At 35.0% G+C, this 72089-nt stretch overlaps 1 non-coding gene across 1 annotated transcript; it reads left to right on the top strand.

The window, feature by feature from the left end:
- Positions 1 to 48039: 48039 nt before the first annotated feature.
- Positions 48040 to 48146, top strand: LOC128034177 (small nucleolar RNA R71). Its single transcript, XR_008190309.1, has one exon. It is a non-coding gene; the product is annotated as a small nucleolar RNA R71 (small nucleolar RNA).
- Positions 48147 to 72089: the final 23943 nt, after the last annotated feature.

Raw genomic sequence — 72089 nt, 5'->3', positions numbered from 1 at the left:
AGTTCCAACACCTCTTTGTTAAAGAATCGAGCTTTGCGTTGGATTGGGAGCTTAAATTTTGAAAGGAAAAAGTTTGAATTTGGTTGAAAATGGAAGGCGTAGCATGGACGAACCTGATAAGAAATAAAGGGATTTGGGAAATTGGGGGTTTGGATCACAAAGGGATTGGAAGTTTTGGAATTGGGGAAAATAATTTGTGAAAGAATAACCCAAGGAAATTTAGGGGAAACACAGATAGGAAATTGGGGGAATGAAGTCGGGGGAATCTGACATGGGGAAAACTAAAGGAAATTTGGGGTTAATAAAACGACGTCATTTAGGTAAGTTTTATTAAATTTTGTGGCGTTTCTTAATAAGCGCCACAAAAAGCATAGGAAAAAACGGCACTGTTTCGGAAACTATTAAAACCTATTTGTGGCGATTTCTGCTGAAGCGCCACTAAAGTATAGTCCTTCTGCGGCGTTTTACAAAAAATGCCACTAAAATTTTGCATCAAAACGTAACGTTTTGCAGTATCAGGCACAAATTTTACGGCGCATTTTAAAAAAACGCCACTAATTTCTATCCTTTTGCGGCGTTTGGTAGAAAACGCCACTAAGAACACAAATTAAAACGCAACATTTTGCCATTTTTGAAACAAATTTGCGGCATTTTTTTAGAAACGCCACTAGGAACACAAAATAAAACGTCATCGTTTTGCATACTATGACATATTTGTGGCATTTTTTACTAAAACGCCACTAATGCATAAATACTAAAATAAATTTAATTTTTGTCATTTTTTATTAACCTTAATCCTTTAGAGCCATAAACAGTCAGACACTAACTACAAAGAACTAAACCTGAAACCCAAACCCTAAATCGTAAACCCCAAATTCAAATAACAAACATTAATCACTGAACCTAAAATACTAAACATTAAACCCTAAACTCTAATATGATATACCCTAACACCCTAAACTTTAAACCATAAATATATATTATAAGTTACAATTAAAAGTAATTAAAAGAATCTTATTGCTTGTTTAAACCCTAAAATAACTTTATTTTTTATATTTTTTATCAAAATCCTTAACCCTTAAACCCTAATACCCTAACCCTTAAAACCATAATTAAACACTAAGACTCTAACTATAAAACTAAACTCCAAACAACAAACTTTAAAACACTAAATCCCAAACCCAATATAACAAACCCTAAACCATAAACTTAAAATTATACTAAACACTAAACCTTAAACTATAAAATTCCTTAAATTATAGCCCTTCAACCTCTTAAACTTTAAACCCCAAAATTTTTAATCAATATTAAGTAATGCTTCCACAATTTTTATAAACATATATAAGCTTTTACATTAATATATATCTATGTGTATATACATGTACATCAATATCCATATGAAATTTTTAAGGGTTTAGAGTTTTAAGGATTATGTTTTTAGGGTTTAAGGGTTTTGAGAAAGCCATATGGTCGACATCGATTTTAACAGTTTAATGGTAACTTAAATGAAAACTTCTAATTATAATTAATATAAATAAATCAATTAAATAATAAATAGACAAATAATTTTTTTACGGCGCTTTCCCAAAAACGCTGCTAAATCCCAGAGCATTAGCGGCACTGTATTAAAAACGTCGCTAAAGCCCCCGAAAGGTCAGAAAATGGCGTCGTTGGGCTTATATTTTTTTGCGGTGCTTTATCAAAAACGCCGCTAAATCCCTAAGCATTAGCGGTGCTTTCTTAAAAATGCAACTAAATCCCCAAAATTTCAGAAAACGGCATCGTTGGGCTTAGGTTTTTTGCGGCGCTTTGTCAAAAAGGCCTCTAAAGCCCTGAGCAGTAGCGACACTCTCTTAAAAATGCCGCTAAATCCCCGAAAAGCTCAGAAAACGGCGTCGTTGGGCTTAGGTTTTTTGCGGCGCTTTGTCAAAAATGCCGCTAAAGCCCTGAGCATTAGCGGTGCTTCCTGGAAAATGCCGCTAAATCCCCGAATGCTTAGAAAATGGCGTCGTTAGGCTTAGGTTTTTTTGCGGCATTTTCTCAAAAACGCCACTAAAGCCCTGAGCATTAGCGACGCTTCCTAAAAAACGCCTCAAAATCCCCGAATGCTCAGAAAACGGCATCGTTGGGCTTAGGTTTTTTACGGTGCTTTCTCAAAAACGCCACTAAAGCCCTGAGCATTAGCGGCGCCTTCTTAAAAACGCCGCTAAATCCCCGAAAAGCTCAAAAAACGGCATCGTTGGGCTTAGGTTTTTTTGCGGCGCTTTCTCGAAAATGCCGCTAAAGCCCTGAGCATTAGCGGCGCTTCCTCAAAAATGCCGCTAAATCCCCGGATGACAAAAAACGGCGTCGTTGGGGTTAGGTTTTTTTATGGTGCTTTCTTAAAAATGCCGCTAAATCCCTGAGCATTAGCGGCGCTTCCTCAAAAATACCGTTAAATCCCTGAATGCTCAGAAAATGGGGTCGTTGGGCTTAGGTTTTTTGCGGCGTTTTCTGGAAATCACCGTTAATGCTTATTTTCAGTGGCATTTTCCATTAAGCGCCGCTAATGATCAATTTTTAGCGGCGTTTTTTATCCAAACGCCGCTAGAAACACCGCTGAAAGCCTTTTTTGGTGTAGTGGTTGTTGTTTTTGAAACATTTTTCATCTTTATGCACTTTATTTTTCCTTTTAAGAATAATAAAATAGCTTCTGTGCAAAATTTAAGTGGCATTCATTTAGACTTTAATGTCTATGCTACTTTAGTTAATTTTTTAAAAGAATTATTAACTTGTTTGAGTGCAGATTCCCTATAGTTTTATTTTAGATAAGGATATTCCATTTTTCTGAAGTGAAGGTTGGTTTGCTGGTATCTCCTGGTAAAGTCATTTCTAGCTTTCTAGCTTCTTCTTCTTAGTGATGTGAATTAAACATCTAGACACATTTTGCTTAGATACTTATAACTAAGTTCTAATTTAGGCGACATCTACTAGTTATCTTCTTAATAATATGTTTGAAAGAAATTAATTAATGAAATGCTAGGCATTTGCAGTTGTAGGATCAATAGTTCAGTTAGGAGTCTATTGTGGCCTCAAACTTGACTTGGGCTTTTCCATCTTTTGACAATTAGTTAGCAATCTGTTTTGGGTGCTTAGCATAATATCAAAGCCTGGGGGTTGGACATTCATTGCCTTTATAGTCTGCTTGTTTTGCCATTGATTTAGTTGGCATTTGGCCTACATATATAAGTGGTGCCTTGAGGCTGATTTCACTTGGGTGTTGTTGTGGCCTTATATTTAAATTGGAGTTGTTTTCTATTGTCTTATTAGTTTTAGGATAGAGACTTTACAAGCTATCACATGCATGCTGAATGCAATTGTGAAAGATAATTATTTGGCTTAAGAAGCATAGGATTAAAATGTCTATATATGGGTGTATAGTTGATTTTCGACTCTAGATGTTTGTTTCTGTTTGCCAGTTGCTTGAGCCAATGATTATAGGTTGAGAATATGAGTAGTCTTTGGACTATTAATGTGCATGGAGAAAGAACTTTGAATTGGAAGGATTCATAGGTGTATAGATTACAACTCTTGAAGGTTTCCTACTTGTTATTGAAGTTTGTGATATCATTTTTCTTGCCACTGTAACCTAAGAACCCATTTAGAAATAAACTCCAAAGAGTGTCAGCTTTTTTTAATTCATTTTATTGATTTTTAATGCATAGAGGGAGATGAGGACAGTTATGGTATATCTAGAAAATTTTGCAATAAAAGCTTCAGCTTGCTTTTAGTTAGATACTAATGATGATTTCCACTATATAAACCTTAGTCTTAAATAAATGCAGGCCTTGAAGTGCTGCTTGCCACAACATTATTCTTTGGTCACCCTCCAATTTTAAAATGATTATATATGAAAAATGAATATTTTCTTATATCATTAATAAATTTAATCTTCCATTAGATAAATCAATTATTGGTCATGGTTAGTGATTGCAACAAATGTTTACTTGTAGATGAGTGATTTAAAGTGAGATGGTTCAACTCAAAGTTCACAAAATTCTTCCCCAAGTAGAGATGACTAAACAACAACCAAGGAAAATTTTCGAAGAAAGATTACTCCAGGGTGATGCAATCCGGCTCGGTAGGTTGAGTCGAGTCGTCTTAGTTGCCCGATCGTCTACGAGAAAGTAGCTTTCCAAACTTGTAAAGTCTTGTAGTCGAATAAAATAAGGGTGTAATTAAGATTGAAGTAGGTTAAATATAATTTAGATGGGTTAAGTAAGCAACTGAATTAAAGATAGATAATTTTGATAATGGATGGAATGGAATTCGAGCTTAAGCGTTAAGAACGAGCCAACACTTTAAGAGTGCGACCCGGGACTTATATGGCTTAAGGTGGTTTGATGATAGAAGGAATAAGACCTTGACCCGTTACCTAAAGAGGTGGGAACCAAAGGTATCAAAAGAAGAGAATTGGGTTGACACCACTAACAAGCAGATAAGTCAAGTGGGACTCGAAAGAAATTTGGAGAGGAGAAATTTCACAAGAACTCAAAGTTCAATTGGTTTAAGATTTGATCAAAATTCTTTAGAAGTTGTAAATAGCTAAGTATTTATAGCTATAACATAGACTAGCCGAATAAACAATTTACAAAGCTTAATGTCTAAGTATTCGGCCTTAAATGAGATAAAATGAACTAGAATAAAACTATTAAAATGCCATGTCTATATTCAGCTATTTGGGATGCCATTGGACAGCTTCTAGAAGGAGAAAATTAGCTGAATGTATTTGGCAGCTTTGGAAACCAATTGGCCATGTCTAGGTTTGGCCATGTGCTTTAATTAAGCTTAATTAATTTGCTTTGGTTCAGCCGAATATGAAAGGCATAAATAAGCAGCTTGAATGGTCACTTTGATGTGTGAACTCCATCTTGAAAGGTCACTTGAATGTGAAAGCTCAAAACCAAATGGGCAACAAATGTGAACGGGGAAATCGACTAGTCTGAACTCATTAAAGCAGCATGGGAATTTGTTCAGCCAACTTGAGAAAGTTAATGGGCAGCTACTCTTTGGCCGAATAGGTACTTAGGAAGGCCAATAACCAGCACACCATACCTTGTAGCTGACCATGCATGAACCTTTCTATTCGTTACATCCAGCCATGCATGCACAAAGCTTTAATTGTCAGTCATGTATTCGGCTGCACCTAAAAGACATTGAATCCAATATTAAATTTGGCTGTGACAAATTAAAACTTATTTAAACACTTTAATAAATATCTAATAAAGCTAAGAAAAATTAAATATAGACTTAATGAAGACATATTAATTCGGCTAGCCCTAATTGTGCTAAAACATGCAATTAGCTGTACTAAGCTAAAAGATTAATTAATGAGCTGTAACAAAATAAACTAAATGAAGCAAACACTTAGTTTATTCTAGAAATAAGGTAAATGAGCTGGAAATAAATTGAAATGAGCTCAGATGAGCTGATACGAGCTCAACCGAGCTGGTTTGAGCTGAATGGAGCTCGAGGAGCTATTGAGGAGCTGAGGTCGAGTTGCAATAGTTTGCAAGGAGTCTTCATGGGGCTGGTACAAACTTCTTCAATGGGTTTGGATAGCATTTCAGCCCAAATGCGCATGACTAAGGTCGAAATGGTCTCTTTGAAAAGCTTAGCTCGTGCTCGCGTTATAGGTCCTTTTGGTAGCAACATTGGTTCCTTGTTTGAGCTAGGGAAGCTTCCAAACGTGCTTACATCACAAGGGAAACTTGTTGGAACCATTTAACCAAATTTGTGATTGAAGAGGGGGAGAATTAAGCAAGGTGCAATGCTTGTGATGTTACTTACACCGTGGAATCAACTTCGGGTTCTACAATGAATTTGAATAACCATTTGAAAACATGCCTAAAAAGACCTCGAGATAATACTTTTGACCCGAAGCAATCATAGGTTAGCCAAGAAACAATAGATTTATTAATTTGGGTATTTGATAAAGATGCTGTTAGAAAGGAATTGGTTCGTATGATAATTGTGGATGAATTGCCTTTTAAAATTGTAAAAGGAGAGGGTTTCAAATAGTTTCTTTCTATAGCATGCCCAGGATTTAGTCTTCCATCTCGTTGGACAATTAGAAGGGATTGTCTTGATTTATTTAATTCTATAAAGAGTGTAATGAAGAATTATTTTGAAAAAGATATAAGTAGAGTTTGTTTGACGATAGACACTTGGACTTCATGAAGAGGATATCTTACATGGTTTTAACAACACATTGGGTGGATGATGAGTGGAGGCTACAAAAAAGGATTATAAATTTTTGCCCAATATCTAATCGTAGAGGTGAAAGCATAGGTCAAGCCCTTGAAAAATGCCTTCGAGATTGGAGGATTGAGAGGGTCTTCACTATTACGATTGATAATGCATCCGCCAATAGTGTTTCCATTGAATATTTGAGAAAGAAATTGAATCATCAAAATGCTTCTGTTGTAAATAGAAAATTTATGCATATGAGATGTGTTGCAGACATTCTTAATCTCATTGTGCAATACGGTACTAAGGATGCTTCTATGTCTATGGATTGAGTTAGAGGTGCTGTGAGGTATATAAGAGCATCACCATTGAGGTTGACAAAATTCAACCAACGGGTAAAATAAGAAATGATAAATAGTAAGGCTCAATTATGTTTAGATGTGCCTACCAGATGGAACTCAACATATATGATGGTAAAGGTTGCAGAAAAATATGAGCGTGCATTTGATTCATATGTAAGTGATGATCATAATTTTTTTCTTGACCTTACTGCTGGAGATAGAGTTCCTACATTTGATGATTGGGAAATTGTTTGAAGAGTTATAAAAGTAGTAGAGCATTTTTATTATCTTACACTGAAGGTGTCCGGATCTTTGCATGTTACCTCTCATTCACTTTTTGAAGTATTGACAGAAGTGCATTGTCTTTTTGAAGGGTGGCAAGATTGTGGAGATCTAGACATAATTTCTATGACTTCCAAAATGAGAGATAAGTATAATAAGTATTGGGGTGAAGGAAACAAGATCAACATGCTGTTTACTTGGCGGTCATATTTGATCCGCGATGTAAAATGAGTTTTTGGACTTTGGGGTCAACTTGCTTTTCTTAATGTTGCTAATGATATTATGAGAATGATTGATAAATAATTACATTGCTTGTTCAATAAGTATTCTTCTAATGCCGGGAGAATTCAATTGTTTGAAGGTAGATCTAGTTCTTTAACAAACCTTTGCAGTTTAATAGAAATAGATCATTCAGAAATGAAAATGAGCTTTGCCAAGTAAAAATACCTTAAAAAGAAGAAACACGTTGGATTAGAAAGCAAATCTGAGTTGGATAGATATTTGGGTGAGAATGAAGAAATAAACAATTCAAGTTTAGTTGATTTATTATTGTGGTGGAAAATGAACAATCTTAGATTCCCTATTCTTGTACAAATGGCTCGAGATATTCTTGCTATTCCTATCTGAAAAGTTGCCTTGAAAAGTGCATTTAGTATGAGTGGACATGTTCTCGATAGTTTTAGAAGTTCTCTAACTCCTTTCATGTCGAGGCTTTGGTTTGCACACAAGATTGACTTCAGAAATCTAATGATGCCATCAATCTTGAAAATTATGTTGATGAACTTTTAAAACATGGAAGATGGTAATATATAAATTTTAATTTATAAAATAAAATTTTGTGTTATTTATATTAGTAATCATTCCTATAATTTAACTAACACTTTTGTTTTTAAATTTGCTAGACTTATCCAAATTACGAAGATCAAGAAGGTAATATACTTAGCGTTAGTTTATAAAGTTAAATGTTTATTTAATTTATTTTTGGAAATTTTTTTATCATTTAACTAACTGATTCAATACTTTTACTAGATGTTTCAAGATTATCAAGGGTGTTTGAAGCACAAGAAGAAACTTAAACTATTCTGTAATGGTTTTTGAGCTGATGTGTTATTGTTATTAGTTTGGTGTCATACTTGTGAATAGTTAAAGATACTGCTCTTTCATTAAACTTTCTCTTTCCCAAGTTGCCTATTTTGTATTATGATTTCTCCATAATACTTTCACCAATGGGATTCTATTATTCCTAGATCTTTCAACTCTCTTGCCAAGATACGAATGGGCTTTTCTTTATAAAATAGATTAGGTTCTACCTCTAACTCTTCAATTTGCACAACACGATCCAGATTTGAATGATATCTTCACAGTATAGACACATGAAACACGTTATAGATCCTTGATAACTTTAGAGCTAAAGCTAATCTATAAGCCACCGGTCCAACTTGTTCGAAGACTTCTTATTGCCCTACAAATCATGGACTCAACTTTCCTTTTTGACCAAGTCTTATAATTTTCTTCTAGTGATAGACATTTAAGAACACCTTATCACCAAATTCAAAAGAATTCTCTGTCCTCTTTAGATCTACACAAGCTTTCTGACGATCTTGGACGGTTTTAGATGACTACGGATAACAGAGCCTTTTTTCTTCTGTTTCTTGTACTAATTCAGGAGCTACCAATTTTCTTTCAGTAAGCTCCATCCAACATGTGGGTGTTCTACATCTTCTTCCCTACAGAGCTTCAAATGAAGACATTTTCAGACTGGCAAGATGACTGTTGTTATATACAAATTCAACTAGAGGAAGATACCTTTCCCAGTTCAACCCAATGTCAATGTCACAATTTTTAACATATCCTCCAGGACATGAATGACTCTTTCAGACTGACCACCTGTCTGAGGGTGGAATGCGATATTGAATTGCAATATTGTTGCCAATGATTGCTATAGTTGCTTCAAAAATCTTGAAGTACACCTTGGATTTCTATCTGAAACTATGGATGATGGAATTTTGTGCAGACACATTATATCTGAAACATAGAGCTCGGCTAACTTTTCAAGTGAATAATAGTGTGTACTAATAAAAAATGAGCTGACTTAGTGAGTCGATCTACTATCACCCAAACTGAATTCTTCTTTGAAGGGCTGAGAGGTAGCCTTGACACAAAATCCGTAGTAATTTTATCCCACTTCCACTCTACTATCTCTAAATGATACAATTTACTTGAGGGAACTTGATGCTCTGTTTTAATTATTCAGCAGGTTATACAAGTTGAAACATATTCTATAATTCTCTTTTCATCCCAGGCCACCTGTATAAACTGTTCAAATCTTTGTACATTTTGACACCTCCTAGATGGAGTGAAAAGGGTCCTTAATGAGCTTCTCTTAGCAGTTTTTTCCTTAAACCATTCCCAGCTGGCACATACATTCTTTTGATAACTCGTAGTTCAACATTCTTACCAGACTATAATTTGCTGCATTACCAAACATCGTACATTGCTTATATAAACCACACTGTGCATCCTTATTCTATTCTTCTAGAATTTGAGAGAGAAAAGTTGTCCTAATAGTTATCTCTTCCAACAAATCATTAATCATACTTACTCTTGCTCGCAGAGATGTTAATCCTACCACTATTTTTCCACTCAAAGTATCAACCACAACATTTGCTTTTCCAGGGTGATACTCTATGGCCTGATCATAATCTTTTAGCAGTTCCAACCAACATATTCAGTGTCAATTCAAATCTTTCGAAATACTTCAAGTTCTTGTGATTAGAGTACACATGAAACTTTTCTCTATACAGATAGTGTCTACATATCTTTAATGCCAAAACTAATGCTAATAGTTCCAAAATCATGGGTTGGTTAGTTCCTCTCATGTGGTTTGAGTTGGAGCGATGCATAAGCTATAACCTTACCCCTTTGCATAAGCAAACATCTAAGCCCATTTAGAGATGCTTTAGTATGACCAATATACTCTATACTAGATTCTGGTTGAGTTAAAACTAGAGCTTCAGTCAAGACTGCTTTCAGCTTATCAAAACTTTGTTGACATTCATCAGTCCATTCAAAATATTTTTCTTCTTCAATAGTCGAGTAGAGGATTTTCCAACATTGAAAAATCTTTTACAAATAATCTATTGTAGCCTGCTAGCATTAAAAACTTGCGACGTTTAGTGACATTTTTGAGCGAATTCCATTTATGTTATGCTTTTACCTTATCAGAATACCTTTTAATACCTTTAGCAGAAACCACATGACCCAAAATGGTACTTCTTTAAGACATAATTCACACTTACTGAACTTGGTATATAACTGATTCTCAGGTAATGTTCTTAGTATAATCTTCAAGTGTTCCTCATGATCAGCTGCATTCTAAAAGTAAGCCAATATATCATCAATAAAAACCACCACAAACTGATCCAAATATGGTTGAAACAGTCTATTCATCAAGTCTATGAATACTGCAGGCGCATTGGTCAAGCCAAAGGGCATCACCAAGAATTCATAATGAGCATACCTCGATTGAAATGTAGTCTTAGGGACATCATCACCCCTGTTCTTCACTTGATAATATTGAGAACATAGATCAATCTCAGAGAAAGTCATAGCCCTACACAGTTGATCTAACAAATATTCAATTGTGGGCAAAGGATACTTATTCTTTATATTTACCTTATTCAACTGGCGATAATTTATACATAGACGTAGTGTTCCATCTTTCTTCTTCACAAACAAGATTGGCACACCCCATGGCGACACATTCGATCTTATAAATCCTCTATCGTATAGATCTTGTAACTATGCTTTCAACTCTTTTAGTTCTACTGGTGCTATTCTATAAACAGTACATAAAATAGGTATTGTACTAGGTTCTAGTTCAATTAAAAACTCCACTTCTCTATCGGGTGGAATCTCTGGAAGCTCTCTTAGAAACATGTCTAGAAAATACTTTACAATTGGAGCTTGAGTGATGTTTTTTCTTGACTCAGATGAACCTATAATGTACGTCAAATAAGCATCTGCGCCCTGAACTATAAATTTTTTTGTGGATACCATAGAAATTATTCTATTAGCCAAACCAGTCTGTACGCCGGGCAAGATACTTCCTTACCCTCAGAAGTCAACAGATGCACAGCACTAGCACAACTGTGTACCACAACATTATGTGTAGTCAACCAATCCAATCCCAAGATAACATCAAACTTATGGAAACTCAATAACAACAGGTTTTCTAGGAAAGTGTACTTACCAAACACTAATGAGCAATTCTTTATCATCTTGTTAACCATAGTACTCTGACCAAGTGGATTATTCACTAACACATTCATTTTAGAATAAATAACCTCAAGACCTAGACCCTCTACAAACTTATTACAAATATAAGAATGAGTTGATCATGGATTAATAAATGCATAAATACTATTTTTGAGGAAAGAAAATTTACCCGTTATAACTTCTGGTAGATCAGCATCTTTCTTTGCTTTTATTACACACGCTTAAGTAGATAATCCAGAATTTGGCTTAGTAAAATTTACCTTGGTGCTCATTGCATGTAACGCCCTCCACCCGACTCAATAAATCAGATCAGAGTATTGGGTGTCACGTCCTATAACAGATGTAACTTAAACTTTTTGCCTATTTACAAATCTATATATGAATATGACTAAGTCTCTTGTGGATGTACATTGTATGGATTACAGATACAGTTCATGATAATAAAAATTCATCAATTTCTATTTTATCTCTCAGCTTACTGTATACATATTGGAAAGCTGCTTAATAAACTTATACTTAGACTTAAGCAGGCCACTGAACTTCCTTTGTATGTATAACTATCCATTGCATCACTTCCTTCTTGCGTAGGCCTGACATCATCCCTTTTGGTGCTTACTTCTTTGGAAATTGAAACATGAAACAACTTTCATAAGTTCATAAGAACTTAGTGAGTTAAACCTTAAATTACTTGATTCATTATATCAAGCGTGGTCGATGCTTCGCATGTCCTTCATGTATCCTTTGACTTTTCATTATTCCTTCTGGTGGTTACTTCACTAAGATTTTCTCTAACAGACTGTAATTACTCTTTTCTACTTTAAACCTTTGTCTTCTTTTTAGGGTCATTAAAGACTTATCTTCCTTTCATATTCATTAAGCCTTCACTCTTCTTAGCTCTAGGTTCGGGGTCAAAATTCAAATGACCGTTTCTTTCCTTTGAGCGTACTATAATTAAAATCTCTTCACTTTCTAAGTCCCGTCTTAAATCTTACCTTTACATAGTCCTTAACCATTTCGTTTACCTTATTTAAAGACTTAAAATCATATTTCATATTACTGACTTTCCACTACCTTCAGGCATGGTAGACTATGCCCATTACTTAACATAGAGATCGCCCAAATCTTCCTTACTTCAAAATGCTATCTATACATGCCTATAACACATATGCCAGATTTGCCACCTATTTTGGTGAGCTCTGGCTTCACTGTTCTCTTATTGTTATTATGTGGGGTTCGCCATTTCATTTACATACGGTGCCTTTCTTTTAGAGTTCAAAGGATACTTAGTTTCTTCTACTTGTCCATACATCATTTATTACACTTACTTTACCTTTAGATTCCTATCTTTACTGTGCGTTCAGAGGACTGTTCATACCATTCTTTCCTAATTCTTTACATGCCATTCATTCAAAATTTTCCATGAAGACATTCCTTTATTTAAATAGCCACAAAGGCCTCCTTTGTAGTCACCACAAGGGCTTTCCTTTACGGAGTTGCAACCAAGGCATCCGGTCCTTAGGTTACGCCACGAAGGCATTTGTCTTCAGATTTAGCCACGAAGGCTCCTTTACAGAGAATGCCACAAAGGTTTTCCTTTGACAGGTATTTCCCCAAATGCGTTTCATTTTAGAGATTTTGTAATACCCAAAACTCGTTTCCACCGTCAGAATAAGGTTACAGAGTGTTATCATACAAGTCAAAACATTTCATAATAAATACTATTAAATTATCAACTTAATTCCATAAATACATATAATATTCATATTGAAATAAAACATTCTATTTACGGCATTAAATCAAGCTTTTGAAACCCTAAAAATAAGTTAAGGACATTCAAGAACCAAATCAGAACAAATCAAAACTTTTAGGACAAGTAGAAAATTTCAAATCAGGAGTCACATGGTCGTGTGTCTAGGCCATGTGACAGAACCCAGCCTGTGTGGCTCCAAACATGGTCGTGTGGCTGTCCTACACGCCCGTGTGAGACCTCACACGCTCGTTTGCATGGATTGTGTAACTCTCTGATTTGGATCACATGGCAGTGTCGTAGGCCGTGTGCCAACCCGTGTAACATTTGAAGTACCCTCACACGGCCGTGTTGTAGGCCTTGTGTTTGCCCGTGTGAAAACGACACCTATACTATTTTTAAACACACTCTGCGCACACGGCCGTGTGAGCCCAAATATGTCCTACTTGAAGCTCAAATTTTAGCCAATTGCACAGGTACCTAAACCAATTACAAAGAATGTAATTAGAAGGCTTCAAATACATACAAGAACATCCAAAACATGCTAATTCAATCCATTTAAGACCTAACCAATGGTTGCATAATGACACCTCATCTCAATTACCAAACATTTTCACTACTTTAGTTTCATCACACAAGTATCAACATATTCAAATTTAACTTACCTTCAATTCGCTTATACTCTAACATAGATTTAAACATACATACCCAACCTCAAAATGCACCATCAAACACAATACATGTACTTATGAAACATTACAGAACATAACCAAATTTTCCTTATTACATGCCATATCAACAATAATTAGTGTTATATCATTCCAGTACTTCTATTCTCAATTTCATGGAGTCAATATAGAATCTAAAATTAACAATATAGTTCATACAATAATCATTTAAGAAAATAAAAAAAGATTAAACCGAATGAACTTACAAGACTAATTTGCAGTAACGACCCATAATAGCTCAATCAATAATCGACTTTGTGTCAATTCATTATTTTAATTTTCAGTTACACACATCAATATAATTCAAACATCATACAATTAAGGCATATAATACATTTAAAAATGTTCTAAATTTAAACCATACGAACTTACCAGACTAAATTGCAACAACGACAAAGTATAGGAGCTATTTGGTAGTTTTCTCTTTTCCTCGATTTTCCACTCGTTTAGGATCTAAAATAATAATTCCATTCAATTTACTTATTTTAAAAGCAATATAAATTCATTTTATGAAATTATGGCCTTTTTGACATTCTTAAAAAATTGCCTCCAACATTTTACTTTTATATAATTTAGTCTTTAAGCCGAAAACATGCAATTTAACCAATTTTAAATAAAACCCAACTTGCCGAGTCATGTATAACATCACTATAGCCCATTTTTATAGCTAATTCACATCAAGTCCTTGAAACTTTAGCACTTTGAATATTTAGTCCTTAAACATTAAAATTAACAAAAACTACTTTATAAAATAGTTCTATTTAACAATCAAGCTTAATAATCCGTCATAAAACTTCAAGATTAACTCAAATTCATTAATGGCATAATCCAAAACATTTGACAATTTTACAAATTAATCCTCAAGTTAACTAGATTAAGGTAATATGAGCTCAAAAAGATAAAAATTACTGAAAACGTGAAAGGTTTACTCACCAAATCAAAGAGCCTAAGCTTGGCTGAATGTTTCCTAGCCTTAACCATTGTGTTTCGAGCCTTTAGGAAGAAGAAAACAAGAAAAATAACTTTTAATTTGAGTTTATTTTAGTTATAAATTATTTATTTACCTAATTACAATTACATGCCTTTTAATTTACATTCAAATCTTTAACATTTCAAGTCTAAAACCATCTACCACTATACAAATGGTGTAATTACTATTTAAGAAAGGTTTAATTGCACAATTGGTCTTTCAATTTTATTAAATAACAACTAAATAAACTTAATTTTCAATTTAATTCTAACTAATTAGGACTAAAAGAGCAAATAGCCCAAAAGTTAGTGGATTTAATCATATCCACCATTTCTTGGACTTTTGACCATGGTATAATTACCATTTTGGTCCTTTTAGCATTTTAAATCTTTAGCGATTAACTTTTACCTCTTTTACAATTTAATCCTTTTACCTTAATTATCAATCATCAAAATTACCAAACAAAACTTCAATTCACCTATAATACGACTCTATAAATATTTAATAAAAATATTTACGATTCTAAATTACAAAAATGAGGTCCTAATACCTTGTTTTCAATAACCGCTTGACTTTTGAATTGAACCACTTATACTAAATTTTAATTCAATTAGTTAAATTCATCAAATCAAAATTCAATATAAATTTTTTTATTGAATTGTATAATTTAAATACTAATTGTATGAACTTACTGTTCAAATTTGTGGTCTTGAAACTACTATTTTCGACACCACTAAAAAACGAGGTGTTACAGATTTCCCACAAAGGCATTCTTAAATAGAGATTGCCACAAAGGCTTTCGTTTCCAGAGTTTAGGCATTCTTTACATCCAATACTTGCGAGAAAGGCTTTCTTGTCCAGAGTTTTTCCACAAAGGCGGTCCTTTACTTTTCGTACTGGCCAAGGTTTTCCTGTCCAGAGTTTTTTCGCAAAGGCGTTCCTTTAGATACAGAACTCTCCACATAGGCTTTCGTGTCAAAATTTTTTCCACAAAGGAAGTCCTTTAAATTTAGTACTCCCCACAATGGCTTTCCTGTCTAGATTTTTGCCACAAAGGTTTCCTTTATTTGGTGTTTTAAATGATAGAGATTTGCCTAAACTTAAACTTAGTGAGGTTTGCCCTAGGACACATAGAGAACCACGTTAGGCAATAACCTTCCTTAAACATCCTTATATGATGCCATAACCCACCAGTTACAGTCTTACACGATATGGTCTTCCTTAGTGCCATGGCCATGGACTTATCCTTTCAGAGATTCATGTTTTTAGTGCCACTGGACCTGTTTGACGAACTCTTCATACAATGGCTTGCTCACGATAGATATATTCATGCTTTCAGTACATGCCCCGTACTTAGACCATCAAAATTCTTACATTCAGTACATGCATGATCATGAAACTTTCATTTCATATCAGAGTGATTGCATCATACTTTGCTGGTTTCAATTTAACTATTTGCTCATTTATTATCAAAATTCCTAGAACATACATACTGCACGCAAGAGCTAGCTTAGGGACTCACTTGATAACCTTAAAGAGCAGTTTAGCCTTCAGATCCATCATTCAACATGATGCTACAACCTTCTCTGTCTTGTAGAATAGAAACACTTCATTAGGATCCATCCAGGTAACCATTATCATCAATTTAAACCTAGACATCTTTTAAAGTCATATTTCATTAATCATACTTAAAAATCTATGGTTTCTTGATAGACTGAATCATGAAATGTACCTTGTAGTGAAGAAAATTACTAGGGATATCCAGGATTCCTACCTCAGCTCAGGGAAATGTTCTATCTCTCTTTATCCCTCAATCTTTTTTTATTTTTCAGAGGAAAAAGGGAAAGAACATAACCTATTCTTTTCTTAACCCAATCGGAGTGTCCTTTTAACTTAATCTAATCTATATGGGAAATTGGTAAATGGAACGATGAAAATGTGCAAGTGTAAACAATTGTATCAAGTAATAAAGTGACAAGAATGTCAAGTTAGCGTATCTGCAGGGACTGTGCAATAAAATATTTATGAAATGTAAGCTTAAGTAGTTTGGTGAGAAAAAATATGTTGATTGTAAAGATATGATAAAAACTTAGAATTCATCTAAGTATATAATTAAAAGAAAAATTCCAATGTACGATTTCTAAAAAGAGTTTAATGAATATGTCATAAATGTGTTAGATCAATTTCATTCTTTAACTTAAAATTATTAGAACTATGTTCATGTTGTTACTAATAATTTCATGGCAACTTGGTCTTTTTTAACTAATGCACATACATACTTACTAAATCAATTAATCTCTCAAACATATTTCTATGTCAATTCAAACAATTAATCAATGTTCATAAGTAAGTATAAGATAAAGTGAGGTAATAATATATTCCTATATTGAAACAATTTAATCACAATAATCTTATAAGTTATGCAAGACTAATGTATTGTTTAATACTATCGCTAATTGAACCCTCAACTACCTTAGAAGATTAAACATGCACCAATTAAATACTGTGTTAATTAATTATAATTTTAATCCGATTAATACTTAATTTATTTGTTTCCTTACAATTATAATGTAAGCATAACATAGGCATAGTTTTATTTAATTGAACAAACTACCAAGGGCTATGACAACACAAATATGATTTAAACAAATTAAGTGGACAGAATGGAATTAATCGAACACGAATGAAATTTAAGTCATTTTAATTATCTGAAGAACATCAACAAAAAAGGTATTCATAATTATGATAACAACATAAAATGAAAAAGATCAAGAGAAGGGAACTAGAAAAACAAATCCCGGTGATCTTCCGAAGCTAGTCTAGTGTGCTCCTCTCTTCTCCGCTTGTTCTATAGATCCAAGGCCTTCATGAAAAATTGGTTGTTGCTACTCCAAGGGGCATGCTAGCTCTTTTTCAATAGGTGACATTGCAAGGAAGAAAGAAAATTGGAAAGAAACTAGAAGGGAAAAAGAGAAAGATGAGAGAAAAGATGTGTGAGAGAGATCTGTGAAGTGAAGGATGGTTGATCTGTCATAATTTGGTGTAGCATAGTAAAATAATTTTCGCACTTTAGGAGCTTGAAAAAAAGCATTATCATTAGGTTTTAATTATGTTTTAGTAAGTTTAATTAAAGTTAATAAAAAGTGCAAATTGAGTCTTTTAGTGATCTTAAAGGTTGAATAAAGCCTAAGGGTGAGCTAGTGAACTTTGTAAATGTGCAGGAGACAATTAGAAGGCATGTTAAACCAATACTGGTCATTATGTCACAACATGGAGGCTTCGATGTCGCAACATAAGGAGCAAAATGGAGAAACTTCGAGACTTCCTTCAATGTCGCGACACAGCTCAAGGTTGTTGCAACATACCGCTTAAGACATCCCAAGAAGAGGATGTTGACTTCTATGTCATGACACAGGTCCTAATGTGTCATGACATCAACTTTTGGACAGGAATTAATACGAGCCAGGGGTGTTTTGGTTCGAAAAATCAAACTTAAAGTTTGAGAACTTCAGCTAACCTAGGGTTAAGGATGACCACCACCTAAAATCTATAAATAGGTTCACTTGTCACGTGTTATGGACACCAATTACTTAACTTAGAATATCTCTTTTAGTTTCAGTTTAGTTTTCTCTTTTCTTAGGTTTTTAGTTTCTTCTTTGTTTCTCTTGAGAGATCTGATTTGTGGATACAATTAAACTCTGTGGATTCATTCCTCTTCACAATACAAATCAAGCTTTTTTTCTTAAACTTTATATTTTCAATTCAATGATCATGTTTATGCTTTATATCGATTCTATACTTTTTATGAAAACAATAAGGAACTAATCCCTCTATGTGGGATTACCGAGTGGAGGTATGATCTATTAATTGTTTTGTAGGGTTACTTAGTGGATCAGCTATTTGGGGGAGGAAGAACCTAAACGACCTTAGGAAGTCATCAAGGTGGGAATTAAGCATAAATTGGTATGGTCTATCCGTGAACACCTTCACCCCAAGTCGGTCTGGACTGTAAGGTCAGGAGATAAGTAGCCCTTACTGACTTATTATTCTAGTGGCCATAGCGGGAGATCCTGCTAGGATATCGGCTATTTGATTGACGAGAAATCCGAAGCGACAATTAATAATGATTGCTGAAGCGAGCTAATCACCCATAATCAGATTCGATCAATTCCACTTCTCAATCTTTCGATATTTATTTACTTATCATATTATTTTTATTATGATAAAAAACCCCAAAAGTCCCTTTTATTTATACTTTCGTAATATAACTTATTTCGAGTACTAATTAGATCTTTTGATGTTTAGGTTAAAATTAACCTAGTGCTAGCCTCCTTGGGTTCGATCCTCGGAGTACTCACCTACTCCGTTGTAACTATATTGCAACTTGACTTGTATACTTATGAAGACCACCTCATTTATATATCTTTTGCTGTAGTATTCACATTTTGGACTTTAGTACGTCCGGAGGCGGTCAAGTTGTTGACGATGTTGCTGGGGAGGCAACATCACTAGTTTAATTTTAATTTTTTCACTTCAGTAAGAATAATTAGGAAATTTTTAGGTTATAAATATGATTTATTTAGTAGTAAATAACTACTAACATTATGCATGTCTTAGGGACATTGTTTGATGTGGACTGGCTACGGTCTAGTCTTACTCGTTCCGTCATTCATAGTTCACATTTTGAATTAAATCCTTTTTTACTAAGATGGGTTTCTAATAATGTTAAATTAACTAGTCATAAAACTGAGGACCTCATAGCGTTCTTGCGAAAATTGGATAATATATGTAGTACCGTTACTTAAGCAGGTGTTCCACAAAATACTATCAAGTTATTATTAATTTCTTTTGCATTGGATGGGAAGGCGAAAATGTGGTTAGAAGCACTTCCCTAAGACACCATTAATACTTGGACTTAGTTTGTATATCTATTTCCTTGCTGAGTATTGTCTATGACCAAGGTACTAAGTATTTTATACACAATTATTTTATTTCAAGCAAAGTACCATTGAAACATTGGGACAAACATGATAGAGGTTTAAGACAATCCTCTGATCTATATTAGACGGGGTATATACTTTGCAGTTTAGATTCAACATTTTTACTATGGGTTGGACAGTTAGAATAGACGATAATTTGATATCATGACTGGGTGAAGCAATTGGATGAAAACTTGAAAGGATGTAATGGAAATATTGGAGAAATTCAATGTTAATGAATCTACTTGGGAGGAATTTCATGAGATGGAAATTAGGGAACTCGAACAAGTAGGAAGCAAAGAATAAGAATGTAACTAGTCGGAGTTAATTTCAGAAGAATCAAATGATTATGAAGCAGAAGAAGAATTGGATGGTGCTATACAAGAGAATGATCACATGTTATCCCAACTCGATTTGTGGAGGTAGAGGAAGGGGCATCCAAAAAAAATTATCTCGAACTCAACAAAAATGGTGCCACCTGTTTTCAACCCACCTGAGTTATAATTGAAGCCGCTACCAGACCATTTAAAATATGGATATCTTGGAGAACAAAATACCCTACCATTGATTATTACTGCAAGCCTAGATCGAAATCAAGAGGAGGCTCCATTGAGTGTCTTGAAAATGTAAAAAAAAGCTATGGGATGGACAATTGTTGATATCAAAGGAATTAATCTTTCATTCTATCAGCACAAGATCAGATTAGAAGAAGGGAAAAAGCTTGTCGTTGATGCTCAGCGTAGACTTAATCCAACTATGAAATAGGTAGTAAAGAAGGAATTGCTTAAATGGTTAGATGCATGTATTGTTTATGACATTTCTGATAGTGAGTGAGTTAGCCCTACATAGTGTGTTCAGAAGAAGGGAGGTCTAACAGTAGTAAAAAATGATAAAAATGAGTTAATTCCAATAAGAATAGTTACTGATTGGATAGTATGTATTGATTACCAGAAATTGAATGACGTAACAAAAAAAACCATTTCCTATTGCCCTTTATTGATAAAATGCTTGACTGATTAGCAGAAAAAGATTATTATTATTTTCTTGATGGGTACTCAGGGTACCATCAAATCCCAATCCATTTAGATGACCAAGAGAAAACTACTTTCACGTGTCCTTTTGATACTTATGCTTTTAGAAAAATGCCATTTGGCTTATGTAACGCTTTAGCAACCTATATGAGAGGCATGACTGCTATCTTTTCTATATGTTAGAGGAGGGGTTAGACGTATACATGGATGACTTCTCAGTTTATGGAGATTCTTTTCAAGCCTGTATGGGTAACATTGAAAAAATTTTAAAAAGGTGTGAAAAGACTAATTTAGTGCTTAACTGGGAAAAATGTCATTTCTTGGTGAAAGAAGGATTGGTGTTGGGGCATTAGATCTCAAGAAAAGGTATGGAAGTTGAAAACCCAAAATTAAGGTGATAAAAACCACCCTAATCCAACAAATGTTCGGGGTGTTCACAATTTCTTGGGGCACATAGGAATCTATTGGAGATTTATAAAAGATTTTGCTCACATCTCTAAACCACTGAATCAACTTCTTTAGAAGGAGACACCTTTTATATTTGACTGAAACTGCGTCAAAGCCTTCGATGTAATAAAAGAGAAACTCATATTTGCACCGATAATCATTACCTTGAATTGGCCAGAACCTTTTATTATTATGTGTGATGCTAGGGACTATCCGGTAGGAGCAGTTTTTGGACAAAAGAGGAAAAATATATTTGGGGCCATTCATTACGCAAGAAAAATAATAAATTTGGCAAAATGCAATTACACTACAACTGAAAATGAAATGTTGGCAGTGGTGCTTGCTTGCGAAAAATTTTGACCCTATTTAATGATAAATAGAGTATATGTTTATATTGATCACTCTGCATTAAAATACATCATGAAGAAGAAAGAGACCAAAACCAGGCTGATGAGATGGGTTTTACTACTTCAGGAATTTGATTTATGGGTAATTGATACAAAAGGGACTCAGAACCAAATTGCAGACCATTTATCCAGAATCGAGAATAACTTAAAAGCAGAAACTACTGGAGAAATTAAAGAGACTTTCATAGTTGAACAACTATTTAGGGTAGACATCTATCAGACAAGGCCTAGAAAACACATAACACCCTAGTGTGCAAATTATGTTAGCTATATTGCAAAGGGTGTCTTTCCATCGTAGGTATCCTGGCAATAGAAGAAGAGGATATTTCATGAATCAAAAAATTACATTTTGGAGGATCCGTATGTGTTTCAGTAATGTGCGGATCAATTGGTCTGAAGGTGTGTAGTGGAGAAAGAGATACACAACATTTTACAAGGACTCCATACATCTCCATGCGGGGGCATTTCGAAAGAAAAAGGACAACCCAGAAAGTGCTACAATTAGGATTTTATTGGTCTACTATGAACAGGGGCGCCTACGAATTCATACAAGGGTGTGTTAGATGCCAGTGAATTGAAAGTATATCAAAAAGGGAAGAAATGCCACAAATGGGGAGAATTGAGGTAGAAGTATTTGATGTCTGGGGGATAGATTTCATAGGACCTTTCCCAAGTTCTTTTGGGAATCAATACATCCTTTTAGCTATTGATTATGTTTCAAAATGGGTTGAAATTGTTGCTTTACCTACCAATGATACAAAATCAGTAGTGAGATTTTGAAGAAAAAACATATTCGCTAGGTTTAGTACACCTTGTGCATTGGTTAGTGATCAAGGATCTCATTTTTGTAGCAAGTAGTTTGAAGCTGCTTTGGCTAAATACAACATAAGGCACCGAATGAAAGTGGCCTGTCACCACAAGCTAATGGGCAAGCAGAAGTGTCTAACCATGAAATTAAATAGATTTTAGAGAAAATAGTGAACCCAAGTTGAAAGGATTGGGCAGCAAAGTTAGACGATGTATTGTAGGCTTATAGAACATCATATAAGACTCCTCTAGGTATGTCCCCATATAAGCTAGTTTATGAAAAGAATTACCACTTACCAATTGAATTGGAGAAAAAGGCATATTGTGCAATAACAAAATTAAATTTGGATATTAAATTAGCTAAGAAAGAAAGATTATTTCAACTACAAGAATTAGAAGAATTTCGTTTTATGGCCTACAAAAACACTACAATGTTTAAAGAAAGGAGTAGACTTCGACACCCCTTACCCGAGACCGTTGCCGGAGTCGAGCTCAAGGCATTACTTTAATTAACTTATTAGTTCGGGTCATAAAAATTTGCTTTTAAAATTTATCTCACTATTTATGATAAAGCTCTCCACTCGCGCAACAGTCACTAAATCATTTATAACTCGAGCTATGCAACTCGAAATTTAAATCCGTAAATTTTCTCTAAAACTAGACTCATATATATTCTTACCATAAATTTTTAAGAATTTTCAGTTCATCCAATCAGTACAGTTTATTAGTTAAAATCTCCCCTGTTTCACCACTCGACTGTCTTGACCTCTTGCCACTTAAAATAATTTTTCTCATTTTAGGGTTTTCATATGGTGTTCTCCCTTGTTTCTACAGAAAATAAACTCAATAAAGAATCTAGAAATATAAATTAAAACTTATAACTATTTTTTTACAATTTGTAGTGATTTTCTAAACTCAGAACAAGGGAGTCCGAAAATAGTTCTGACCCTATCTCACCAAAATTCACATATCTCAAAATATAAAATTCCCTTTGCTAAACCGTTATTTTTCCATAAAAAATAGACTCAACAATATTTCATTCTATATATCATACACCCCTTAATTCATTTTATACTATCCTAAGTGATTTTTCAAAATCACGTCACTGCTGCTATTTCAAATCTATTTCTTTGCAATTTATTACTCTTTCAAGATTTCTATGCATAAGTTATCACATAGACATGTATAACAACAAACACCTTCATAATTAGCCATTTTGACAACCATTCATCATTAGATATTTACACATCATTCTTTAGCAAAATCATAATACAACATTCAAAATAAGTAAGTCCCTATACATGCCATAGTTCAAACATAGTTCATCATAAAATACCGAGTCGTTATGGTTGATAGTGTGGACGATCTCTGACGTCTTTAGGATCCTCAACTTTGATTAATAATGCTATATAAAAAGAAAATAAACAAAGTAAGCATAATGCTTAGTAAGTTTACAAGTAAATAAATAGCAACATTGAACACAAATAATAATACCAAGTAACATAATCTTTAATTTCCTCTTTACTTAGTCTCTTACTCATTCACTTACTTGTATAATTATATAACTCATAATTATGACTTAATTTTCTCTTATTGAAATGTTGATTCTCAATGGGTAACGTAATATACTCTTAACTCTTGTAACTCACTTGAACTTGCCATTTATGATTTTAAGTAAACTTTATAGACATAAGCTATTTACTAGCTCGTTGAGCCACATTGGGACAATACGGATACTTGGGTCTCTTTCTGATAATAACATGCCAAAGCCATGTCCTAGACATGGTCTTACATGGGATGTTTCATGTACTGCCAATGCCATATCCCAGATATGGTCTTACATGGGAGTTCTCATATCGATGCCCATGCCATGTCCCAGACATGGTCTTACGGGGGACCTCTCATCTCGGTGCCAATGCCATGTTCCAGACATGGTCTTACATGGGACCTCTCGTCTTGGTGCCAACGCCATGTCCCAGACATGGTCTTACATGAGACCTCTCATCTTGATGCCAACGCCATGTCCTAGGCATGGTCTTACATGGGACCTCTCATAATCTCAATGATGCCAATGCCATGTTCCAGACATGGTCATACATGGGATCTCTTTACCCAAATGTCATGACATTTGTATCCAATACATTCCTCATGTTTCAACGGGGCCTTTTAACACTGATTCTTTGTCATCTCATACTTGAGTTAACATTAGATATTTTCATGAAATAAATACATAATTCTTGAAAAATAACAGCATTAATAATAATTATCAAAATATTGCATTTATTTACCGGAAACTTACCTCGGAACCAAATATAGCCAAATCTATCACTTAGTCTTCAATCTTATTCTTTCCTAGATCTAACCTCGAATTCCGTTCTTCTTGATCTATAATAGCAAATTTAACTTATTTAATACTCACATTCATTAAAAAAGCCCTCGACTCTAACTTTGAAAAAATTACAATTTTGCCCTTAAACTTTTACATAATTACACTTTTGCCCCAAAGCTCGAAAATTAAACTTCATCTCTTATTCTTATGTTTTACAACATGTTTAACATTTTTCTCTTCTATGACAACATCAAATTCTCACTCTAACATCTGCTTATAAACATTAGGTATTTTACTGATTTTGGAGTTTTATTCGTTTTCGCTTAAAATCGACTAGCAAAAGTTGTTTAACATAATTTTTAGCTTCATATTATTCCTTAAAACATCAAAATAAACACTTTTCACCTATGGGTATTTTTCCAAATATAAACCCTAGGTTAAATTATTGCTAGAATAAGCTAAATTAAGCTACCGGGATCTCAAAAACATAAAGAACATTAAAAACGGGGCTTGGAATCACTTACTATGATCTTGAGAAAGTGTGAAAAACTTAGCTATGGTGTCCTTCAAATTTTGGCAGCAAGCTTTTTGGAGAAGATGATATTTTTTTCATCTTTTTCCCTTTTTATTCTTTTTATTATTCAATGACTAAAATACCCTTCATTAAAACTTTAGTTATTTTTATCTATGCATGCCTATTTTTGTCCATGAAAATTTTATGGTCTAATTACTATTGAAGGACCTCTACTTTGATTATGCACTTCAAATAAATCCTTTATCATCTAAAACTCATATTTACCCACTTTTGCAATTAAGTCCTAATAGGCAATTTAGGCATGCAATCAATAAAATTTCTTATCAATACTCTAATACTTATATCTAATCACTCGATAAATCAAAAAAAAAATTTCTCCTTAAATCAGATTTGTGGTTACGAAACCACTTTCCGTGAACCTTAAATTTGGGTACTGTTTCCTCACTGCCTGTTCTGGTTCCCATGTTGCTTCGTCAATCCCGTGCTTTTTTCCATAATATATTTACCAAATTTATCTTTTTATTGCTAAGCTCCTTTGTTTCTCTTTCTAATATCTTGAGCGGTTCTTCACTATAAGTCATATCCGGATGAATCTCCACTTCCGTCGGAGAAATAATATGTGAAGGATTGATCGATACTGTCGTAGCATAGATACACGCTCAGATTAACCATCTGTCTGAGGATGAAATGCAGTGCTGAAATGCAACTGAGTACCCAAAGCTTTGTGCTATTTGTCCCAGAAACGAGACGTAAATTGGGGATCTCTATTTGATATAATAGAGACAGGCACTCCATGTAGTCTGACAATCTCAGATATATACAATTCAACCAATTTATCTAAAGAATAATCCATACATACCGGAATAAAGTGCGCGGACTTTGTCAATTGGTCGACAATTACCCAAATGGCATCTTTCTTCTTCGGAGACAACAGTAACCCAGATACAAAATCCATAGTGGTTCTTTCCCATTTCCATTCTGGTATAGTGATTGGCTGAAGTAATCCCGAAGGTACCTGATGTTCAGCTTTAACCTGTTGACATACCAAACACTTTGATACAAACTTAGAGATATCACATTTCATACCCGGCCACCAATACATCTTTTTCAGATCATTATACATTTTATTACTCCCTAGATGTACAGACATAGTACCGCTATGGGCCTCGTGTAAAATCTTCTGTACGAGCTCTGTATCCTTTGGCACACATATTCTGCCCTTGAATAATAAACAACCATCAGTCTGAATCTGAAATTCTGAATCATTACGTAATTCACAATGTACCCGTTTAGCCTGTAACTTCTCATCATTTTTCTGAGCTTCACATATTTGTTGACGAAATATCGATTTAGCTTTCATTTCAGCTATGATTGAACCATCACCAGTCAGTGACGACTTGGTATTCATAGCTCGTAAAGCAAACAGAAATTTTCGGCTCAAAGCATCAGCTACAACATTAGCCTTACCCGGATGGTAATCAATAATCAAATCATAATCCTTTATCAATTCAAGCCATCTGCGTTGTATCAAATTCAAATATTTCTATGTCATCAAATAATTCAAGCTTTATGATCAGTATAAATATGAAACTTTTCACCATACAAATAATGTCGCCATATTTTCAATGCAAATACAATAGCAACTAATTTAAGATCATGTACCGGGTAATTTCTTTCATGTGGCTTAAGTTGTCTTGAAGCATAGGCTATTACCTTACCTTCTTGCATCAAGACACAACCTAAACCATTTAATGATGCATCACTATAAATAATAAATTCTTTACCTGATTCAGGCTGTACCAACACAGGTGCTTCCGTGAACAATTTCTTCAATCGGTCAAAAATTTGCTGACATTTATCTGTCCACTCAAATTTAACATCTTTCTATAATAAACGGGTCATCAGAGAAGCTATCATAGAAAACTCCTGTACAAATCTCCGATAATAGCCAGCTATACCCAAGAAACTTCTAACTTCAGATACATTCTTCGGTGGACTCCAATTGACAATAGCTGAGATTTTATCCAGATCTACCCTGATGCCTTCTACGGATACAATATGTCCGAGAAAACCCACCTCCCAGAGCCAAAATTCACATTTATAGAATTTAGGATAAAGATTCTTTTCACGTAAAATTTGAGACACTATTCTCAAATGTTCTGCATGCTCATTTTCATCTCGAGAATAGACTAAAATATCATCAATCAAAACCACTACAAACCTGTCTAAATATGGTCTGAATATCCGGTTCATCAAATCCATAAATACTGCAGGTGCATTAGTCAGTCCAAACGGCATAACCAAAAATTCATAATGCCCATACCTGGTTCAGAACGATGTCTTTGGCACATCTGGCTCTTTTACCCGTAACTGGTAATAACCCGATCGGAGATCAATCTTTGAGAATACTGTGGCACCTTTCAACTGATCAAATAAGTCATCAATTCGGGGTAACGAGTACTTATTCTTTATAGTTACCTTATTGAGCTGCCGATAGTTGATACACAATCTCAAAGACTCGTCTTTCTTTTTCACAAACAAATTTGGAGCACCTCAAGGGGAATGATTCAGACGAATAAAACCTCTATCAACAAGTTCCTGTAACTGTGTCTTTAACTCTTTTAATTCTGTAGGAGCCATAGATACTGAGCTATAGGAATTGGGGTAGTTCACAAATTCAGATCTATAGAAAATTCCACTTCTCTTTCTGGTGGCAACCCCGGTAATTCCTCTGGAAACACATCAGAAAATTCACAAACAACTGGCACTGCCTGTATCTTTGACTCAGATACCTTAGTATCCAACACATATGCCAAATAAACATCATACCATTTTCAGACACACCTCTGAGCTGTCATAACTAAAATCACATCGGATAATTCCTTTATCTGATCAGATTTAACCCGAAGTAATTCTCCATTCTGCCACTTCAGCACAATATTTTTCTGTTTACAGTTTACTACTGCATCATGCTGAGTTAACCAATCCATGCCTAATATCACATCAAACTCATCAAAAGGCAATAACATCAAGTCAACCGGAAAACAAATACCTTTTACCATCAGTGGACAATTTTTACAAACTTTATCCACCATCACAAATTGGCCTAGGGTGTTCGAGACTTTAACCATAAATTCAGTAGGTTCAACAGACAAAATTTTAACAAATACTAATTTTGTGCATATGTATGAATGTGTAGAGCCAAGATCAATTAATGCAATAACATTAGTGTCATAGAGAGAAAATGTACCCGTAATTACATCAGGAGAGGATGCCTCTTCACGAGCATGAATAGCATATGTTCTTGCGGGTGCTCTAACATCTGATCTAGCTGCTGAGTCTCTGGACATACCCCTATTACCCGCTCCAACTCTTGGGTTTCTCTGTGGTCTACGTCTGGTAGAAGCATTTCCTGATCTCACACTGGGTATAACTTCTCTCTTAGCTATTTTGGGACAATCCTGAATAAAGTGATCTGGTGCACCACATCTAAAACAAACATTTTCACTTGCTCTGCACTCTCCGGGGTGGTGTCTACCACATTGAGGACATTTTGGCCTAGGAGGTCGAGTACTGCCCGTACTTGCAACTATAGTGGTTTGAGCTCTAGAGCCCTCAAATCTTCTGCCTCTGTTTCGGGTAGAATATATGGCTGGAAAATTTGATCCACTAGAGAGCTCTCTAGGCCTCTTAGAAGTAGACTGAAATGATTTACTCATTTCCATCTTCTTTGTATCTTACACTTCAACTTCAGCTTTGCCCTTCTCTTTTTCTTTTAACAAATCTTCTACTTTACAGGCTTTTTCCACCAAAAGGAAAAACTCTCTGATTTCTAAAATACCTATTGCTAGTCAAATATCATCATTAAGCCCTTCTTCAAATCTCTTGCACATGGTAGCTTCGGTTGATACAAACTCCCGGGCATATTTACTAAGTCTGACAAATTCGTGTTCATATTCAGTCACAATCATCTTACCTTATTTTAACTCAAGAAACTCTTTCCTTTTCTGATCTATAAATCTCTGGCTGATATACTTCTTTCGGAACTCCTCCTGAAAGAAATCCCAAGTAACCCTCTCACTCGGTACCACAGACACGAGTGTCTTCCACCAATGATAGGCTGAATCTTAGAGAAGTGAAACAACACACTTCATACATTCTTCCGGTGTACAAGATAATTCTTCAAAAACTCTGATAGTATTTTTGAGCCAAAATTCAGCTTTCTCTGCATCATCGTCTTTGGTAGCCAGAAACTCTTCAGCCCCTTGTTTCCGGATATTATAAACTGGAGGTCTCTCTCTGATAGCTATACCTGTAGCTGGGGAAGCTATATGGGGAACCTGAGAATCATGAGGGGGTGGAGGTCTCACAGCCAGATTCATACGAATGAACTCGAAAAACCAATCATTCATAGCTTGGGAGAAGTCTTCTCTAGCTCCTCCTCCCTGACTAACTGATATGGGCCTTTGACTAACATTAACATCTGGTGGCACTGTCCCTTCTGCGGGAGCAAGCGCATCACTCTCTACATCTTCAGTGCTAACTCGTTCGGGATCCATAAGTATAAAAAAACATTTTAAACTCGTCAGGATTCGTCACACTATCAAAATATAAGTATGGCATGTATAGGTAAACTCTTATTCATACTGAGTATTTCGATCCGAGAACCAAATAAACCTGCTCTGATACCAAAAAATGTAACACCCCTTACCCGAGACCGTTGCAGGAGTCGAGCTCGAGGCATTACTTTACTTAACTTATTAGTTCGGGGCATAAAAATTTGCTTTTAAAATTTATCTCACTATTTATGATAAAGCTGTTCACTCACGCAGCAGTCACTAAATCATTTATAACTCGAGCTACGAAAATAAAAATTTAAATCTGTATATTTTACCTAAAACTAGACTCATATATATTCTTACAATAAATTTTTCATAATTTTTGGTTCAGCCAATTAGTACAGTTTATTAGTTAAAGTCGCCCCTGTTTCACCACTCGACTGTCCTGACTTCTTACCACTAAAAATAAGTTTTCTCTTTGTAGGATTTTCATATGGTGTTCTCACTTGTTTCTACAGAAAATAGACTCAATAATAAATATAAAAATATAAATTACAACTCATAAATAATTTTTTACAATTTGTAGTGATTTTATACACTCAGAACAGGGGACTCCAAAAATAGTTCTGACCCTGTCTCACCAAAATTAACATATCTCAAAATATAAATTTCCCTTTGCTAAACCGTTATTTTTATATGAAAATAGACTCAACAAGATTTCATTCTATACATCATACACCCCCTAATTCATTTTATACTATCCTAAGTGATTTTTCAAAATTACGTCACTACTGTTGTTTGAAATCTATTTCTTTGCAAATTATTACTCTTTCATGATTTCTAGGCATAATTTATCACATAGACATGTATAACAACAAACACCTTCATACTTAGCCATTTTGACAACCATTTACCATTAGATATTTACACATAATTCTTTAGTAAAATCATAATACAACATTCAAAATAAGTAAGTCCCTATACTTGCCATAGTTCAAACATAGTTCGTCATAAAATACCGAGTCGTTATGGTTGATAGTGTGGACGATCTCCGATGTCTTTAGGATCCTCAAATTTGATTAATAATGCTATATAAAAAGAAAATAAACAAAGTAAGCATAATGCTTAGTAAGTTTACAAGTAAATAAATAGCAACATTGAACACAAATAATAATACCAAGTAACATAATCTTTAATTTCCTCTTTACTTAATCGCTTACTCATTCACTTACTTGTATACTTAGATAACTCATAATTATGACTTACTTTTCTCTTGCTGAAATGCTGATTCTCAATGGGTAACATAATATACTCTTAACTCTTATAACTCACTTGAACTTGCCATTTATGCTTTTAACTGAACTTTCATGGACATAAGTTATTTACTAGCCCGTTCAGCCACATTGAGACAATAAGGATACTTGGGTCTCTTTCTGATAATAACATGCCAAAGCCATGTCCCAGACATTGTCTTACATAGGATGTTTCATGTACTGCCAATGCCATATCCCATATATGGTCTTACATGGGAGTTCTCATATCGATGCCCATGCCATGTCCCAGACATGGTTTTACGGGGGACCTCTCATCTCGGTGCCAACGCCATGTCCCAAACATGGCCTTACATGGGACCTCTCGTCTCGGTGCCAACTCCATGTCCCAGACATGGTCTTACATGGGACCTCTCATCTTGGTGCCAACGCCATGTCCCAGACATGGTCTTACATGGGACCTCTCATAATCTCAATGATGCCAATGCCATGTACCAGACATGGTCTTACATGGGATCTCTTTACCCAAATGTCATGACATTTGTATCCAATACATTCCTCATGTTTCAACGGGGCCTTTTAACATTGATTCTCTGTCATCTCATACTTGAGTTAACATTAGATATTTTCATGAAATAAATACATAATTGCTGAAAAATAACAGCATTAATAATAATTATCAAAATATTGCATTTATTTACCGAAAACTTACCTCGGTACCAAATATAGCCAAATCTATCACTTAGTCTTCAATCTTATTCTTTCCTCGATCTAACCTCGAATTCCGTTATTCTTGTTCTATAATAGCAAATTTACCTTATTTAATACTCACATTCATTAAAACAACCCTCGACTCTAACTTTGGCAAAGTTACAATTTTGCCCCTAAACTTTTACATAATTACACTTTTTCCCCAAAGCTCGAAAATTAAACTTCATCTCTTATTCTTATGTTTTAAAACATGCTGAACATTTTTCTCTGCTATGACAACATCAAATTCTCACTCTAACATCTACTTATGAACATTAGGTATTTTACCGATTGTGGAGTTTTACTCGTTTTCGCTTAAAATCGACTAGCAAAAGTTGTTTAACATAATTTTTAGCTTCATATTATACCTTAAAACATCAAATTAAACACTTTTCACCTATGGGTATTTTTCCAAATATAAACCCTAGGTTAAATTATTGCTAGAATAAGCTAAATTAAGCTACTGGGATCTCAAAAATGTAAAGAACATTAAAAATGGGGCTTGGAATCACTTACTATGAGCTTGAGAAAGTGTGAAAACTCTAGCTATTGTGTCCTTCAAATTTTGGCAGCAAGCTTTTTGGAGAAGATGATATTTTTGCCATCTTTTTCCCTTTTTATTCTTTTTATTATTCAATGACTAAAATACCCTTCATTAAAACTTTAGTTCTTTTTATCTATGCATGCCTATTTTTGTCCATGGAAATTTTATTGTCTAATTACTATTTAAGGACCTCTACTTTGATTATGCACTTCAAATAAATCCTTTATCATCTAAAACTCATATTTACCCACTTTTGCAATTAAGTCCTAATAGGCAATTTAGGCATGCAATCATTAAAATTTCTTATCAATACTCTAATACTTATATCTAATCACTCGATAAATCAAAAAAATTAATAATAATTTCTCTTTAAATCAGATTTGTGGTTACAAAACCACTATTCCGATAACCTTAAATTTGGGCCATTACAACTTCAGAAAAAATATATTACCAAATGGCCATTTTCAATGTAAACCATTCAAGTCCATCTATTGAATTTCAGGAAGTCGACATGGATAAATACTTGCAATAATTACAGCCGTATACTTTCATCCAAGAGTAGGGATTTGATCCTTTAATGAGGAGTTGTAAAGGAATTTGGGAGAACACAACAGAAAGAAAATGGACCAATTTTTCTTTACCATCTGAAGAGTCGACAATAATTCGTATAGTGCAGGAATTTTATCTGGCACTAAAACAAAGGGAAGCAATAAGACCATTCTACGGGGTGCGGTCTTTTGTGAAGGTTAGAGAGATCAATGTTCTAGTAATTGAGATGAGTATTTTTCAATTTTATGATGCACCATATTATTATCGCGACTATCTTTACAAAACATATTTGAAGGAATTTTAAAATATAGACACACAGGAAATACTAAGATTCTTAACGGAAGGGAAAGAGATGTAGAGATATAAAATAGGAACAACAATACCTGAAACATCCAATCAAGGATTAATGACACCAAAAGCCAGCATGTGGAAGAAATTTTTTCGTTCAAGAATATGGCCTACAACAAATATGTCCTAGATCAGTCCCATCTATGCTATCATAACATATGGGATACTCTAGAAGAAACAAATATGTATTCGAACATGGATATATAGGAATATGGTTGAATGCGTATGAAATCTAGGAAAGGGAATATTTTCCCCCATTTAATTACAGAATTGTGTAAAAGAGTGGGAGTACCTATCGAGCAGTTGGATAAGACCATGAATTCTCCAAGAAAATTGCTTGGAGATGATGTATTCAAGCAGTTTATTCTTCTGCAGACAAAAAAAAAGGAGGAAAGGAGAAAAATAGATTTCGAGAAGATGATGAATAATATTTCAAGTTATTTATTAGGATTTGAATTTTTAGGAATAGGTGGATTTAGGAAAATTAAATTAGTTTATTATTATTAGGAAATTGTACTTATTTTTAAATTACCGAATTGAACTTTTTAATGATTTTAAGAAAAATTGTATTAATTTTTCTAAAGATGATTTTAGGAGTAGGAGTAGAATGAATTTTTTTTAGTTTTGTTTCATATTTGGATTTGATTTTCTATGTAAGAACCCCACATAAAGGAAACATAACAATTTGAACTATCAACGAGCAAAGGAGGAAGCACCCACCAATAGCAGATAGAACGACCACGATTAATCGGGTAACGTCTTTCCTTATTCTTTTTCCGAGCTACACATTGAGGACAATGTGTTAACTAAAGTGTGTTGGGGGATAACATAGAAAATTTGTCTCAATTTTTATGCTTTTCTTTCAAATTTTCCTTTCATTTGTGTGTTTGAGCTTGTAGAAATACAAGTGATTGGTTAGGAGCATGTATATAGGTTGCTTATATTTTCAAATAAATTTGGAAAGATGATAGGTGATTTTAAAATTTTGATTATTAGACTACTAATTTCTATATGTTACACTGTAAATAGGCATTAAGCGATCAATTGTACCAAATGATATAGAAAATCCAAGGAAATAAGCATCTAGTATGAATGATATTTAGGGATGACCTAAGGCATTGATTGGAACACATCCAGAGCCAAAAAGCTGACCTATATTTATTCACCCTTAGTACTTATTTTGAGCCTGTAAACACTTCTTGATGAACCTTATTATAAAACTCGAGCCTGAAACATTAATTTGTATTTGCCATCTTTCTTTGGTCCTGAATTGAATGACTATAGACATCTAGCCATACATATTGAGGGTTAAGTAGATACATTACTGTAGATTTTGTAAAAATAGAGAGAAATAAGAAATATTAGTGTGATATGGGAATTATAGGTTAGCCTAAAGTGCCGAATAAAAGAATTAAAAAAAAAAGAAAATCAAGACGAGTGGAAAATGTACTTGAAAAGCGAAAACATTTATGAGTGAGATGTATGGAAAAAGAAAGTGAAAAAGTCATGAGAATAAGAAAAACTCATTTATTAGTGCACAAAAACTCTAGGCTAGCCGTAGTTACTATATTATGCTATGATTTCCTATGTGGAGAAATAAGGAAGGTGAGAGAAGAAGAAATAAGGCGGTGAGCGGGTAAGGGTCGCTAAAGGGGAAGAATAGGGATCAATATGAGGTGCCAAACTATTTTTATGTTTGTGACCATTTTGATGCTTACTATTTTTGAATTCGATACCTGTTTTAAGCCTCAAAGCGTGACAACTTGTAAAGTCCTATGTGACGTAAGTTTCTTTATGCATAAATGGACCTTATACCAAATAATTGCATAAGCTGTCATTTGTATTATGCTGGGATAATAAAACTACTTGTATGATTTATTGATGGATTCCTACACATGAGGCCCTTAATGCTTGCATACTTTGTAATGCACTGAACTTAGATGCTGAGGTCAAAAGTGGTAAATCAATTATTGATCATGTCAAAATTATTCGTAAAGATGAAATGCCTAGTCATGTGCTCCAAAGTCAAACTTGTATCACATTTTCTCAAGGGTCAGCTTGTCCATTTCTTGTTTTTGTTTATGGTGCTTGAGAATAAGCAATGACCTAAGTGAGGGGGATTTTGATCTGCTGTAATTCGGTGTAGAAGATTAAACTAATTTTCGCACTTTAAGAGCTTGAAACCAAGCATTATGTAACAACCTGTTTTCAGTGAAATCAGAATAGTGGCTTCAAGACCATAAATTTGAAGAGAGAATTATTATTTTATTATTATTTTAATGTTTACAAAATGTTAGTAAGGTTGTATAAAAATTTTGTTAAGAAATTATGACGCTTGCATGCTTAATTTCGTAAAAAGGACTAATTCGTAAAAGGAACAAAAGTGGAGTTCTATTAATTAAAAGGGTTAAATGTGTATGGAAGTGGAAGTAAATGGACTTAAATGGTAATTAGACCATTTGATTAGTTAGTGGAATTATATGGCATGGTTTTATTGAAATTTTATTAGTTTTTAAAGGGTATTATGGTAATTAAGTAATTAAACTTAAAATTAAAACAAAAGATGAACAAAGAATTGTCATCTTCATCGTTTCTAATTGGAAAACCTAAAACGCCATTTGAGCAAGGGTGATATTCGACCAAGCAAAGATTGGGTGCATGGTATGTAAATTTGTCCCGTTTTTAATGATTTTTATGTTTTCAGGATCATTGTAGCTTAACCTAGCTAGCCCGAAGATCAATTTGCAAAAATATTAAAGGTATAGGGTTTTTCCATGAATGTTCTTGCATGATTCTTGATGCTTTATGGAAGATTATGAATCCTTGTTGATAAAAAAACAAGTTTTCTGAAGTGATTTTTGATGAAAATGTCATTTAGGGACTTATTTGTAAAAGTAGAAAAATTTGATAGTAAATTTTTGAAATTCTAATTTGTATGGGTTGATATAGGTCCCTAGTGAATTCAACTAGCATGAAATGCGTATGAAAATGCTTAGATTTCAATTTATGAGCTTAAGGACTAAATTGTAAAAAGGTAAAATGTTAGGGGCAAAATTGTAAGTTTGCAAAAATATGAATCGTGGTCTGAATCGAATAATAGAAGTATTAAATGGATTGAATTTTCCTATTTAGATCAAGATAGTCCTCATACGGATCTATATAGTGGAAAAGCTAAAGCCTCGGATTAGTTAATCTCATTCCTACGTCTTTGTCATCGAGGTAAGTTCCTATGATTAAATATCATTTAATGTTATTTTGATATATATGTTAATGTGTTATTTTCCATATAACTAAATGATGTATATCCAACGATGTCACGATGGTTATCGAGCCTCGTTTGAACCTTAGGAATTCATAGGATACAAATGACATGTCATTAGAGTTTTCATGTTTCGGGTGCTGGTCTTGAATGTCCTACCGATGGATGAGGTCCTGCATTTGTTATGGATACTCCATAGCTTGTGTGAGCAGCATCGTGTGGCTTACATTCTGGCCCATAGCTCGTGTGAGCAACGATGTAAAGGAAAGATTACGATTATATGTTTAGCAAACTTCGTGTGAGCTTTCCCGAGTATCCAATGATATTCTAAATGGTTCACCAGTCATGAAAATGAAATAAAAGGTAAGTGTTTAAATGAACTATTTCATGAAATTATGAAAATGAGTGAAATGGAAAGTTTCAATGAAAGTGTGTTATATTCATGAAGATGACGCATTTAAAAGAAGTATGTTCATGTACAAAAAGCTTACCATATGTTAATTCAAGTGAATTGTGTTTGAATGAACTAACATGTGTTGTTGATGGTGCTTAGGCTTATGCTAAGCTTGTGGTTGGATTATGCTATGTTTAATCTTGATATTATGTATTGGAATGGTAAGTTATGTTCATGTTTTATGAACTTAGTAAGCATTATGTGCTTACGTAGTTTTCTTTCCTATGTTTTATAGATAATCGGAAGCTCGATTGGTTTGGAAGCTCGTCAGAGATCTATCACACTATCCAACAATTATATTGGTAGATTTTGATGTTTTGGCTAAGGTTATAATGGCATGTTTTGGTGGACTTGTGTTTGATGTTTAGTTGAATGCTTAGATGTTGATTTTAGTATGTATGAATTGGTTGTTTTGGTACCATTTTGATGATGGTTGAATTGTGTCAATTTGGTACATATGATGTATGAATGGCATGGCTCAAATGGTAAGTTTATGTTGAAGTGATATAGGTCAAGTTATGATATGTTTTGAGATGAAAATGAACTAGATGATTATGAATGAAATGTGGTCAAGCATATGTATATGTTTAGGTAAATTTGTATGTTTATATTTGAGGTGCCTTGTATGGCATATTAGTTGAATGGATTTAGTCTTTTGAATTGGTCATTTCATGCATGTTTTGGTAAGGTTTTGATTCTTTGGTCATGTGTAAAAAATGCTTTTAGGTATATACTTGATTGGGTGATGGAAACGGCTTGATTTTGACCAATTTCATGTCCACACATCCTGAGACACGGGTGTGTGACTCAGCTGTGTGTGACACATGACCATGTGTGTGGAGCCATTTCGAGAGTTACACGGCCTGGCACACGGGCGTTTGGCTTGGCCGTGTGACCCAACTTAAAGAGTTAAACGAGTGAGGACACGAGCTGGGACACGGCCGTGTGTCCCTTTTTCAAAAGTTACATGGCCTGAGACACGGGCATGTGTCTCAGCCGTGTGAGTCACACGACTTGGCCACATGGCGTGACCCCTGCAATTCAAAATTTCTAACTTTTTCCTGAAGTTTCCAAATGTTTCCAATTTGGTCTTGGAATGTTTCTAAAGTATTTTTAGGGCCTTGATTGCTAGATTTTGGGACAATATGTACATGAATGAATGTTTTATATCATGATTATGTCAATGTTTGAAATGTATGTATAAATGTTTAGTTTGTACGGTAATGCTCTGTAACCTTATTCTGGCGACGAATACGGGTTAGGGGTGTTACATATTATCATTAGGTTCTAATTATGTTTTAGTAAGTTTAATTAAAGTCAATAAAATGTTCAAATTGAGTATTTTATTGACCTTAGGGGCCGAATGAGGCCTAAGGGTGAGGTAATGAACTTTGTAAGTGTGCAGGAGACCATTAGAAGGTGTGCTAAACATATATTGGTCACTATGTCACAACACGGAGGGTTCGATGTTGCAACATAGGGAGCAAAATGGAGAAATCTTGAGACTGCCTTCGATGTCGCGACATAGCTTAAGGGTGTCGCAACATACCCTTGAAGACATCCCAAGAAGAGTATCCTGACTACAATGTCGCGGCACAGGTCCTGATGTGTTATGACATCAACTCTAGACGGGAATTAATACAAGCCAAGGGGTGTTTTGATCTGCGCAATCAAACTTAAAGCTTGGGAATGTCAGCTAACCTAGGGTTAAGGACGACGACCACCTAAAATCTATAAATAGGCCCACTTGTCACATGTTACGGACACCAATTAATTAACTTAGAATCTCTCTTTTAATTTCAATTTAGTTTTCTCTTTTCTTAGGTTTTTAGTTTCTTCTTTATTTCTCTCAGGAGATATGATTTGTGGATACAATTAAACTCTGTGGATTCATTCCTCTTCATAATACAAATTAGGTTTTATCTTAAACTTTATATTTTTGATTCAATTATCATGTTTATGGTTTTTATTGATTCTATATTGTTCATAAAAACCATGAGGAACTAATCCCTCTATGGGGGATTAGCGAGTGGAGGTATGATCTATTAACTATTTTGTGGGGTTATTCAACGAATCAATTGTTTGGGAAAGAAAGAACCAAAAAGACCCTAGGAGGTCATCAAGGTGGGAATTGACCCAAAATTGGTATGACTTGTCCGTATACACCTTCACCCTAAGCTGGTTTGGACTGTGAGGTCGGAAGATAAGTAGTCCTTGTTGACTCAATATTCTAGTGGATGTATCAGGAGATCTTGCTAGGATATCAATTAGTTGATTGACGAGAAAGTCGTACTGATAGTTAATAATGATTACCGAAGCAAGCTAATCACCATAATCAGATTTGATCAATTCCACTTCTCAATCTCTCGATATTCATTTACTTATCATATTATCTTTATTATTATAAAAAACCCCAAAAATCCCTTTTATTGATACTTTCATAATATAGCATATTCCGAGTACTAATTAGATATTTTGGCGTTTAAGTTAAAATTGACCTAATGCTAGCCTCCTTTGGGTTCGATCCTCGAAGTACTCACCTACTCCGTTGTAACTATATTACAACCTGACCTGTATACTTGTGGGTACCACCTTATTTATATATATCTTTTGCTACAGTATTCATAGTTTCGACATTAGTATGTCTGGAGGCAGTAAATGCTAAATGTGGAAGTGAAGGGGGGATCTTTATAGTGGGAGATGGCAGCTAAAATTAGCAAGAAATAGCAACCAATCCCCCTTCCCATGGTCGGCCGTGCTAGGTGGAAGGAGTGGTTGACTTAAATTTCCTATTTTTAGCTTGTGGCTAAAAAATAGAATGCTTGAAAAGGGGATGGGTTTGAACGACATTTAGGAAAATTTCAAGGACTGATTTTCAAGTAAAAAAATCAGCTAAAATAAGCTGATTGGGTGAGCTAATTTGGATGGTTTGGGTTGCCATTGTCTTAGTGGATCAGTCCTCTACATTTAGCACATTTGGGCTCCATTTTCTTCATCAGAGTATAATTAAATTTTAACGCAACTTGTGTTGGATAAAAAATAATTATTAAATGTGTTCAAGGAGTGTAATTTGGGTTGTCCATGGCTGGAAAATAATCAGCCATACTCTTGGGTCAATTGATACTAAAAGTGCTTTGGCGGTCCAATCTTCTCAAGGTGATTGCCGAGCTGATTTTTCACATTTTGTGCAAAACTGTCGAAAATAGATCACATTGTGTAAATTTATTATAAAAATAATTAATATTCAATATGTTACATAAATTGGGTGCTAATTAATTATTTTATAATTAAAGTATGAAATTTGAAAAAAGTTACTTAGAAACAACATGAATTAGTGCTCAAAATGTGCTAAAAAAGTCTATATTCTCTTGTTTCCACATCCCCAAACTTAAGTCATTGCTCGTCCCGTGTAATGCACAAATGACAAATGAAGTCATAAGAAATCACCTTTGAAATTTTTCTTGAAAAATCACTTCTTCCCACAATTATGAGTATATTGTAATTATGCTCAAGAACAAGAATTTTGAAATTATGCAACTCAAGTAAACACATTGTTCGAATTATTCTCAATTATTATCACGATAGCAAGAATAGACTAAATGCTTTCTTAATAAAGATATGCTAAATTATTAGCAATTAACTTTTATTTCCTCATTAAGACTAAACTGCAGTCCCTAAGTTTAATTATGCCTTCATAAGTTGAGTTGAGCAATTTCTCTCCACTAATGTAGTCAACACAAAAATATGAATCAATATGTCTTTTAAATAGGTTTTAACGTGGCTTGGCTAGGGGTTGGTAAAAGATAGATAATTTTAAGCTAAAAACCCTACACTCATCTTGCATCAGACCTTTGGAATAAATAACTCCAAATTCACCAACTAATTTTGCATTTGAGTACACATGCTCCTTATACATCTATTTTTTTAAGTATATATGCTCTTTTCTGACATTCAAGCATATTATTGCATGTACTACAATTTTTTTGAGCATTTTATACTTCTTCTTAACTCCCCCAAACTTATATTTAGAGAATATTCTGGATAGACTGGGTCTAGTGTTTAAGACAATTTAGAGATAATTATGAGAGAATGGATGACTTATTATTGCAAGGTTCGAATAAAAGTAGACCATATAGTCTCAAAGTTGGGTTTCAAGGGATAAATATTTGTTAAGGTTGGCGTGAAAGACTCAATCGATCCAAACAAAAGTTTGCCTAAATCATTTTCAAAATTTCATGCTTCCTAGGATTTCGCCTCAAGAAATTACTAAGTCAATTCTAGAGACTTAAACGTTCATGCTTGCTTAGCTTTCCTAAGGAATTAAAAATTTTATGGTTAGATTTACAAACTTTATTAAAAGTAACATTTATGTCACCATTAGGCTAACATAGCAATTATTGAAATAATAGAACTTCATTTATACTAAAATTTAGCATAATTAACAAAAATTCAAATTTTTGAATAAAATATAACTTAATCATAATTATAAGAAAAATGTATTCTGAATTTTTTATTCAATTTTTGGTCCCCCTACTTAAGATGAACAATGTCCCCATTATTAAAAACAACAGAGAACGAAAATAAAGAAGTGAATATATACTGTACACCAAGTAGGATCCTAGGGAAAGGAGGTGAGTCAAATTTGACTGCTTAAATACCAAGCTTTCCTAGACAGATCCAATCCTACACATATACATATCTATTGCCACACTTCTTCTTTTGCAAATTGTTCAATTTTATTAATGATTTTAACCTCTTGTTTTATTATGCGAGAAATAAAAATATCCTAAATGAACCTAAGCCTAAAAACTTAAAATAAAATAAAATAAAGTAAAGTAAAGACAAGATCCCCCCTTTTTTATTTATTTACATACCCTCCAAAATTCGACCCATATTTTGCTTCATCCTCCATGTTTTTGCTTGAATCACCTTGGTCCGTCTTCGTTATTGGATTCAATGGATCAAATATAAAGTCTGGAAATTCAGGCACAAAAATAAATGAGTTGTGAAAGATTTTCTTAAAAACATCTCTAAATGAGTCATCCCCTATTTTTGAGTATCTCCAATAAGATTGTTGCCGCCATTGCATATCTTACATTAAATCCATCATCTTTGATAGCTTATCTCGAAGATTTGGGATTGGCGAATGAGTTCTAAACATTGGGGTAGCCATGTTAGATTCAAAAACTAGTTCAATTGGCTCTGCCAAGTCAGGAATTTCAACTGGCTGCACTAGTTCTGGTTCTATATCAATTTCATCTTCTTTGACGTCATCGCTCAACTCAGCTTGCGTTTGAAGAATAGAATTTCTTGCTACTTGGACAAGGTCCTAATCTACGATTGTGCCTTGGCTATATCCTACCTTCTTTACGTTTGTACGAATTTTAGCTTTCAAACATAAAACTATTATTGTAAAGGGAAAATAAGTTGGACCAGAACGTCTAGCGGTACAATTTTAAATTTCTTTAAAAATAATCTTGCCAACATTAATTATTTTTGCTGTCATAATCGAGTGTAGCAAGACCATTCATTCTACTGAAATTGTAGTACCATGTGAGATAGGTATAAGACTGAATCAGACAAAAGAAAACCATACCTTCACTAATGTGGTTAAGTATTCTTTGCGACAAGTATGGGTCATGTGTTTTGGCACAGTCCATTTAGAACCTGGAACTGTGAGTTATTGTAGAATTTCTTGCAATTTTTTTTACCTCAATATTTTCCATTAAGGAAGAATATTTTTTGTCTTCGAAATCAGGTAAATCATAAAATTCATTAATGGAACTCGAGTTTAGTGGTACCTTAATTCCTTTGATAGATGACGTCCTCTTGTAGAATTTCCTGTTGCTAGGAGCAAGGGACATCGATGGTTGGGAGGCTCGGGTGTGTGGCAGTGGAGAGGGGAGAAAGGGTGAGACTGACGATTGGTAGGTAATGTGAATAGGGAGGAAAGGTGGTGGTATTTAAAGTGAAAGAATGAGGGTGTTTAACTCAAATTCTTATATGAAATAATAAATAAAATATTAATACTTCTAATTCTATACAAGGTTAATAACAATTTATATATAATATAAAATATATTGATATATTATTTGTCATTATCCTATTTACTAAAAATAAAATTAAAAACTCTTATTTTAGTTGTTTTAAAATATTTACAAAAATACAACTAATTATTGAAAATAATTCAATTAAGTACTGAACTAGAAAATAATTTGAAAATAAAATAGAAAACTAAAACTTGGATCAAAATTGATCCTTTTATTTAAAAATTAAAATGTAATTTTCCATGTAGGAAGCATTTTCTCGAGATAATTATGTTAAAATCAATTTCCAGAAAAGAAGTGAGGGGGCACAAGCGATCCTGCTTAAATTCTAATATCCTAGACATAATTTATTTTAACATATTAATCTAGAAAATATAATTTAAGTCATTTATTTGAAAATAAAAATAAAAAATTAAAAATCTGATAAAATGAGTGAGGTTTTATTTCGCTTGATTTTATCCCTCTAGTAATGTTTCAAGCGTTGAGCATTAACTCTGAAATTACCTTTCTTACCATGAAGCGCAACAAACCCCTATGGGAAAACTTGATGAATAGTGAATTGATTGGACCAATGAGATTTTAACTTACCTGGAAAGAACTTCAATCTGGAATTGAACATCAAAACTTGCTGACCTACTTCAAATTCTCAAAATCGTATGTGCTTGTCATGTCATCTTTTTAATCTTTCCTTGAACAATTTGACATTTCCATATGAGAATATTTAGAATTCTTCTAACTCATTAAGTTGAAGCACCCGTTTCTCTTTAGCAAGGTTGAGATCCAAGTTGAGCTGCTGGAGAGCCTAATAAGCTTTATGTTCTAACTCCAAGGGAAATTACAGGCTTTCCCAAAAACCAACTAATAGGGAAACATCCCAAAGGGAGTTTTGTATGCTATCCTGTAGGCCCATAAAGCATAATCCTGTCTTTTGGACCAGTCTCGCCGGTTTGGACAAATTACTTTCTCGAGTATTCCTTTTATCTTTTTGTTTGCTAGTTCAACTTGCTCATTTGTTTGTGGACGGTAAGATGTGGCGATCTTGTACTTCACTCTATGTTTATCGAGCAACCATTCAACTATTCATTCACAGAAGGAGACCCCTCATCACTGATGATAGCCCTAAGAGTTCCAAACCTTGTGAACACATGTTTATGCAAAAACTTTATTACTACCTTGGCATCATTCGCCAGATATCCTTCGGCCTCAACCTACTTTGATACATAATCTACTGCTACTAGATAGTACCTGTGACCAAAAGGAGGGAAAGGACCAAGAAATTGAATACCCATATCATCAAATAATTCTACTTCGATAATATTTGTTCGAGGCATCTCATTTCCGTTATTTATGTTTTCAACCCTCTGGCATTGATCACAACTTTTCACGTGGGCATATGCATCTTTGAATAGAATTGGCAAAAAGAATTTAGCTTGCAATTCTTTGGCCATAGTACATGAACCTCCAAAGTGTCCTCCACTTGGAGTTGTATGACAAAGGTATAAAATTTCATGTACCTCATTTTCTGCCACACATCTATTGATCATTTGATCTTTGTATTGTTTGAACAAGTATGAGTTTTCCTAGAAATAGTAATTCACATCGTGGAGAAACCTTTTCCTTTGCTGACATGTCTTTTAAAGCATTAGTAAACCAAGAGGTGTTATGGACGTGATTTACCTTAAGTATGTGTTCATCTGGAAATGTCTCCTGAACGGGTATAAGAGGAGAAATTCTTTCTTGTGGCTCTAATCTAGATAAGTGATCTGCTACTTTATTTTTTTACCCATTTTGTTATCTTGAATTTCTAGAGCGAACTCCTGAAGTAGAAGTACCCATAAGATCAATCTCGACTTAGTATATTTCTGAGCAAGTATTTCATTACCGAATGATCCATATAGACAGTCACTTTGGTACATACAAGATAAGATTGAAAATTTTCAAAAGTAAATACAATAGCAAGTAACTCTTTTTCCGTTACCGTATAATTCAATTGAGCACTGGTTATAGTCAAACTTGCATGGTAGATGGAATGACAAACTTTGCTCCTTTGTTGGCCTATCACATCTCCTACCGTGAAGTCACTTGAGTCACACATTAATTGAAATGGCAATTCCCAATCTGGTGTGACAATAATTGGTGTCGAAACCAACCGATTCTTCAAATCATTAAATCTTTCAAACATTTCTCATCAAAGTTGAATGTTGTATCCTTCTCCAATAATTTGCATAAGGGTTTAGCAATTTTGGAAAAGTCTTTCATGAATCTCTGATAAAATCAAGCATGTCCAAAAAAGGTCCTAATACCTTTTATAGATGTTAGAGGTGGGAGTTTCTCAATGACATCTACCTTTTCTTTATCTACCTCGATCCCCCATCTCATTATTCGATGCTCCAAAACAATACCTTAACGTACCATGAAATGAATTTTTCCCAATTGAGTACAAGGTTTGTTTCTTCACACCGCCTTGGTACATTGCTTAGATTCGCTAAGCAATCATCGTAAGTGTCTCTGAAAACTGAAAAGTCATCTATAAAAACTTCCAAAAACTTTTCCACCATGTTAATAAAAATCACCATCATACTTCTTTGAAACGTAGCAGGAGCATTACATAAACCAAAAGGCATACATTTAAGGGAAAACATACCGTATGGCAATGAGAATGTTGTTTTGTGTTGATCTTCTGGTGCTATCGTGATTTGGTTGTACATTGAGTATCCATCAAGAAAATAGTAATAGTCTTACCTCACGAGTCTATCCAACATTTGATCCAAGAACGGCAAAGGAAATTGATCTTTCCGAGTTCCCTTGTTCAATTTTTGGTAACCTATGCAAATTCTCCATCCCATAACCGTTCTGGTTGGTATAAACTCGTTGTTTTCATTCTACACAACCGTAATACCTCTTTCTTTTTGCCATGCATTGGACCAGACTTACCCATGAACTATCTGAGATGGGGTAAATTATACTCGCATCTAACCATTTAATGATTTCTTTTTCACCACATTCTTCGTAATGGGGTTCAGTCTCCATTGTCTATCAATCATTCGTTTTTCACCATCCTCTAGAATGATTTTGTGCAAGCACACAGATGGACTTATACCTTAGATATCAGCTATGGTCCACCCGATAGCCTTTTTAATTGTTTCAACACTAGAATGAGTTCTTTTCTTGCTCTTTAGTTAGCCGAGCTGAAATAATCTTAGGGAAAGAAGGGGCGTCACCTAAATAAACATATTTAAATTGTTGAGGAAGTATCTTAAGTTATAATTTATGTGGCTCTTCAATTGACGCTTTTGGTTGGACAAAATATATGCTCTCTAATTCCAAACATTCAAAGCTAGATTGTGGATTAAATCCCCTTTGGTCAGCTTTTAACAAAGCTTGATATTCCTTCCCCTCCTCTTCACTTGGAGTGTCTGACATTAATATTTGTTCCAATAGGTCCTCGATAGAATTGGATTCTCATTCCACGACTAATTCTTCTAACTCGGTTATTGTAGAATACTCATCAACTGTGTCAAGAAATTGCATAGACTTAAAAAATTGAATATTACTTGGTCGTCTTGAATACACATTGTAAGCTCACCCTTCTGCACATCAATAAGGGCCTTTCTAGTTGCCAGGAAAGGCCTTCCTAGGATGATTGACACCACTTTATCTGTTTCAAATTCTAAAACCATAAAGTCAACAGGAAAAATAAATTTATCTACATGTACCAATACATCCTTAATTTTTCCTTCCGGATGTGCTAAGGATTAATCTGCTAACTAAAACGTAATCGTGGTTGGTCTAACTTTACCTATCCCCAATTTTCTGAATATGGACATGAGCATCAAGTTGATGTTCACATCAAAATCACACGATGCCTTACCACAATAAGATGCTCCAATGTAGCAAGGTATTGTAAAACATCTAGGGTCCTTCATCTTTGGGGGTAGTTTATCTTGTAGATATGTGCTACATTCCTTCGTCAGAGCTACCGTATCAAATTCTCCAAGTATCTATTTCTTCGACAAGATATCCTTCATGAATTTGACGTAGTTTGGCATCTGCTCTAGAGCTTCTACCAATAGAATATTGAGGTGAAATTGCTTGAGTACGTTTAAGAACTTCTTGAACTAGACTTCATGTTTCTACTTCTGAAGTCTTTGAGGGTAGGGTGGTGGAGGATTTTTTATTTGCACTGGACAATTTGTTTGCTGTGGTGCTTCTACATCTAAAAAAGATGTTAGTTTATCAGAATTGACTAGGTCAAAAGTTACCTTATCAGATTTTGCAGATTTTGGTTCTGGTGAAGCTGGATTTTCAGCACTTGGTTGAATACCCACTTCATCTCAAGCGTTAGCTAGCTCCTCTTCAACTTTGACAATCTTGGGCTCTATCGTCTTCCTGCCCTTAGTGTCAATGCTTTACAGTGCTCTTTCCCTGGATTTCTTGGATTTTCTATATCACTAGGCAAAGCACCTTATGGTCGGTTTTTAAGTTCAGTAGCAAGTTGACCCACTTGATTCTCTAAATTCCTTAAAGTGGCATCATTCTTTGCCATATATGCATTTAATAGGTTTTCTAGGCTATTGGAAAGTTCAGTTTCTGGTGGTTTTTGAGCTTGGTGGTGAAACTAGGTGGCTGGGTCAGTCTGGGTTGTGCGTAAGTGTTACTGGGTCCATCCCCTTAGTTGCGCCAAGAAAAATTTCGGTGGTTTCACCAAGATGGATTAGAAAATGTAGATTGTAGTCTTTGCCTACCTCGGTTCAAGTTACCCATGTAATAAACAAATTCTAGGTTTGGTGGGCACTCTTCGAACAAGTGCCCTTCCCCACACAAAACACAAGCTATATTCTCAAATTGATTAGGTGGCTGAGCTGTAACATTGTTAAACCCATTAGTAGTAAAATTTGTAAGCATTGAGGATATTGAAGATACCTGAGTTGTAAGTGAAATGGTGTCCACTTCATGTACTCATGCGACTCGTCTTAAAGCTACTCGATTGGTTAGCCACTGGTAATTGTTGGTTGCAATTCTCTCAATAATTTCATAAGACTCAGTATAAAACTTAGAAATGAGAGTACCATTGGTAGAAACATCTACTACCATCCTCGTGTGAGCATTGAGACCATTGTAGAACAACTCTAATTGGATGCAATATGAGATTCCATTATGAGGGCATTTTTGTAACAATTCTTTAAATCTTTCCCATGCCTCATACAAGGACTCGTCAACCATCTGTTGGAAAGTAGTGATTTCATTTCACAACTTAGCATTCTTGCTAGGTGGGAAATATTTCATAAGGAAGGATTCTGCTAACTCTTGCCATGTGGTAATGGAATTTGGTGGCAAAGGGTTCAACCGGGCTCGAGTTTTGTCCCTTATTGAATATGGGAACAACTTTAATCTTAGTGCATATTTAGGTACTCCAACTAACTTGAATGAATCACTGACCTCCATAAACAATCTGAGGTAAAGGTGAGGATCTTCAATAGGCATTCCGCTGAATTGGCTCACAATCTGAAGCATCTGGAACATAACTGGCTTCAGCTCAAATTGTTGTGCCTCAATTTTGGGCATCTTAATACCTAGATTAAGCTCATGAAACAATGGCACGGCATGCTATCTTAGAGCTCTATCCCTATCATCTGCTATAATGATAGAATTTTTTGCATGATTCACTCCATTTCCTTGGTTCTAGTTTTTGAAGTTCATTTCTTCGGTCCTTCTCTGAGCTGTTTGTCTTCTGCTTTGTTGAAAAGTCCTTTCAATTTCAGGATCTATGAGGAGTAAGTCAATAATTCGATCAATGCTCATAAACACCTGAAACAATCACAGAAAAATAATGGAATTAAAATGATACAGAAAAAATAGACCAAAATGCAAAATTAACAATTCACAAATAATTTCTTCTAAAACAGTCCCCGAAAACGGCGCCAAAAACTTGGAACGATGGAAATGTGCAAGTGTACACAATCGTATCATGTAATAAAATGACAAGGATTTCGAGTTATCGTACCCACAGGGATTTTTCAAGAAAATATTTATTAAATGTAACCTTAAGCAATTTGGTGAGAAAAAATATGTTAATTTTAAAGATGTGATAAAAACTAAGAATTCAACTAAGTGTTCAATTAAAAAAAAAATCCAATGCACGATTTCTAAAAATGAGTTTAATGAATATGACTAAATGTGTTAGATGAATTTCATTCTTTAACTTAAAAATATTAAAACTATTTTCATATTGTTACGAATAATTTCATGGCAACATGGTTTTTGTTAACTAATGCATATACATACTTACTAAATCAATTAATCTCTTAAACATATTTCTATGTCAATTCAAACAATTAATCACTTTTCATAAGCAAGTATAAGATAAAGTGAGGTAACAATATATTCCTATATTGAAACAATTTAATCACAATAATCTTACAAGTTATGTAAGATTAAATTCCTATATTGTTTAATACCATCGCTAATTTAACCCTCAACTACCTCGGAAGGTTAAATATGCACCAATTAAATATTGTGTCAATTAACTATAATTATAATTGATTAATATTTAATTCATTTGTTACCTTACAATTATAATGCAAGCATAACATAGACATGATTTTATTTAATTGAACAAACTACCAATGTTTATAACAACACAAACATGATTTTAACAAATTCAGTGGAAAAAATGTAATTAATCGAACACGAATGAAATTTAAGTCATTTTAATTAATTTATGAACATCAACACAACAATTATTCATAATCATGATCACAACATAAACTGAAAAAGATTAAGAGAAGGGAACTAGAAAAACAAATCATGATGATATTCTAAAGCCAGACTAGTGCGCTCCTCTCTTCTTCGCTCATTCTGTTGATCCAAGGTCTTCACGAATAAGTGGTTGCTGCTTCTCCAAGGGGTGTATTAGCTCTTTTTCAATAGGGGAAATCGAAAAGGGGGGAAAGAAAGTTGGAAAGCAACTATAAGGGAATTAGAGAAAATATGTGTGAGAGAGATGTGTGAAGTGATGGATGCTAAATGAGGAAGTGAAGGGGAATTTTTATAGTGGGAGATGGAAGAAAAATTAGCTAAAAATAGCAGCCAGTCCCCCTTCCCATGGCTGGCCATGATAGGTGGAAGGAGTGGTTGACTTAAATTTGCTAGTTTTAGCTTGTGGTTAAAAAAATAGAATGCTTGAAAAGGGGAAGGGTTTGAACGGCATTGAGGAAAAGTTCAAGGGCTGATTTGAAAGTGTAAAAATAAGCTAAAATAGGCTAATTTGGTCAGCTAGTTTGGACGATTTGGGTTGCCATTTTCTTAGTGGATCAGTCCTCTTCACTTAGCACATTTGTGCTCCTTTCTCTTCATCAGGCTATAATTAAATTTTAACCCAATTTGTGTCGGATAAAAAATAATTTTTAAATGTGTTCAAGGAGTATAAGTTGGGTCATCCATGGCTTGAAAATAATCAGCCATACTCTTTGGTCAATTGATACGAAAAGTTCTTTGATGGTCCAATCTTTTCAAGGTTACTCTCGAGCCAATTTTTCACTTTTTGTGAAAAACTGTCGAAAATAGATCAAATTGTACAAATTTATTATAAAAATAATTAAAATTCAAAATGTTTCATAAATTGAGTGCTAATTAATTATTTTATAATTAAAGTATGGAATTTAAAAAAAAACTTAGAAAAAACATGCATTAGTGAGCAAAAGGTGCTGAAAAAGTCTATATATTCTTGCGGGTCCAGTAAATGTCTCATTAAGACTAAGTGACCTTATCAAAATCGCTCATCTCTAAGAACTTACTGGATTACTCATTTAGCATTTAACCCTTTTAGTTCACATTCAATTAATTCTTAACCAGCTTTTCTCACAATTTAGCTGGCACAGGACCAAAATGGCTACGGGTTGTTCTATGCCACTGGCATGAACTCAGATCTTAAATGTCGTTTTACATAACCATAAGTCTTATTTCACCACTCATAGTAATCAAACATAAAATCCTTACTTACTTTTTTCTCAAATGGGAGTCTGCCTATTCTTAACGCCAAGAACTGCATTTGGAAGAACAATACTTCACTAGTCATACTTCTTTATAACTATGCACCATATTTATATATATAAACATTCTTACTAGTGTAACAACCCATTTTTAGTGAAATCAGAATAGTGGTTTTGGGACCACAATTTTGAATTCAAAAAATTTATTTTATTATTATTTTATGGTCTACAACATGATAATATTATTGTATAAAAATTTCGTTAAGAAATTTTACCGTTTACATGTTCAATTTGATAAAAATGACTAAATCGCGTAAAGTGCAAAAGTTGAGTTCTAATAGCTAAAGGTATTAAATAGTTATAGGAATTTAAAGTGGAGGTCCTTATATGGTAATTAGACCATTTTATGTTAGTGGATGATAATGGTTTGGAAATATTGAAATTTTAATGAATTATGAAGGTTAATTTTGGAAATTAGTAATTAAAGTTAAATTAAAATAAAACAAATTAGGTTATCTTCTTCTCTCAACATTTTCAACTAAAAGTTAAAGCTCGGGGAAGCCATTTTTAAGTTTTGGCATTCGGCAATCTTGCATGCTTGATTAGGTATGTGTTTTTGTCCCGTTTTTGATAATTTCTACGTTTTCGGGATCGTTGTAGCTTAATCTAGCTAGCCCGAGGACTAATTTGTGAAACTGTTAAACTATTAGGGTTTTAAGATTGATGAACATGCTTGAGTTTTGAAGTTTGATGATAGAATATGGATGGTTGTTGTTAGATAAAAAAAACTTTTGTAAAGGGATTTTTGATAAAATTATCTATTAAGGGCTAAATTGAAAAATAGAAATATTGTGTGGTGAAATTGTAAATTTATGAATATATGGGATACTACTAATATGTATAAAATTTACTAGGCATGGGTAAGTGTTAAATTGCATGAATTTCATTTTTCGAGCCTAGGGACTAAATTGCAAAGAAATTAAAAGTATAAGGGCAAAATGGTAATTTTGTAAAAAATGTTTTAGACTAATTTGAATGATAAATATATGAAATTGAATTAAATTTATCCATATAGAACTTGTCAGATCTCGTACGAAGTTAGATCGAGGCAAAGAGAAAATCTCGAATTAATTGCCTCCATATCTACGTATACTTGTCGAGGTAAGTTCATGTAATTAAATTGCGTATTTATATGTTTTAATTGAATCATATGTATGCGAGCATGGACACGGGTTGGGAGACAGCCGTGTGTCCCTATTTTGACTGCCCACACGGCCTGGCCAGACGGTCGTGTGACCCCTACAACTTTGAAAAATATTACTATTTTCTAAATTTTTTTGAGTTTCTGATTTAGTCCCGACTTATTTTTAACACGTATTTAGGGCCTCGAAGGCTCGTTTAAGGGAAAATATGTATGATTTGACTTGGTTTTAATATGCTTATTAATATGTTATAAAATGTTTGAATTTTTTCTGTTTGTTTGAATTGTAAACTCTGATAATGTTCTGTAACCCTGTTTCGGTGACAGATACGGGTTAGGAGTGTTACAACCAGTACTTCTTGATTCGTGATACTTACCTCTCTTAGGGGCATCACTGTTGCACTCAGAAAGTCCTTACACTTAATCGAGTTCTAACGTTGAGCACTTGAAACTTGCTCTTAAGCCTTGCTTTTATGAATAACACTTAAATAGTCAGGACTTCGGCTGGCAGGATGTTAAAATGCACTGAGCCAGACTTTGCTACCACTCCAGACCAGGCCTCTTGTTGAAACTTCTGAGGTCCACGAATAAACTACTTTGTACTTGATTCTATCTTGGAAAGAAAATACTTAACCAAATGCTCCTTGGATCTACATCCAAAACATGCCCCAGAATGTCTCCAACATTCTCTTCCATAGCTTCTTCCACAATGTTCACAATTAACATTTCTCATTACACTAAACCCACCAGAGCTTGCCATTGAAATTGTAACAGCCCGCCCGATGAAGTCTTAGTATTTGGTTACTATTTGCAATATAGTTGATAATAAGTATAGATATCAGTAAGTAAAATGTTTGTATTGGCTAAGCATGGAATTATGTGTATTGCGCCATTTGGTAAACTCTTAGTTTTGGCGAGTTCTATAGTTTGGTAGAATATTCTGTTAAGCATGTGTTGGAAAAACGGATTTTGAAAATGCATTGGAAAATAAATTTTGGGCACAACCAAAGTTTTAAAATATACAAGATCTTGGTTATGATATCTAAAGTAATAAACACTTAATCAAAATTGTACATGTTTGTTCATCTAGGAAGAGCGCTTCGATTGAGTAGTTTTTTTCACTATCCTCAAGCTCACGTCTGCCGAGTGTGGGCTCGCTTCGTATCAGAATTTTTTTCCAAAAATTACTATTAGGGTAATTTTGCAATTTCTTTAAAATTTTGGGTCAAGTTGTAAATTAGAAAAATATCTCTCGAATATTTTTGGAATAATCTCTTCAGATAATTTTCTCTCTAAAACTTTCTCTTGAATTCAAGTGTGTGAAAAATAATGACCCAAGACTCTCTTTATATAGGAGAGTTTAGAGAGTTCAACTATGATTAAACTTAATCACTTTAATATTAAATTTAATCTAAAATTTATCTTGATAAATATTAGATTAAATTTAATATTAGAATAATCAATTTAATATTAAATTAATAAAATACTATTAAGATAAGTATTAAATTTAATTTACTATTAAACTATTAAAATAATATTATTTTTGGAATAATTAATCTGAAATCCAATTCTCTGGTAGATTCTCAGTAGGAGTGTAACTCTTCCACTGCTAAACCATTGATGACTAACTACCGTCGGCCACTAGGATGCCGCCGTCGTAGCCACTGACACTACCTTGTCCGGTGATGTAGGTGAGACACCCTTACGGTACCCCTAGTCAGTTCGGCAGCTGTCGTTTTGGTCCTGATCAGTGACGACCCGACTGGTTCGGTCTAGCCATTGATTAGATTGTTGGCCTGGTTTTACCTATTAGGCCCAATTCGACCAATTTTTGGGTCTTAGTCTTGGTTTTGGGCTCTCGGGCCTGATTTATAATCTCAGATCCAATTTTCAAGTTCAATTACCCATTGGATCAATTGTCTGACTTAAAAATTAACTTCCAAAAATATCATATTAATTTTAATTGATTTGATTAATTTAATTTTACTTGATCAAAATTATTTTTTCCAAAAATCACTTAGATTTTCCAAATTAATTTTTCAAGAAAATTCCTTAATCAAATTATCTAGTTGAACAATTCTTACGACCACCTAATTTAATTCCACATCAAATAAATCGACTCAATTAAATTATTCCCAAAGTTGTAGAATTTTCTTCTAATTCAAATGCAGTTCAGTTGAGCTTTTGTTGAGCTAGTGGAGGGACCAATTGGACATATACAATTAGGCTCTAGTAATTGCAATTATGTCCAGAAGCATCGTTCCGATAATTCGTAGTTATTTAATCATAGAGTCAGTCTGCAACAAGTCCCATGATTGAAAACTCCTTATTGTATACTCTTTATAGATGCAATTCATCCAATTACTTTGTCCAATGACCTCGTCAGGTGTGTGGTACCCTCATATGATATCCTTGATTCCTTTGAGTTAAATCTGTTCACTCAATACAATCCTATTTTATCTCATTGTCACCATCATGTCTTCTTAATGATTAATATATCACTGTTAACAAATGATTGTCATAAATTTCTTGTTCGAGAACAAGCAACTTGTGGTCACGTTCCATATTTATCAATCCACACAATGCCAATGAGAGGATATCATTAACTCTTTAATAGAGCTATGAATTCCACTGTTGCTAGTAAAGTCATGCCACACACAAGTCATATACCCAACATATCAGCTATGGGCTCGATCATTTTTAGAGCATAAGCCTCCACTTATATCAAAGCACATGAGTTGCATACGCATGGTCAGTGACTAACTCAGGATTTAGGTAAATCACACCATGAATGTCACTAGTGAATTAATTCACAAACAGATTCACAATTAATTCATCTTGGGTCCAGTCCAATGTATCATTCTACCAATGAATACATCTATATCTCTGCTCATGGAGTCAAGTGCTCCAATAGCCAAGACTAGCCATCTCTCCAATTGGAATTGTAGAAGACATAATAATCCTTATTGGTATTTGAATCAAATTATCACTGTGATTCTTTTACGAGATTATGGACTCATTTAGATTATCTACTGAAGTAAGTTGTCTTTCTCACAATGTAAACATTCTTTACAATGCCACTTATCTTCAATTTGAACTTTAGACAATCAACGAGCTAATATTTGCTTGTCACAATTTCGCTATGCATGTAAAATATAAAAGACATAAAATACAAAAGACATAATAGTGAAATGTGTAATTAACTTTATTTATTATTCATCGTTCAAATAAATAGAAAACAATTACATGTTTACTACAATATAGGCACATTTCCCAACGGTATCCGCCCAACCCAGATGTATTAGGTGAACTCGTTTATATTTGTTTATTATTTAAAGTATGGTAATGCGGTTAGTTAAGTTAATATTTAGTTAGAACAGAACTAGATTACTGTAGATGATAAGACTTAAATTATGTTAAGTGCACTTAATCCCAAGAATAAAGAAAGTTAGTGGAATTATCTTATTTTTCCACTAATCTTTGTCTCTGAGCTTAAGTATGTAAAGATAGTGGTGATCTTTCTAAAAATTTTTACATTTTCTTCTTCTTTCTTGATTTCCTTTGAAAACTCTATGAAAACTTAAGTTTAGAAAACCTCTTCAAAGTAATGTTCGCTGTATTCAGCTAACTTCTACGTTAGTACCAGCTCTGTAACACCCCAAACTCGGCCTAGACGTTACGGTCAGATCTGATGTGTCACATCAATGTGTCACTTGAAAATTCAAACTCGTTGGTAGAAATTTTTTTATCTTTTTCTAAGTTGTAGATAATCCCCCTTTTATTATAAATTAGCAAATCAATTAGTTGAAATGTCTATCTTATTATCTGATATTAATTTAATTTAGTCCAAAATCATGAAAGCTTTTTGAATCTATAGTTTCAAACTCGTGTCTTTGAAAACGATAATTATTTTAAAATTCGTTTTCTCCTAAGAAGGCAATTTAAAAAATGAAAGTAAAAGCCCCATTAAAAATTTAAACCAACTTAAAGGCCTTATTACAAAAACAAAACCCAACTTATTATTTAAATCAAAATAAAAGCAAATATGAAAAGCTGTGATTGTGCGGCCATCTCCGAGTCCCTCGCAGCACCAAATCGCCTATGGCTGTGGATTACCTGCACATTTAAAGGAGAGGGTGAGTTTGCGAAACTCAGTGTGTAATTCCCTTCTAGACAATCACTATGCAACACGCATAATCAGTCTGCGCCTGAGCCCTATATAGTATCAGTCTGCGCCTGAGCCCTATACAGTGTGTGGGCCTTAGCCCAATACAGTAATCAGTGCAATGCAGTAATGCAACCCGTCCCAATCCAACCAACACACCACTCCGTACCACCAACACACCATGTGGGGATAAAATCGACCCACCCAACCAATACACCAATATCGCGAAAAAGTCGCCAAGAATAGTGATGCAAAGAAAGTCGCGAAGATGATATATGTGGCAAAGCCACCAAGATCAAGATGCTTCTCCTATATCAGAATCCCAACCCCATGCAGTATTTCATGTCATAAATCATACGTGTATGCAGTATGTCATACTCAGTAACAGTCATATAAATAACATAGAACAAATCGGTCATACACTCATTTCAACTCCTAGGAGTATAACACTCATTTTACCCTATGAGGGTATTTCAGTCATTTTACCCTTTGAGGGTATATCAATCATTTTACCCTTTAGGGATATTTCGATCCTTTTATATTTCTGGGGTATTTCAATAATTTTAGCCTTTAGGGGTATTTCGATCATTTTACCTTTTGAGGGTATTTTGGTCATTTTACCCTTTGCGGGTATTTCGGTCATTTTACCCTTCGAGGGTATTTCGATCATTTTACCCTTCAAGAGTATTTCGGTCATTTTACCCTTTGGGGGTATTTCGGTCATTTTACCCTTCTGGGGTATTTCGGTCATTTTACCCTTCGAGGGTATTTCGGTCATTTTATCCTTCGATGGTATTTTGGTCATTTACTAATGAATCGGAAGTTGGGCTTGCCACTCGAGCGACCGCATGCCCGTGTAGCCTCAAACGTTGTGGTTACAGCTTTTCAGCTTTTCGCCGATCTACAGTTGTAGTGGATGATTACACACCTGCTTGTGAAATCGTAGTAAAATCCATGAACACCCATAATCTCGACTGAAAAAAGTGGATTAGCCCACTTTAAAATTGATGAAGATTGACTTCACTCTTTTTGACAGATAACTACAATATAGTGAACTTCATTAAACAATATTGTTTAATCATGTTGTTGAAATCCACACATGATCATTTATAGAACCATAGGAACATTCGACCTACACTTAAAAGATGACTAGCCTACTTACCTTGATTGAGGGATGAAAGAGTGGTTTCGATGATTAAAAACACTTACACTACACCACTCTTCAAGGAAAACTCTAAAACTGCAACGAGCAGCACATCGAGAGAAAAACATCAACATTCGGTAATCAAAGATTATGAAGGAAGCTATTCGGTTTTAGAAAAAGAGAAAGAAATGAATAGAGTGAAAAGTATAAAACTTACCGATAGTCAACAAAAATTGTAGCACTAGAATGAAGAGGAGAAGAAGAGAAGAGATAAGTAGAGAAGAGAAAAGAAAAAGGGAGAAAGAGAGATGAGAGTATTCGGCACGGGAGGAGAGGGAAAGAGAGAAGAATAGAGCAGAAAAGAAAAGTGAGCAACCCGAAAGGTACTTCCTAAGACTAAATTTGGCAGATGCTAGCCCAAGAAGTTCTTCCAAATGTCGAAAATAACAAACATTTACCCCCAAGCTGAAATCTCAAGGGTTGAACTACCCCAAATGGCACACAGTCCCCCTTCTCAAATTCCATGATTTTCTTCTAAAAATCCTCCCCTTATCCCTCCTTGATTTCCTCACTCAATCACAATCCCACTATTTTCTCCATGACTCACTCCTCCATTCGAATGCTACAGCATTTCAGTCAAACTCTACCACCTCACTTCACAGGTGATAAAAATAAACACTCCACAGTGCAGTACAGGACTGGAACCTCAAACCTTAAGAGTTCTTCAGACGCCACCTACCACTGGACCGTTAGGCTCTTTTTGTCATAAAACATGCACTAAAATTTATAAAGCCTATGTGCCAGTGTTTAGATTCATTAAAGGGAAAAACTAAAAATTTTGCCAATGCCAAGACTTGAGCCCAAGCTCCTCAAACACTCCGAAACACACCCAAATTACTTAACCACTGAAGCAAACAAGCAATTTGGGACAAATCATGCTAAAATTAAAGACTTGAATTTCAGGGCGTTACAACTCTACCCGCCTTAACGAAATTTCGGCCTCAAAATTTACCTAGTCAAAATAGGTGAGACGTGGAGCACATCGTTAATCTGATCTAACTCTAGAGGCAACTCAAGTTGATATGCGACCGGTCCCATACGCTTCAGTATACAGTAAGGCCCAATGAACCTACGACTAAGCTTACCCTTCCGACCAAACCTCAGTATCTTTTTCCATGGGGAAACCTTGAGAAAAACGTAATCCCCCCATAGAATACTCAATCTCTTGGCGTTTAAGATCCGCATAAGACTTCTACCTATCAGATGCTTCATTCAACCGGTCTCGAATCAGTTTTACCTTCTCTTCGGTATCAGAAACTAACTCTGGCCCTAGAACTTGCCACTTACCTAGCTTAATCCAACAGGTAGTAGTACGACACCTACGACCATATAACGCCTCGTACAGTGCCATTTGAATACTGGACTGGTAGTTATTATTATACGCAAACTCTGCTACTACGAAATAGTCTTTTCAGTTGCCTCGAAAATCCATTACACAACACCTTAACATATCATCTAATATCTGAATCATCCTCTCTGATTGACCATCAGTCAGGGGATGAAACACAGTACTAAAGTCCAGTCTTAAACCCAAAGCCTTGTGTAATTTCTTCCAAAACCGAGATGTAAAGCGAGGATCTCTATCTGATATAATAGAAACTGGTACCCCATGCAGTCTTACAATCTCAGCCAAATACAGTTTAGCCAACTTTTGCAAAGAGTAATCAGTACGGACTAGTATGAAATGAGCAGATTTAGTCAATCAATCTACAATAACCCATACCGAATCCTTCTTGGTAGGCGTTAAGGGCAACCTACTCACAAAATCCATGGTTGCTCTCTCCCACTTCCAAAGTAGAATTTTAACTGGCTGTAGTAACCCTGAAGGTAACTGATGTTTAGCCTTCACTTGCTGACAAGTTAAACCTTTACCCACAAAATTAGTAACTTCACGCTTAAGACCAGGCCACCAATATAACTCACGAAGATCTCAATACATTTTATTCCCGCCTAGATGCATAGCATAAGGAATACTATGCGCCTCTCGCAGTATAGACTGCCTCAAATCATTATCCTTCGGTACACAGACTCTCCCACGGAAGCACAGTACTCCTTCACTATTTAACTTAAAATTTGAAGCTTCCCCATTCTCAAACTAACGGAAACGAGGAACTAGTGACTCATCCAACAACTATTTACCCTTAATCTGTTCAGTCCACGTAGATCTAACTTGTAGCTCAACCAACAAGCTACCATCATTAAACAAGCTAAGACGAGCAAACATCTCTCTCAAATCAGAATCAGCCCTACGGCTCAGTGCTTCCGCTGCCATGTTAGCCTTACCAGGATGGTATTCAATTGAGCAATCATAGTCCTTATGCAACTCTATCAATTTTTGCTACCTAAGATTCAACTCTTTCTGAGTGAGGAGGTACTCAAGACTCTTGTAATCTGTGTAAATAGTACACTTCTCACCGTAGAGATAATGCCTCCAAATTTTCAGTACGAATACCACCACAGCTAACTCCAAGTCATGAGTAGGGTAATTCGCCTCGTGAGGCTTAAGTTGATGAGACACATAAGCAACCATCTTACCCTCCTGCATCAGCACACAACCCAAAACAACGTGTGATGCATCGCTGTAGACAGTGAATTTCTTCCCAGACTCTAGCTGTATTAAGATAGGGGTCTCAGTCAGAACTTTCTTCAATTTCTCAAAACTTTCTTGTTGCTGATCAGTCAAATTAAATGGTGCCCCTTTTCGCAGAAACTTAGTTAGAGGCGCAGCAATCACGGAAAATCCCTCAACAAAACGTCTGTAATACCCTGCCAGACCCAGAAAACTTCTTATCTCAGATACAGTCTTAGGTGGTTTCCATTCCAGTACAATTTCAATTTTTTGAGGTTCAACCCTAATCCCCTCGGCAGACACCACGTGACCCAGAAATGTCACTTCTCACAGCCAAAACTTACACATACTGAACTTAGTGTACAACTGCTTCTCCATTAAAATCTATAGAACAATTCGATGATGAGCATCATGTTCATCCTCGGTTCTCGAATACACCAAGATATCGTCTACAAATACACCACAAATTGATCCAAACAGGGCTGGAATACTCGGTTCATTAGGTCCATGAAGGCAGTTGGTGCATTCGTTAGCCCAAACGACATCACTAGGAACTCGTAATGACCATAACGAGTCCTAAACGCAGTCTTATACACATCAACCTCCTTAACTCTCAACTGATGGTACCCAAAATGAAGATATATTTTGGAGAAAATCGATGCTTCTGCAATTGATCAAATAAATCATCTATCCTCGATAATGGATACTTATTCTTGATAGTCAATTTATTCAATGGTCGATAGTTGATGCACATATGCATGGTCCCATCCTTTTTCTTTACAAACAATACTAGTGCTCCCCACGAAGACACACTAGGTCAGATGAATCCTCGATCTAATAGTTCTTCGATTTGAGCTTTTAACTCCACCAGCTCCTTCGGTGTCATCCTATAAGGGGCGATAGACACTGAAGCTGTTCCTAGCAGAAGCTCAATTCCAAATTTAACTTCATGGCTCAGAGGCAAACTAGGGAGCTCATCAGGAAAAACATCGAAAAAATCCTTAACAGTTTTGACATCCCCAACAGAAGTACCCTTAGAATCAGATGCACCAATATAAGCTAGAAACGCTTCACAACCCTTACAAACCAATTTTTCAGCCCTTAATACAGAAATCACATTAGACAGATAATCCCTTTGCTCCCCAATCACAGCCACCTGCTCATCCTCAATAGTCTTTAACACTATACATTTAGCAGTGCAATCCAAACTTACACAATGTTTAACCAACCAATCCATCCCCAATATTAGGTCGAATTCACCAAACGATAGTTCCATCAAATCTGCTAGAAATATAACTCCTTGAACCTCTAGGGGCACATCTCTGAACAACTTGTCTACTCTTACTGATTGTCCCAGTGGACTTAACACAATAAACTCATTAAAAATAATCTCATACATGATACCCAAGGTGCCAGACACAGTGCATGCAATGTATGAATACGTAGACCCTATATCAATTAAAGCAGTGTAAGGTACATTATGAATTAGGAACGTACCAATTATAACATCTGAAGCGTCACCATCCTTTCGGCGACGAGTAGCATAAACCAGTCCACGGCTTGTCCACGACCTCACTGTTACCAACACCTCTGCATAACGTTCCACGACCTCGTCTTACACCATTTCCACCTCTAACCTGTCCACGGCCTCTCGATGGCTGTTGACCACATTTCCCTGGCTAAACAAAACCCTAACGTGCAGCTTGCATCTGAGTAGGCCTCTGGGGACAATCCTTAACTTGATGCTCCTTAGACCTACATTTGAAACATGCCCCAATCACCTTCCAACACTCACCCAGATGATGTCTCCCACAGTCAGCACAAGGCTGTAGTCTAGCAACAGTAACCCCAGCTCGGACTGACCCATCAAACCTGGCCTTCTTTCTAGGCTTTGTAGAAGAACTTGAGGGCTCTGAATCCCTCCTACACCTACCCCTATCTTTCTCACGGTTCTGGTGCTCAGAGCGCTTCACATCTTCGGTGATTTTCGCCTTTTTAATTCAGGCAGCAAAATCTCGCTCCCTCTGCGGAGCTATCATGACTCGCAACTCATTCTGGAGGCTGTCCTCAAATCACACACAGCGTTCATACTCAGTTTCCACTATCCCACGTGTATAGCGACTCAGTCATAGGAACTCTGCCTCATATTCTGCCACAGTCTTATTCCCTTAGGTTAAGCTCAAAAATTCGTTTCTTCGGGCATCCACATAACTTGCGTTCACATACTTTCCTTCAAAATCTGACTTAAAGAAATCTCACGTTAACCAATCAGCCTGAGTACCCTCTCTCATGGTAAGCCACCACTGATAGGCCTCGTCTTGCAGTAAAGACACTGCACATTTTAGCTTTTGCTCAGAAGTGCAGTTGAGATCATCCATTATTCTTTCCGCAGCTTCCAACCAGTATTCAGCCACATTAGGGGCTACTCTATAAATACCCCTAAAAATTTCTACTCCATTCAACCGGAGTTATTCTGAAATTGACCCACGGCCCACAGCACCTCTACTGGTCCCTACAACCCTTTCCGGAATACGGAGCATAGCTTGGGATAGTGCATCATCCCTAGATGCTCGATCGAATGATCCTGTCTCAGTCCCCGTGAAGATGGTTCTTCCCTAGCCCCAACATTAGGCATGTTGCCCGATGCCGAAGACCCAACCCTAACACTCCCTCGGCCTTTACCACAGCCTCAAGTACCCCTTCTGCGAGTACATCTAGTGCTCTTATCGAATTACGTATAATCTATTTACGAAGTTTTATGCATTAGTTAGTAGTTTCAGTAATTATTAACAGATTTCTTATGAGAAGGAATAATCAGAGTTTATTTTCGTAATTCAAGAGTCCACCTATAGTTTCCGTTTTCCTACAATATTAGTTTTCCTTAATTTAAGAGTTTCAATATAGTCCTACTATCTATAGTAATCTCTCAATATATTTTAGTTTATGCAGTCTACAGTATATAGAAACTTACAGATTTGTCGTTGGAGACTCGGTGTGCCACACTTGTAACCTTCAAAAATAATTCAAGATAGTTTTTCAAAAATTCCAGATATTTTCAAACCTATTCCACAGCCGAGTTTTGCAACCTGGCTTTGATACCACTAAATGTAACACCCCAAATCCATGCTAGAAGTTATGGTCGAATCTGATGTGTCACATCAATGTGTCACTCGAAAATATGAACTCGTTGGTAGAAATTTTTTTCTTTTTCTAAGTTGTAGATAATCCCCCTTTTATTATTAATTAGCAAATCAATTAGTTGAAATTTCTGTCTTGTTATCTGATATTAATTTAATTAATTAGTCTAAAATCACGAAAGCTTTTTGAATTCTATAGTTTAAAACTCGTGTCTTTGAAAACGATAATTATTTTAAAATTCGTTTTCTCCTAAACAAGCAATTTAAAAAATGGAAGTAAAAGCCCCATTAAAAATTTAAACAAACTTAAAGGCCTTATTACAAAAACAAAACCCAACTTATTATTTAAATCAAAATAAAAGCAAATATTAAAAATTAGTGACTGCGTGGCCATCTCCAAGTCCTTCGCAGCACCGAATCGCCTATTGTTGAGGATTACCTGCACAGTTAAAGGAGAGCGTGAGTTTAGTAAACTCAGTGTGTAATCCCTTTCTAGACAATCACTATACAACATGCAGAATCAGTCTGGGAGTGAGCCCTATACAGTATCAGTACAGTGTGGGCCTTAGCCCATTACAGTGATAGTGTGTAGGCCTTCGCCCAATACAGTAATAGTGGGGGCCTTAGCCCGATACAATAGTCAGTGTAATGCAGTAATGCAACCCATCCCAATCCGGCCAACACACCATTTCGTACCACCAACACACTATGTAGGGATAAAATCGACCCACCCAGCCAACACACCAATATCGCAGAGAAAGTCGCTAATATGATGATGCAAAGAAAGTCGCCATGAATAATAACGCAATAGCTTCCAGTAACATTATATGTGGCAAAGCCACCAGTACAGTATACTTCCCTTATATCAGAATCCCAACCCCATGCAGTATGTCATGTCATAAATCATACGTGTATGTAGTATGTCATACTCAGTAATAGTCATGTAAATAACATAGAACAAATCGATCATACACTCATTTCAACTCCTAGGAGTATGATAATCATTTTACCCTATGAGGGTATTTCAGTCATTTTACCCTTCGGGGTATTTAGATCATTTTACCCTTCGAGGTTATTTCGATAATTTTACCCTTCGAGGGTCTTTCGATCATTTTACCCTTTGAGGGTATTTCAGTCATTTTACCCTTCGAGGGTATTTCGATCATTTTACCCTTCAAGAGTATTTCAGTCATTTTACCCTTCGGGGGTATTTCGGTCATTTTACCATTCGAGGGTATTTCGATAATTTTGCCCTTTGAGGGTATTTCAATCATTTACCCATGAATCACAAGTTGGGCTTGCCACTTGAGCGATCATACGTGTATGTAGTATGTCATACTCAGTAACAGTCATGTAAATAACATAGAACAAATCGGTCATACAGTCATTTCAACTCCTAGGAGTATAACAATCATTTACCCTAAGAGGGTATTTCAGTCATTTTACCCTTCGAGGGTATTTTGATCATTTTACCCTTCGAGGTTATTTGGTAATTTTACCTTTCGAGCGTCTTTCGATCATTGTACCCTTCGAGGGTATTTCAGTCATTTTACCCTTCAGGGGTATTTCAGTCATTTTACCCTTCGAGGGTATTTGGTCATTTTACCCTTTGAGGGTATTTCAGTCATTTTACCCTTCGAGGGTATTTCGATCATTTTACCTTTCAAGAGTATTTCAGTCATTTTACCCTTCGGGGGTATTTCGGTCATTTTACCCTTCGAGGGTATTTCTGTCATGTTGCCCTTTGAGGGTATTTCGATCATTTTCCCATGAATCACAAGTTGGGCTTGCCACTTGAGCGATCGCATGCCCATAGGGTCTCAAATGCCATGTTTACAGCTTTTCGGCTTTTCGCCGATCTACTGTTGCAGCGGGTGATTACACACCTATTTGTGAAAACGTACTAAGATCCACGAACACCTAAAATCTCGACTGACAAAAGTGGCTTAGCCCACTTTTACAACCGATATGAAGATTGACTTCACTCTTTTTAACCTATAACTGCAATACAATGAACTTCATTAAAAAATATTGTTTAATTATATGGTTGAAATCCACACATGATCATTTATAGAACCATAGGAACATTCGGCCTACACTTAAAAGATGACTAGCCTACTTACCTTGATTGAGGGATGAGAGAGTGGTTTCGAAGATTAACAACACTTACACTGCACCACTCCTCAAGGAAAACTCTAGAACCGCAATAAGCAGCACATCGAGAGAAAAACATCAGCAGTCGGCAATCAAAGATTACGAAGGAAGGTATTCGATTTTAGGAAAATAGAAAGAAATGAATAGAGTGAATAGTATAACACTTACCGGTAGTCGACAACACTTGTAGCACTAGAATGAAGAGGAGAAGAAGAGAAGAGATGAGTAGAGAAGAGAAAAGAAAAAGGGAGAAAGAGAGATGAGAGTATTCGACATAGGAGGAGAGGGAAAGAGAGAAGAATGGAGCAGAAAAGAAAGTGAGAAACCCGAAAGGTACTTCCTAAGACTTAGCAAAAACCGTCACCAAAAGCTAACAATAGAACATGAAACTAACCCAAAATTGAAAATCTTTAGTACCTAAAGACAATTCGGCAGATGCTAGCCCAAGAAGTTCTTCCAAATGCCAAAAATGACAAACTTTTACCCTCTAGCCAAAATCTCAAGGGTTGAATTGTTGGATCACCGGCACCCCTATGGCGCAGCGAAAAAATAAAAATCCAGCGATCCTAACCAAGGATCCATGTGTGAGGAATGAATCGGGGTGATAAAGGTTACGAAATTACCGAATGTTTATTCTGAGTAGACAGCAACGTCTCAACAATGTGTAGTCAGATCTACAGTCGAACCAAGCCACAATCTATCGAGACCCCGACCTCTACATAATCCACCCAGTTGACTACGAACGGAAGAAATCAGAAATCCCTAAAACAGTTTTGAGAGTGATTTTTCTTTGACGGCTGCTAGACCCAAAACAAAGAAAAACAAGATTCTTATATATCTTTTTATTTTATGGTTTTTAGGAATTAAATAAATATAATAATATTTTAAACTGAAAATTATAATTACATTAATTATAATATAATTTCGGTAAACCATATATTTATTTGAATTCACATGCTAACCAAATTCATGTCCTCATTGTGCGTACAACAACTATGTACATAATATGTTGGAAATTTGATTACCGAATTAAATTAATTCTATAATTAATTTAATTCAAGTGACCCCCAAAAACAATACCAACTATGGTTTATTCTGTTCATTTCAACTATAGGGTGTGGCCCTGTAGGTGCCTGTAACGTTAGCTGTAATACTAGAACGATTTCAATGTTACAAACAATGAGTGGCATCTAGCAATGCATCATTGCTACCTAAGTCACAAGAGATCATGATTCGACATAACCTTTTTATGATTAACCTTTTATGCAATAATCCTTAAGTCCTTTATCTCTGGATTGGACACAAGTCATGAAATAGTCACACTTTCATAGTCCATTCCATGTTCCTTGATATCTTAAGCAGACTACGATATACAAATATGTATGACATCTCATATCAACTTATTTGAGCATGGCCATGCATTTCTAGTCTCACTTAATCAAGTGGCCTAAGATATTACTCTCATTATGCAGGAGGGACTTATTCTATATCGACCAACCATATCCCTTTACATCGATTGTGGTATATCCAACATCAGCCTTTATAGAACAACCAGTTACGGTGTACGTCTGACTATATCAAAATATACTACTCATGATGTTGGGATTATGATGATCTGAAGTCTGAGGATCATATACATATTAATCACTATGAGTAATGTCGTGACAATTACATAATAATCCAAGAAACATACTCATAATGGGTTAGTCCAATATGTTGTTCTCTAACACACATATTCATGCATCGATTCTGACATTCCATATCAATGACAACTCTTTATCATCAATCAACTACATGTTAGTCTTAATGCATTATCGTTGTCCTATCCAACAATAATACTTGACTAAGGATCTTTTAAGAATAATCATATTATTCTTAGGACATTATTATAAAACAGTTTATTTATACACACAGAAAAGAAACTGAAATAATAATGGTAACGCCTTATATTAATAAACAGCATAAATCCAGTATGTTATTACAAACATCTCATGATTGATCTTTGGGCATACTCTAACATGAACTACCCCAAACTGTACACACTCCCCTTTCTCAAATTCCTTGATTTTCTCCTAAAAATCCTCTCCTTATCCCTCCTTGATTTCCTCGACCCAATCACAATCCCACTATTCTCTCCATGATTCACTCCTCCATTAAAATTCCACAGCATTTCAATCAAACTCTACCACCTCACTGCACAGGTGATAAAAATAACCACTCCACAGTGCAACACAGGATTCGAACCTCAAACCTTAAGAGTATTTCACACGCCACCTACCACTGGACCATTAGGCTCTTTTTGTCATAAAACAAGCACTAAAATTTATAAAGCCTATGTGCCAGTGTCTAGATTCATTAAAGGGAAAAACTAAAAATTCTGCGAAGGCCAAGACTTAAACCCAGGCTCCTCAAACACTCCCAAACACACCTAAATTACTTAACCACTGAAGCAGACAATCAATTTGTGACAAATCATGCAAAAATTAAAGACTTAAATTTTAGGGCGTTACAAGCTCACTGGTAATTACTAATGAACCCTAGATTACCTTCTAAGTCATTTACATGTTTCTCATTTGGCATGTAGAAATGTTAGGATAGAGTGTGAGGAAGGAAACTTCTTGATTTTGGATTAAGTGTTTTGATTCTTGCGTGGATGATCAGATTTGATCGATTGATTATCTGATATTTTCAATTATCTTTATTTTTGCTCAAGAAGTTAATGAAGGCCCAAGTGATAAAGGCAAAGGGCCTACTTTATGGACTTGTGCTAGAGTTTCTAGTGAGTTCCTTCTTCCTTCCATGTGTTTTAGCTTTCTTTATTTTATAATTCGTATAAGGTAAATAATCCTCCTATGTAATGGATGAAGATGTTGTGTGGGTAATGGTCATCCAAAGTCTTCAATCTGAGTGCATTATGTCAGTGATATAAAGTAAGTTCCATTTTTCATGCTTAAGACATTACCGTTTGATTTTTATATGTATGATATGATATGAACTGATAGAGATAAGGAGATATGTTTTTGTAGCCTCTGGTAGGGCAACTATATTGCAAACCGGATTGGTAGATCATGATAAAATGTGTTGTTCAGATAGAAAATGATATCAGAGTTAAGGGGGAGAATGTATGTGAACAAGACTAAATGGTATGCTTTTGATTTTGAATTTTAGGTACGTGGCTGGCATGAGAATGAATTTGTCTTAGTTGTGTTGAGTTGGCGTACTGTATACACCCAAGTGATAAGTAAGTTGGCGTACTTAGTCTGTTTGTGTTCTGTATATATCATTGGGTGTACTATGTGAATGTGTGTAAATCCTTTAGAAAAGTTCAATTGTACTATCAGTAATGTTATGTATGATTTATATTTGGAACTCACTTAGTTCGTATGAACTTACTTTGTTACCTTTTCCTTCTTAGGTTGCTGATTGGAAAAAGGTTTTGTTAGAAGGACTATGCCAGAGTGCTACTTCTATTGTGACTTGACTACTTTATTTTGTATCTTGCATGACTTGTAGGGGTGGTGCTTAAGCGTATTTGTAAATGATTTGTACAAAGAACTTCTGTTTTGATAAGATTATGTTTTTATGATATTTTTTTGTTTATATATTATTTTAAACTGTTGATGTTTTCACTCACACCTTGGTAAAGTAACAACTAATATATGTCTTATATTTATAACTTTATAAGAATTATATAAAGCTTTAGCCAAAATGTTTTAAAGTTGGTTTGATTTTAAATGGTGACACACCATACTCGAATCCTATTATAGAGTCGAATTTGGCTTGTAACAAGTTTAGTATCAGAGCTAAGGTTGAGCTGATTCTCGAAAAACCAAAGGTTGAATCACACCTCATCATGCATGATACGCTTCTTGCTTAGTCCTTAAGCGTGTTAAACTAATTTCAATTTTCTTGTAGTATTGAAAAAGATGTTTAAAGGATCTAGAGAAATGACTAGAGAAGAAATTGAATGTCATGTTCTTCATGTTCCAAAACAAGCACATAATGCTAGATTGGGAGTGTAACACCCCAAACCCGGCCTAGACGTTATGATTGAATTTGGGAATGTTATGAATAAGGGTTTCCAATCTACTCTTACTACGTTAAAAACCTTATATAGTTTCTTGCTAAAAAGGAGTCCAAATTTTATAAAACATGTTTACTAACATTTTCATTACTGAAACCGTCATTAGTTTGTTCATTCAGCAAAACATAACTTGCAGCGTAAATCTTAAAAGCCGTTATATTTTGAAAACCAAGTTCGTATTTTAGAAAAACATTTGTTTGCGTAAAATTGTGGTTTTGTCAAACGTCGTGGTATAAAAGTCAATAACACATCCGAAACCAAAATAAAAAAAAATAGTCCAAAGAGTACCAAAATTACAAAACTCTAAAAATAAACCAGAAATCAAGTAAACTTTTATTATAATCTAAGTTTACGGTCATGTGGACACCTCTGAGCCTCCGTTGCACTGACCCATCTAAGACTAAGGATTACCTGAACATAACAGACAAACAGATGTGAGTTTTCAAAACTCAATGTGTAAATCAACGAAAAGAAATAGGCATATAAACCCATATTTCTCACATAACAGAACAGAACAGATACAGACAAAAGTCCTTAACAGAATTAGATTATCGGAAACATACCACCACGTGAGGTATAAAACACCCACTCATCCTTACACACCACATAGTGTCTATACTACACTTACCAGAATAGTTTGCAGCCAAGCTGCTAGTACGGTGAAATGTCGCCTCATAGAACACTTCTTCCACATATACAAATCTCACCCCATATACAAATACAGTTAACAGATAAACATGTACTACAGAATTAGCATGTCATGCATGCTCATATACAAATATCATACATATTTATACAAAACAGTCAAATCATACATATCAATTTTCTTAATACTCAAATCAGTCTATAAGATTAGTAGATCTCATGCATTAGGGTTTGTTTTGCCCTTCTCGACCCTATAAAAGGCCCACAGTCGATCCAAACGACGTGTGCGACCCTAGGGAAATATTTTAAATTTTGGGCACACATGCCCGTGTGGGCCCACACACTCATACAGCCCACACGCCTAAATCGACCCTGCCTGTATGGCTCACATGGCTTGGCCTATAGCCCACATGCCCATATGGCATGCCCGTGTGGCCCACACACCCAAATTCGCCACACATACTCCCGTCACACGGTCGTGTGTCGCACACGTCCTACCACACGGTCGAGCACATGCCCGTGTGGTGTCGATAGTCCACTTTTTTGGTTTCACCAAACCTCATTTTCTCGCGTTTTCATTACACACCTGGTTGATTTTTTATGTCAAAGCAATCCTAAGACAACCAGAACCTACAAGCTATCAACAAAACGCCCAAAATCAATCTTAATTCCTCGATTTCAATCGAATCACTCCTCGACTACAAAGCAACTAAATATTTTTTCGGCTAACAGATTGCATGCATGATTGTTTCGAAAGCTTACCCATGAAACAACAACCCCAAAGCTTTACTACCCGACGGAAGAGTTTTGAATTTCCTAAGTATTACCGAGCAAAACGATTGCATAGAAACAACTAAACATCAAACCAAATACTAAAGTTTAACCAAAACTCCTTCAAAAATCATAGTGAACTCTTACCTATGAAACCGCACGAAGGAACCAAGAACTCCAACGCAGCGAAGAACAAGAATTGTGGCCAAAATCAAAGGAACAAAAAGAGGATAAGGTAGAGAACGGAAAATAGAAATGAAAATAACGTCAAAGGAATTTTGGGGAAAAAATAAACTAAAATTAAATTAAAATTCTTTAATTCGAAATAAAATCCTACTACATCCCAACTCCCCACTAACTTACTAACCACCACAATCCCACCAAATTCGACACCTCAACCCACATCCAACTACCTCAGAATTTCAAGTCCACCGAACCTCTATCAGACAACTGAAGTAAAAATTATCATCTTCAGGGATTCGAACATAAGACCTTAGGGAAACTAACACCTTTCCACTTGAACCAGTAAGCTCATTCTGATATGGTTTGATTAGAAATGAAATATATGCCAAACCGTAAAGGAAAAAGGTTAGGATAAAAAATAACATATTTTCCAAAAGTGAAACTTGAACCCAAAACCTCAAACACACATGCAGAACACTTAGCCACTGAAGTAGATACATACTTATGACAGATTTCACAAAAACAAAGTTAAATAAGTCATGGTGTTACAGGGAGCAGTTGGAAATGCTTTTAGGAATGGTTTTTTATGATGATAAGAATATGTTTGACCAGTTTGTGGGGAATACTAAAGTGCCCCACCCTCAACAACCACAACCAGAAGTGGTTCATGCAGCACAACCTAACCACCAGTACCTATTGTGAATCCACCAAAAGGAGACCCTGTGAAAGAAATTTGTAAGAGGGGTGCTAAAGAATTTATGGGTGATAAAGGTGATGATCCCACTGTGGCTGAGCAGTGGTTGTCTCGAGTTTGTAGGGTGTTAAAGAAAAGAAAATGTACACTAGAAGACAGTCTCTTGTGTGCTATATCATTGCTGGAAGGAGAAGCCTATCAGTGCTGGGAAATATTGATTAGTGACTCTTGAAGAGATTATTGATTGGGAGTTTTTTCTAGAGAAATTCAGAGAAAGGTATGTAAACTAGATGTGTGTAGAACAAATGAAGAAAGAATTTATGTATGTTAGACAAGGAAAGATGTCTGTGATGGAATATGAACGAGAATTTGATAGACTCAGTAGATATGTTAAAAACATG

This window comes from Gossypium raimondii, chromosome 10 (genome assembly GCF_025698545.1).
Source record: "Gossypium raimondii isolate GPD5lz chromosome 10, ASM2569854v1, whole genome shotgun sequence".
Classification (NCBI taxonomy): domain Eukaryota; kingdom Viridiplantae; phylum Streptophyta; class Magnoliopsida; order Malvales; family Malvaceae; genus Gossypium; species Gossypium raimondii.
This window is presented reverse-complemented; position numbering and strand designations above follow the sequence as displayed.